The sequence below is a fragment of the Pleurodeles waltl genome, unplaced genomic scaffold (assembly GCF_031143425.1).
Source record: "Pleurodeles waltl isolate 20211129_DDA unplaced genomic scaffold, aPleWal1.hap1.20221129 scaffold_67, whole genome shotgun sequence".
Classification (NCBI taxonomy): domain Eukaryota; kingdom Metazoa; phylum Chordata; class Amphibia; order Caudata; family Salamandridae; genus Pleurodeles; species Pleurodeles waltl.
In genome coordinates, this window is record NW_027150384.1 from 819,439 (window position 1) to 891,527 (window position 72,089).

The 72,089-nt window shown below is 46.4% G+C and overlaps 11 non-coding genes across 11 annotated transcripts; 5 read left to right on the forward strand and 6 right to left on the reverse strand.

The window, feature by feature from the left end:
• Window positions 1-2,933: 2,933 nt before the first annotated feature.
• Window positions 2,934-3,006, reverse strand: TRNAF-GAA (transfer RNA phenylalanine (anticodon GAA)). Its single transcript has one exon. It is a non-coding gene; the product is annotated as a tRNA-Phe (tRNA).
• A 5,450-nt stretch (window positions 3,007-8,456) lies between these two features.
• On the reverse strand, window positions 8,457-8,529 carry TRNAF-GAA (transfer RNA phenylalanine (anticodon GAA)). Its single transcript has one exon. It is a non-coding gene; the product is annotated as a tRNA-Phe (tRNA).
• Window positions 8,530-13,036: 4,507 nt separating this feature from the next.
• Window positions 13,037-13,119, forward strand: TRNAL-CAG (transfer RNA leucine (anticodon CAG)). The gene has a single exon. It is a non-coding gene; the product is annotated as a tRNA-Leu (tRNA).
• A 12,067-nt stretch (window positions 13,120-25,186) lies between these two features.
• On the reverse strand, window positions 25,187-25,259 carry TRNAF-GAA (transfer RNA phenylalanine (anticodon GAA)). The gene has a single exon. It is a non-coding gene; the product is annotated as a tRNA-Phe (tRNA).
• Window positions 25,260-26,911: 1,652 nt separating this feature from the next.
• On the forward strand, window positions 26,912-26,983 carry TRNAP-CGG (transfer RNA proline (anticodon CGG)). The gene has a single exon. It is a non-coding gene; the product is annotated as a tRNA-Pro (tRNA).
• Window positions 26,984-30,612: 3,629 nt separating this feature from the next.
• Window positions 30,613-30,685, reverse strand: TRNAF-GAA (transfer RNA phenylalanine (anticodon GAA)). Its single transcript has one exon. It is a non-coding gene; the product is annotated as a tRNA-Phe (tRNA).
• A 4,514-nt stretch (window positions 30,686-35,199) lies between these two features.
• On the forward strand, window positions 35,200-35,282 carry TRNAL-CAG (transfer RNA leucine (anticodon CAG)). The gene has a single exon. It is a non-coding gene; the product is annotated as a tRNA-Leu (tRNA).
• Window positions 35,283-47,169: 11,887 nt separating this feature from the next.
• Window positions 47,170-47,242, reverse strand: TRNAF-GAA (transfer RNA phenylalanine (anticodon GAA)). The gene has a single exon. It is a non-coding gene; the product is annotated as a tRNA-Phe (tRNA).
• Window positions 47,243-48,986: 1,744 nt separating this feature from the next.
• TRNAP-CGG (transfer RNA proline (anticodon CGG)) lies at window positions 48,987-49,058 on the forward strand. The gene has a single exon. It is a non-coding gene; the product is annotated as a tRNA-Pro (tRNA).
• An 8,984-nt stretch (window positions 49,059-58,042) lies between these two features.
• TRNAL-CAG (transfer RNA leucine (anticodon CAG)) lies at window positions 58,043-58,125 on the forward strand. Its single transcript has one exon. It is a non-coding gene; the product is annotated as a tRNA-Leu (tRNA).
• Window positions 58,126-70,128: 12,003 nt separating this feature from the next.
• On the reverse strand, window positions 70,129-70,201 carry TRNAF-GAA (transfer RNA phenylalanine (anticodon GAA)). Its single transcript has one exon. It is a non-coding gene; the product is annotated as a tRNA-Phe (tRNA).
• Window positions 70,202-72,089: the final 1,888 nt, after the last annotated feature.

Here is a 72,089-nt window from a genome sequence, read left to right on the forward strand (position 1 = left end):
ACTTTACTCTCCCACACTCCACTCTATGCCATTCTACTCCATTCTACTCTACCTATGCCACTCTACACAACTCCAGGACAATCTATGACCTCCCTCCACTCAATGCCACTCCACTCTACTCCACTCTATGCCTCTCTATGCCACTCCATTGTACTCCACTCAACACTCTGTCACTCTATTCCACTCTACGCCACTCTGCTTCACTTTACGCCACTATACTCTATGATCTTCTACTATATGACTCTCCACAACACTCTATGGCACTCTACTCCACTCCACTATATGACACTTTACTCTATGACACTCCACTCTATACCACTCTACACCACTATACGCAACTCCAGGACAATCTATGAGAGCCCTCCACTCAATGACACTCCACTCTATGCTATGCTACTCTATGCCACTCCACTCTATGACATTCTACTCCATTCTACTCTACTCTACTCCTTTCTTTGCCACTCTACGCAACTCCAGGACAATCTATGACCTCCCTCCACTCAATGACACTTCACTCTATGCCATGCCTCTCTATGCCACTCCACTATATGACATTCTTCTCCACCTAAACCACTCCTTAACACTATACAACTCTCTACTCCACTCCACTCTAATCTCCGACATTCTTCTCCACTCTACGCCCCTCCACTCTACGACACTCTATTCCATGACACTCTACTCCACTCTACTAGGCCACTGCACTCCACTCTATTACACTCCACTCTAAAACACCCCACTCTATGACCCTATATGCCACTTTACACCCCTCCACTCTATGACACTCTATGCTACTTTACTTCACTCTATGCCACTCCACACTATTCCACTCCATTCTATGACATTCTACCTCTCTCCACTCTATGACACTCTACGCCACTTGACTCTAGTCCTCTCCATCCTGCCACACTCCATGACACTCTACGACACTAGTCTCTTGGCCACTTTACTCTACGTCGTTCCCCTCCATGCTACACCACTACACTCTATGACACTTTGCTCCACACTATGCCACGCCACTCCACGCCACTCCACGCCACTCTCCTCTTTGGCACTAACTTAGCCATGCTGAACAGCAGCCATGCTGATGTACATTATGGATGAAAAACACATTGGCAAAGTCAATAGCTCGTGCATGGGTGAGACCCACTGGCTTTGCCAATGTCTCTTTATAATGAGTTTGACATTACAACGGGAAGAAGGCCCGGCCTAGAGCATCACTTAGAGCACAGTGGGAGACTTGAGAGCTCTGTTTTCAATGATTTGTGAAACAACAGTGGCCTGTACAACCTTAAACTGGTCCCATCAGCTAATGTTAAGCCACGTGCCCTTAGCAAACAAATAATCATTATAACGATAAAAAATAAACACATAATAATGTAAGGAAGTGCAATTCCCAGAAAGAAAAATCATGCTTGTAAAACAAAAAGTCTGGTAGGATGAAAGCCTCACATATGACCAGGACTGAGTGCCTGGCGGTTTGAGTGTCAAAAAACAAATGGTAAAACCACCATTATTTGTAATAGTGAGAGATGGATGGATCCTGGCTCTGCAAACCTGCACGTGTTTTCCTCGGCGTTTAGATGTTCAGTGGGTGGTTAAAGGGCGGTCTGGGGGATGAAGATGCAGAAACTGCGGGGGCTGCGTTACAGGGAGACCCCCGGTTCTGGAGGATGCTGAACCCTCTCCCAAGGCCCACCACAGACACAGCTCAAATGTGTGAGATCTCACCGTGTGAGACGGGTCTGTAATAAGCGAGGTTGTTGAGGGACCAATGCATAGTTACTGTCCGAAATGTTGCATATATCATTCATAAAACACGGACTACACAGATTTTTTTTAATCTTTAATTTATCCAAATGCAAAAGAAAACATGGGGCGGCTCCTCAATATGGGGAGGAGCATCCCCCCCGCCAGCAGCAACCGCTGCAAATCCTTTTACAGGGGAAGGATGATAAACTCGGTTTATTATCCTTTCTGTGTAAAAGGGGCGGGGCACTGGGGGGTGACGGGCCGAGGGGAGTGCTCTGTGCACTCCCCCTCACTGCCCAGGTATGTGTAGCCAGCCGTCTCAGGCGGCCAAACACACATGCGCACTGCTGCCAGGATGGAGAGAGCAGCACAATCTCCCAGTCTGCCAGGGAGAGCCCTGGCTGGGCGCTTCCAAGGGCGCTCCCAGCCAGTGCTGTCAGGATCGGCGCAGGGCAGGCTGGGAGCCTGTGTCTGCAGCAGCGACGGGAGAGGAGCGGCGCATGGCACGGGAGCAGAGGTACGTTTTAAAAAAAAAAAATTATTCTTTGATTATTTTTCCCGTGTCCCCCCCCCTCCCCCACCTCACCCTCATCCCCTCCCCCCATCCCTGCTGCCCCACCCAGCCACGCATCCGCTCCTGGTTGAGTGCGCCCGCAGTGTCGGATCACACCACAGAGAGTGGGATTGTGGAGTCACTCACTGGAAGTGAGTGCACCCGCAGTGTGTGAGTCACATCGCAGACAGTGGGACTGTGGAGTCACTCACTGGGAGTGAGTGCACCCGCAGTGTGTGAGTCACATCGCAGACAGTGGGACTGTGGAGTCACTCTGGGTGTGAGTGTGCCTGCAGTGTGTGAGTCACATCAAGAGTGGGACTGTGGAGTCACTCACTCCTCGTGAGTGTGCATACAGTGTCTGGAGACCTGGAAACTCCCAAGCTAGCAGTATGATTGTGCCGGAATGATACAAGTTGATGAGACTGAAATAATGACAATGAGGGCGGGAGGAATGAAGGGCGGGAAGCGAGGGAGTGCAGATAAGGAAGGTGGGGAGGAAGAGGGATAAAGAAGGGAAGAAGCGAGAGGCGTGGAAGGAGGGCACAGGTGGAATACGAGAGCCTGTGGTTCTCCAGGTTTCTAATAATGTGATGCAATGTTTGCCTGATAAGAACAGATAAAACACTTCTGCCGAAACCCGGGATCGAACCAGGGACCTTTAGATCTTCAGTCTAACGCTCTCCCAACTGAGCTATTTCGGCGGCCACGTATTCCTCTGTGATCATAATGATTGTACTGCAGATACCGTGGGGGGCAGGTACAGGACTAAAGAGTTCACAGGTTTTACCCCAGACGCACAGGACTCGTCGCCAGGGTCACAGGACTCTCCGCCAGGGTCAGAGAGCTCATTACCAGGGCCACAGGTCTCCTCCCCAGGGTCACAGGACTCAGCCCCAGGTTCAGAGGTCTCACCCCACGTACACGGGTCTCACCCCAGATTCAAAGGTATCATCCCCAGGGTCACAATTCTCACTCCAGGGTCACAGGGTTCACCCCTAGTGTCACAGGACTCATCCACCACCACCATCACTCCCTCCCTTACACTGACAAGCCTCGCCGGGGGTCGCTGCCTCCTCCCAGCACTGAAGACCAGAGACTGAGCTGACATTTTAAGCGGTAACTCCATCGATGCTCCGACACTTCCCGAAGATCAACCACATCCGAGCAGGAGAAACTGCCCCTGACCTAACCCCGGCCCCTCTTCCCCTCCATCGGGACCCTCAGAGACCTCACTCGGTGCTTGCACACCGACGCCTTCCCCTCCATGGGACCCTCGGAGACCTCACTCTGTAACCTCCACATTGCCCCCTTCTCTCCAGGGCCAATTCGGTGTCTGACCCGTCAGACCTCACTCAGCCCCTCCATTCCGCGCCGCCTTCTCACCAGGGCCCGGTTGGTGTCTGACCCGTCAGAACTCACTCAGTAACCTCCACACTGGCCGCCTTCTCACCAGGGCCCCTTCGGTGTCTGACTCGTCAGACTTCACTCAGTCCTTCAACACTGACCCCTTCTCTCATGGGCCCCTTCGGTGTCTGACCCGTCAGACCTCACTCAGTAACCTCCACACTGGCCGCCTTCTCTCCTGGGCCCCTTCGGTGTCTGATCTTACTCAGACCCTCCACACCGCCCCCTTCTCACCAGGGCCCGGTTGGTGTCTGACTCGTCAGATCTCACTCCACGGGTGATTCAAGCATCGAACCCACCGTCGATAACGGCCCGGCCTCTGTCCTTTTCGGCCCTCGTCATTGCCTCCGGGGTGTAAGCGTGGGGATGTCCAGGGTAACAGGAGGTGTGATGTCCCCACCACCCCCGCAGAGGGGACTTTCTCTTTCAGGCGTTCCCCAGACACTGACTGACCAAAGAGGACAGACACAACCTGTCACACGGCCTCACAGTGAGCACACAACCAGGGGGTCGATGTGAATCCGAACCCCCCAGAGAAGTAGGCGCCCCCTGGCGGGGAGCTCGGACACTGCGCCTCTTCCTGTGCCATAAACCTTGATGCCCTTTCAGCTGCTCTGGAACAAACACATCTGCCCCACCCCCGACCGGGCATTATCCCTCATTAGTGTCACACCGTGGGTGTGACGTATTCATTATTTGGTGCCTGTGGTCTTTAAGAGACTGAAAAGTACTGTGAGCCGCAGAAAAGAGAAACACTTCTGATGCCAGTGGGCAATAGTTTAATACACCCCTGTAGGTGGAATACATTTTCATATTTGCTCCTCGGAATCCCTTGGGTTCCAGGTGAAATGGGGCCACACATGTATGAAGGTGACAGACCCACGGGGAGGCCTCTCGCACAGTGTTCGTGGTACATGATTGATGTTTCCTTCTCCTTCGGCTTTTGAATAAAAGGAAACAGACACCTTGTGAACACAGAAGTGCTGCTATCAGGAGCTCTGTACCATACTTAACACATGTCCACATTCCAATGACATATGAGTGGCTCGTTGGTCTAGGGTTATGATTCTCGCTTCGGGTGCGAGAGGTCCCGGGTTCAAATCCCGGACGACCCCTCCTGGGAATATTTTAATTTAATTAAAAAAAGCAGATGCTTTAAGTGGTTAATCAAACAACATCATTTTTTAAAAAGACCCTGGCCTGGTTTCGGATTTTAATCCAGAATATGTCGCACTCATCCCAACACTCAGATGTGTGTGTGTGGTGGTGGGGGGCGGGGGTGCCTACACCTGCCACATCAGCAGGGAAGAGAGGATTTCTCTTACATGCAGTTGAAACTCACTGTGGGCGCTACACTTCGTGGAGCTGTTGAGTGAGCTGTGGGGGCGCACGTGAGTGCGAGCCACACTAGGAAAAGTGCGCTGGACACAGTGCTTAATTTGTGCTTGTTTCCGGTGCTGAGCACCGACACTTATTTTTGAGGGCCGGGGCTTATTCTTCTGCCTCTAGCATTTGCTGCGAGAAAAAGACACAAATGAGGAAGACGAAGGAAGGGAACAACGAAAAAGTGTCACAAAGGGAGAAAGCTGCAAGAGTGAGCTGAAGGGGCAGGAAGTGGCTTTATTTGGATTGAAGAGGCCTGAGATGGGTTCAGGATTACGCTGCAGCCGCGTATTTAAGAGGAGGGCTTGGGCACCGGCACCTTTTTATTTACAAATTAAGCACTGGCTGGACAGTAAGAGCAGCAGAGGCCCTCCTCCTACAGGGGGCGCTCCTCTGAGACCTGCCAAAGTTATAACTTTTATGACCGTATTTAAAAGGGGCATTTTCTGTGCCACCGACGGTAACTCTGAATGGTGCATTCCACGGTGCAGCTGTCCGGGGCGTCCTCCGTGGCACATTAAAGGTGAAATGACACAATCATTCTGGTGAACGTGTCCGTTCTGATTGGCAGGTGCCGTGCCAACGTCGGAGTACATTGGGTGGCACAATAACCCCCGTAGATGCGCTTCCTGGGGTTATTCCGCAGAGCAGTCCTCTTGCTAGGCATGTGCCAGGGCCGGACTGCCCGCTTGGTCCCCTGGCACTGCCATGCGGGCTGCATGGGAAAGGGTTTGGCTTGAACTTTTTGCCCAGACTGAGCTGATCCTGGTTTCCATTCCGGTCCCTGTATATTTGGTGCCACAGTAATTGTCCCGCACACTATATAGGGTTATTCTGAACCACGGTGCTGTGATGGGCATATTCTGGGCACAGGGATCTGCATACTCTGTACCACGAGGTAAAAGAAACACTAGTGCAAATAGAAGAATCGATGCTTAAAAGTGTGCATCAGTGTACACTACACACACACAGTGAGTGAGAGCAGTGTGTGTCCTGAGTTACAGACGCACAGTGAGTGAGAGCAGTGTGTGTCCTGAGTTATAGACGCACAGTGAGTGAGAGTAGTGTGTCACGAGTTATAGACACACAGTGAGAGTAGAGTGTGGCCTGAGTGAGAGTAGAGTGTGTCCTGAGTTATAGACACACAGTGAGTGAGAGTAGAGTGTGTCTTGAGTTATAGACGCACAGTGAGTGAGAGTAGAATGTGTCCTGAGTTATAGATGCACAGTGAGTGAGAGCAGAGTGTGTCCTGAGTTATAGACGCACAGTGAGTGAGAGCAGAGGGTGTCCTGAGTTATAGACACACAGTGAGTGAGAGTAGAGTGTGTCCTGAGTTATAGACGCACAGTGAGTAAGAGTAGAGTGTGTCCTGAGTTATAGATGCACACAGCGAGTGAGAGTAGAGTGTGTCCTTAAGTACACAGACACACAGTGAGTGAGAGCAGAGGGTGTCCTGAGTTACAGACGCACAGTGAGTGAGAGCAGAGTGTGTCTTGAGTTACAGACACACAGTGAGTGAGAGCAGAGTATGTCCTGAGTTATAGACACACAGTGAGTGAGAGCAGAGTGTGTCCTGAGTTATAGACATACAGTGAGTGAGAGCAGAGTCTGTCCTGAGTTATAGATGCACACAGCGAGTGAGAGCAGAGTGTGTCCTGAGTTATAGATGCACAGTGAGTGAGAGCAGAGTGTGTCCTGAGTTATAGACACACAGTGAGTGAGAGTAGAGTGTGTCCTGAGTTATAGACGCACAGTGAGTGAGAGTAGAATGTGTCCTGAGTTATAGATGCACAGTGAGTGAGAGTAGTGTGTCACGAGTTATAGACACACAGTGAGAGTAGAGTGTGGCCTGAGTGAGAGTAGAGGGTGTCCTGAGTTATAGACACAGTGAGTGAGAGTAGAGTGTGTTCTGAGTTATAGCCGCACAGTGAGTGAGAGCAGAGTGTGTCCTGAGTTATAGACACACAGTGAGTGAGAGTAGAGTGTGTCCTGAGTTATAGACGCACAGTGAGTGAGAGCAGAGTGTGTCCTGAGTTATAGACACACAGTGAGTGAGAGTAGAGGGTGTCCTGAGTTATAGACACAGTGAGTGAGAGCAGAGTGTGTCACATGTTATAGACGCACACAGTGAGTGAGAGCAGAGTGTGTCACGAGTTATAGACGCACACAGTGAGTGAGAGCAGAGTGTGTCCTGAGTTATAGACACACAGTGAGTGAGAGTAGAGTGTGTCCTGAGTTATAGACACGCAGTGAGTGAGAGTAGAGTGTGTCCTGAGTTATAGACACGCAGTGAGTGAGAGTAGAGTGTGTCCTGAGTTATAGACGCACAGTGAGTGACAGCAGATGCACACAGTGAGTGAGAGTAGAGTGTGTCCTGAGTTATAGACGCACAGTGAGTGAGAGTAGAGTGTGTCCCGAGTTATAGACGCACAGTGAGTGAGAGTAGTGTGTCACGAGTTATAGACACACAGTGAGAGTAGAGTGTCTCCTGAGTGAGAGTAGAGTGTGTTCTGAGTTATAGACGCACAGTGAGTGAGAGCAGTGTGTGTCCTGAGTTATAGACGCACACAGTGAGTGAGAGCAGAGTGTGTCCTGAGTTATAGACGCACAGCGAGTGAGAGCAGAGTGTGTCCTGAGTTATAGACACACAGTGAGTGAGAGTAGTGTGTCCTGAGTTATAGACGCACACAGTGAGTGAGAGCAGAGTGTGTCCTTAAGTACACAGACACACAGTGAGTGAGAGCAGAGTGTGTCTTGAGTTATAGACGCACACAGTGAGTGAGAGTAGAGTGTGTCCTGAGTTATAGGCACACAGTGAGTGAGAGCGGAGTGTGTCCTTAAGTACACAGACACACAGTGAGTGAGAGTAGAGGGTGTCCTGAATTACAGACACACGGTGAGTGAGAGTCGAGTGTGTCCTCAGTCACAGGGCACACGTGAGATCACCCTCCGCTGTTACAGATCTGCATGTCATGAGTGTACTTTACTCCCAGGAGGGGGAATGTGCTCCACGGTGTGAACGTCACAGCACGTGGCACTGAGCTCCTAGGTGCACATCTGTCACGCATTTAGTGTGATGGGGCCGCTGGTGTGAGGCGCACGCACAACGATGGGGGTGAGACGGAGGGAGACAGAATTATGAGAAACGTGTAAATAACGAAATGAGGGCGGTGAGAAGCGAAGGAAGGAAGGCCGGGAAGGAGGAAGGGAGAGCGCAAAGAAAAGGAAGAAAGAACAAGGGATGGGGCAAAGGAGGAAGGACACAAACCAATGAGGAGCTGGGACACGACAGAGAAATAATATTATTGTTGTTTAAACAATGTCTTATATTTCTAAGTTTTTCATTCAATAAAAAAAAATATTCTGCCGAAACCCGGGATCGAACCAGGGACCTTTAGATCTTCAGTCTAACGCTCTCCCAACTGAGCTATTTCGGCGGCCTGTGATCGCATTTAGTGACTGTGCTGATCCGCATGAAAAACACCCTGGAGGTCCAGTGCAGTAGTGAAGAGTTTACAGGTGCCCCCCCCCCCCAACCCACCCTAAAAAGCCTGGCCGGGAGGGCTGCTCTGTCATCGGACCTCAGTCACCAGCTGACTCCAGCATCACCTGCCGGTGCCGCAGCCTCACAGGTGTCTGACCTCTCCCTGCACGGGACCACCCTTTCATGCCCCCTCCCGTACTTCCCTGCACAGTGCACGCAGGGGCCCCCTCCGGACTCACGCGGGAGCTCTAGGGCCCCCTAGAGCTCGCTCTCCCTCTTCACCGCGGGGGCCTTTGTTACTCCAGTGCCCATGTGTATAAGTACAGACACTCGCGAGGGGGCAGAGCAGGGCAGTACGGGTCATATGTATTACACGTGCGTCTCACGAGCAGGCAGGTCATGGATCACACCGTCCTCTTATCAGGCACGAGGAAGTTTCGAGAATTTAAATTGTAGGGTCTATTGTCTCCTTCCATCATTGCTATTTCTTTTTAGCTGGCTATATATAAACTCTTCAGGTTATGTAGATCCATCCTAGAGCCCAGGGGGCGTGAGAGAGGCGACACCCCCTCAAGCATCCGGAGACAGCCTACTAGACACATTTCTCCACAGAGGTCTGGGTGCCCGCTTCAGCCAGGGGTCCATTGCACCGGTCCAGGTACCTGAGTGGCCCTCTGACAGTGGAGGAAGTCGATACCAGCCCTGTCAAGTTCCCAAGGTCCATGCTTCATCTCCTGCCCCAGGCCATATTTTTCCTTTGACTTCTGGGACTTGTAGTCTTTTTTAGTCTATGATAAAACAGGACTACAAGTCCGAGAATTCAAAGAAATAAAACTGGACTGGAGCAACACATCACGATGGGTCTGGAAAACGTGGCCGCTATGGGGGACCCCTCCGCCCACACTCAATGGCAGGAGAGTGAGACAGAATATCAGATTAGAATCATTTTGCCCAGAATATGCCCATCACAACCACTGCCACGGACTAACACTTCGAAGTATTCCTGGTGTCATTATTGTGCCCTGAAATATACCTCTCACAAAGACGTGCTACATAATAAACCTCTAAATAAGCCTCTGCCATCGCTGTGCCACCAAAGATACCCGTCAAATTAACTGTGCTAAACAGAACGACGGAGCCTCTAAGCACTTCATTCAAAACTTCTGTGCCAAAGTAAAGTTGTACAATTAATTTAATGGAGTCCAAGGTGGCACTATTCGGCCTCTGCCAGCCTCCGGTACAGGGAACGGAGCCCACGCTCTAAAAACAGTGTTCACCCGCGCCCACCCCAGCTTGTGCCCCGGGTCTCTGCCCTGCTGCTGGTGACCTCACAATCCCCTCCCCCTGCCCAGTGTGTCTCACACTCGTGCACTCCCACGTCTCACCCTGCTGTCTCCCACAGTGTGGTTTAACAAAAGACGTGCAGCCCCCGGTGTAATAAGATTCGTCTCCAAGCAACATTAACAAATGTCCCGGGTGCTGATGTGGCAGTGATGGAGACCTGCCTCCCGGCGGCCCCTGCAGCTGCCTCTTGGTCCAGGGCTCCGTTTCTTCCTTGCAGCGCGACACGTGATGGCTTAAAATACAAAACCGTCCCAGGGTATTTTATCTTAAAAGCGCTTGTTTTTTAGTTTGTTACTTTTCAAATTATCCATTTAGTGATATGATAAAATATTAAAGGGCTCGTCCGGGATTTAAAAACGGGACCTCTCGCACCCTAAGCGAGAATCATACCCCTAGACCAACGAGCCAGATGTGTGTGAGAGTTATGTGGGATGTGTTGTGTTCACCATCCCTCGTGATGTACAGTATTCTGAATATTATTTTTGTCCGTATTTCCCTTGGACACAGCCTGGCAATCCCAGAGAACAGGAGGAGGAGGTTGGTTTTCTGACACAGAGAGTCTCATTTTAGGAAATATCTGATTCCTTTTATTCAAAGCTGCAGAGAGAAAGGCAACAGCCTTCACACAACTCTACACACATTATTACTTGCGACGGTCTGAGCCTGTTAATTTAATGCAACTCTAATCCCTATTTCACCCGGGCCTTAAAGGTTTTTATTAGAAAAAGACAAATGTGTTTCTCTTTCAGAGATATTTGTAAATTATTTAGAGGTCAGTCACAGATGAGTTGGGGTTTTTGACCACATAAATTCGATATAGACACGGACACCAAATAGTTATGACGTCAGGGTATAGCATTAATGAGAGATAATGCCCGGTCAGGGCTGGACCGGTGTTTGCTCCAGAGCAGCATGAAAGGGCGACAGGGTTTAAGGAGCACTTATAGGTGCAATGCCCGACCTCTCCGCCAGGGGGCGTCTACTTATCTGGTCTCTCAGAATTCACCCCCTCTTCCCTGGTTGTGAGGGTTGAGTCTGTTATCTCTAGCCAATCAGAATCTGGGGTGCTGTCCTACAAAGCAAGGCACCTCTCTCGGCTCCCTCTTATGCCATGCACTTAGGTCTGCTGTGATTATGTAATGACGCAGGGCGGGCGCTTAGCGTGGGCATTGTGGGCAGATGCCAGCCCCCGGCCCAGCACTTTACAGCCAGGCTGGCACACTGATTCTCTTGTTTCCCTCCCACCCTATTAAGAGCGAGGTGTGACTCCTTACTGAGAAAAGTGTGTAATGAGCTTTATTGTGATTACTTAAAATAATTGCACAGGCAAAACATTAAAAGAAGATAAGAAAAGTGATATATGCGACCAAAGGCGCATCCCCACATCAAAAATCATCTTCTGCCCATATCTAAAACACTATATTGCACAAGTAGAACAAAATAAAATCAAACAGATTATGTAGGTTAAATATACAAACAGAGATACATTTTCTCATCATAAATCACCATTTACCTATATATAAGCAATTAAGGATGACCACTCTAGGACAGCTCACCTGTCAACAATCGGTGGAAAAAGTTGTGAGAAGAGCTGCTATCAGGAGTGAACATGCTACACTGTTAGTAAAGTGCCGTATTTCATTATGATGAAGTCAGCCACCTCCTTTAAGATGAATACCTCGTAGCAATTCACCCGCCGCCATGAGATGATAAATGGCGCATTATCCGGCACTATCATAAAAACCTAGAATCGATGAAAAAGTGAAAGTGCATAAACAGTACATTCCATCATTCATATCATCCACATAGGATAGGCAAGTAAAGTGCATAAGAAATGCATACTACATTTCAAATCATTTTCTTCAGATAAGGAGGTACCATACACTCTATTGGGCACTAGCTTAAAGCAACATTAACATAGGAGCCTAAGGTACATGAGAAAGTGAGAGTGTATAAATACTATGTACAGTGCTTAATTTGTAAATAAAAACATGCCTGTGCTCAAAGCTCTCCTCGAAAACACGTGACTGCTGCAATTAAATGTGCGAAGATGGAATACTGAGGCAGCTTAATCCTGAAGCCACCTCGGGCCTCTTCAATCTATTTACAGCCACTCCCTGCCCCTTCAGCTCACTCTTGCAGCTTTCTGCTTTCTCCTTTCGTGATGCTTTTTCGTTTTCCTCTTCCTCCGTCTTTCCCATATGTCTTTTGCTCGCAGTCAATGCTTGAGGCAGACAAAATAAGTGCTGACCCTCAAAAATAAGTGCCGGCGCCCCACACCAGAAAGAACAAGCACAAATTAAGCACTGAGTACGTACCATCATTTAAAATCAATCTCCTAGGATAAACAGAATGATCTGTCTAGCTGTCAAGATCTATGAGTATAACTTTTGTTTTCTTAGCTCCACTGAGATTTTTAAAAAAGTAAACCTTGCCAGCACTCCTGGTGCATGGATTGTTTTACACTAGTGAACCACAGCTGAATATCATTGAGGCAACTCCTGTTCAGGCCCCCTGCTCAATCTGCATACATTAATGTGCCCGTAGCCGGCCCAAGTTAGCTTTTTGGATCAATGTGCGGGCCTAGGGTGGAGTGGGGGGTGCTGGGGTTGATGACTCCTGTCCTGTTGGTGAAGGGAAGGTAACAAGGCCTCCAGAAAGGCCGCTTAGACCCCCACTGGGCCGCTGGTAGCATCTGAACAGGCAGAAATGGATCTCAAATCGGCCCCCACTCTGCCCTAAAAAGCGGCCCCCACAACTACAACCCACACAGGCCCTTTGGCCATTGCCCGCCTGACCAATCCCACCCGGCCCCCACCCCATCAGTTACTCTTGTTAGCACAGCCCAGCCACCTTCTAATTGACTCCTCTCACCTCAGGGACACCCCTGGCAGTCTCTTTTCCGAAGGTTTTGAAGGAGGCTGAAGCTGATATGAGCAAAGGCAGCCTGGCTCGTGCACCTGCTGAAAGAGTGGGGGGCTCCCCCTCGGAGTACAATTCAGACACACAAAGGCCTCTGAAGGGACAGTCGTGGTTCGCAGATACAAGAAATCCATCCATGAACTCTTGGTTCTTGTGACATATAATAAAACGACTTGAAAGAGCTATGTACATCTGTCAGGATGGCCGAGCGGTCTAAGGCGCTGCGTTCAGGTCGCAGTCTCCCCTGGAGGCGTGGGTTCGAATCCCACTTCTGACACAACCATCCCTTTTGGAATATTATAAATTTTCATGTGTGTTCTGGCTGTCTGCATGTAGAAACACGGGTGGAAGTCACAATTGAGAGTGCTATGCATTCAGGTTTGTAAGCAAAGTGTAAGATTTATCTTTCTATTGAACAATAAATAGTTCGAGTAAGGAACTCGAAAAGATCGAATAAATTTGTATTTAGAAAATGATTTGGGAAGTGACATCGTAAACCGTGAGTGTACATTTTGTCCCAACCAAATTATATTTCTCTGACAGTTGCACAAATGTTCAGGCTGTTGCCCAGAGCCGCTGTTTATCTTTTTCTTTCTAGCAACCATTCATTTTCCAGCCGCAAGGTGGCACTTTATCTTCGGACAAGAATTCAGATTCAGAAATGAATGACATAACCTACTGAAATAACTTGAATAGATATTCTCAGTGTTGTAAATAAATAACAGTTAGTGGGCACTGGACAGCACTCTTTCAGAGAAATTATCACTTAATTAATACTTAAATTCTGACCTACTGTAAGTAATCCGGTGTTCATGTAAAGCGCTGCAATGCCCCGTGCTACGTTGGCGCTATGTAAAACTACAAAAAAGTTAGCGTTTACTAGAGGCCCTCACAACTCTCCCACGCCACGTGGGTGCTATTTAACAAGTTTTCCGAATGTTAAGTAATCTGACCACTTTAGATCCATATCACGTTACTTCTCATCTCTAGGACCAGTATACATAGAGAGCTGTTTTAGTGACTTCTCAAATAAAGTCTGGCCATGGACGTTCAGAATTCCATGAGTCCAGATGAGCAGTCCAGGTCCTTTTTAGGTTCCACCTGGACAGCACATGCCCTGTCTCTGTGAGACATGTTGTTTACATTCAGTGGGCTTACAGCCCGCCCACAGCTTATCATTTGTTAGCTTCAGCGTTTCCCTCACAGCCCCGGGATCCCATAGCCCACCACACACATACTGCCTTGGCTGAAACGCATATAACCATAGATTGCAAACCATAAGAAAAGACAAGGCCACACCAGTTGTTGGAGAGAAGTTGACTGCAGGTTTATTATTGCTTATGTAGGCAAGACAAAATTGGGTTACCTTACTGATGATCCAAGCGCAGCCATTGGATGAGAAACCTATGCTCATCACTCACCTGATTAGACAATGAGTGCCTGGACTACACACCATCAAGAGTTATACATTTTTGGGGGTTTCCCACACTGTAAATCCGATAAAACCAAACTCACGTGTAGTGACAAAGCTGTCCAAGGCAAGGCCCCGGTTGCTCAGATTTACAACTGTCCATTGGACTAACGGGGCACTGTTGCTTTCATCCCGCGGTCCTGCCGTAAAGATTCCCCAGGAGCTGGCATGGAGCATCCCCTTTGTGCTCCGCCATGATTGCTTTCTGCACCAAATTCCTTTGGATCGCCCTGTAACTCAGGCTGCGAAACAAAACAATGGAAAAAAACGTTGCCAATATACAGGCAATCATACTCTTTAAATAAATCCAGTGGGTGAGGGTAGGATGGGTATTGTCTAGAAGCTGTCAAAAGAGGATGGGAGCCAAGGTCAACAGGTATTTAACCCTTTGCCCCTTCCCAGCTGCCCACTACCACTGGACGCCTGCAGCCCAGGGAGAGTGGACAGGTCCCTTTTCTAACATCTTAGACCCCCCCAGGCAACGTGGTCATGGGGGTGAGGGAGTGTGCCGTAGGACAGAGGAATGCGGTACTAAGCCCCTGCACGCCTAAATTGTTGTGTTGCGTACGACACAGGCAGCCCCATACTTAATATCCCATAACCCACCACACACACATTGCCCTGGTTAGAAAGCATATAACCATAGAGTGCAAACCATAAGAAAAGACAAGTCCTTCATCCCCATTTGTCACAACATGTAGGCCTCACTTCCTCTTCTTGTTTTTGGCCCTCCCTTGGAGCATGTACCAAGTACTTGTGTCCATCCACTGATCCTGTTTTTGGTGCTAATTTTCTTTGTTCAAGCACTCCATATTAGTGCTGGTGTTTCCAGTCCATCTCCCCAGTCACCATCTATGTAGCTTGTATTCCCTCCCACCCACTCCTTCTATATTGCTTCCATTCTTTTCTACCCCTCTGTGTTGCTTCTTTTCACTCCCACCCTCTACTCTACACCCCTGCACACTGCTCAATGCCAATGCACTGTATGCCAATGCAATGTATGCCACTGCACTGTATGCCACCTCACTGTATTCCACTGCATTGTATGTCACTGTACTGTATGCCACTGCACTCTACTCTTCAACACTCTGCTCTGCACCCCTCTACTCTACACCCCTGCACTCTACTCTATGCCAATGCACTGTATGCCACTGCACTCTACTCTTCAGCACTCTGCTCTGCACCACTCTACTGTACACCACTGCACTCTACTCTGCACCACTCAACTCTACACCACTGCACTCTACTCCGCACCACTCTACTCTACACCACTGCACTCTACTCTACACTGCACCACTTTACTCTACACCACTACACTCTTCAATCCACCACTCTACACCAGTGTCCTCTTTGTCCCTCTTCTCCACACCACATTACTCTTCACCACTTTACACCACTGTAGTGAATCTGTCATCCAAGGCAGAAATTCAAGTTGACACTTGTAGTTGATTAAATGTACGTTTATTTCCAGTTTGATGCATAAAAGAAACTTCATCCACCCACAAGTCAAGATCCTCCAATCTCCTCACATCTCCTTCCCAGACTCCCCCAGCATTCCAAATTCCAGAGAGTCTATGAGCCTAAAGGAAGGCAGGGGAAGCATTGGGAGAAACCAACTAAGAGAAATACATAACTAAAAGAAACACAATACATATAAAGGGAAACCATGCTGAGATAAACACAATAAAGAAATAGTGATAACACCACACTATCTTCCCCCTAAATTATAAATAAATACATATATATATATATTTTTTTTTACATCTTCACAACTCTATTCAAATTCCAAACACACCCATCATCCACTTTAATAGCACCTTTAAACACTTTGATAACTTTAAAGATTTTACTATAATGAGAAAATGTTGCACAATTTATTTTCGGCAACTTAATCTTAACAGAATCACCAACTGCAACAACAAGAGGTTTGACTGCTTTACGACGATCATATGTCAATTTCCTTTTTTCCTGTAAAATCTCATCCCTGGTCACAGCTAGTTCTTTAATTTTCTCATGGTTCAACTCTTTACTAACATATTTATTCACCCGTGAAGGATTTATGCTAGTGTTAGGCACTCTTTTCTTGAACAATACAAATGGAGATTGGCCAGTACTGGAATGTGGTGTAAACCTATAACTCTCAACTTTAGATTTAACAGCTTCCATCCAATTACATCCTGTTAATCTTGCTACTTGAATAGTTTCCTTCAATGTCCTGTTAAAGCGCTCAACCATACCATTAGTTTCAGGATGATATAGAGCACTTTTCTTATGCAATATGCCTCTAGATGCTAAAAACTCAGACATGTGCTTAGAGGTGAATTGAACCCCATTATCTGTTATGATGCATTTGGGATATCCTTCTCTAGAAAATACCCCTGAAAGAAAATTAGTAATTGATTCTGGCCAATGAGACAACATGTCCATTACAACAACAATATACTTAGAAGTTGAACCACACACAACAGGACCCATAATATCCATTGCAACATCCTCCCACACTTCATTAGGAATTTTCCTGATTTCTAATGGACGTGACCTACACTTGAAAGTTTTATCTGCAAATTTGCATTCCACACAGTCGCAAACAACTCTTTCCAACGCTAAATCCATTCTCGGCCACCAATAAAATTCTCTCAACCGTTCTTTTGTCTTGCAAATACCATAGTGACCCAAATGAGCTAGATGTAACAATCTTTCACGCAAACCAGATGGAGGTACTAATCTTCCACTCCTAAAAACCAAACCATTCTCAACTGAAAGTTAATTCCAAATTTTTTTATACACATTCTCTTCATCACAGTCAGCAGGAACACAATTAGATTCGATCAAATCCTTTACCCGTTTCAAGCTAGTATCATTACTAAACTCCGTTAACCACTCATCTTCCGTGATACAACCATCAGTCAAAATGCACACTTTCACATCCTCATCAACCCACCATGTGCTACAATCCGTATCTTGGTCCCAGCTAAAAGATCTTAACCTTGACAAACAGTCAGCTGTGCGGTTCTCACATCCAGGGACATATCTGACAGAAAATTGAAAGTCTTGAAGACCAACAATCTACTTGCAAATACGTGAAGAAATACAGTCTAGACCCTTCTTATCAAAAATCTCTTGTAAAGGCTTATGATCAGATTGCACAACAAACCTAGATCCCCATAGAAACTGTTTAAACTTCTTTATAGCCCAGTAGATAGCTAGTGCTTCTTTTTCAATGGTGGAATACCTCGACTCCGCTCCCCTTAACGCTCTGGAAGCAAATGCAATAGTAACATCCTTACTATCATACTTTTGCTTAAGAACACTTCCTAAACCCTTATCTGAGGCATCAGTTATAATCCAACAGGGAAACCCTGGGCGAAAACTGTTGAGACATTGAGCAGAAGATAGTGCATTTTTTAGATCCTCAAATTCTTTCTTGCAAGCCTCTGACCATACAAAATCAACACCTTTCTTAAGTAACTCTCTAATGCAGCAAGACCTACTGGCAAAATTAGGAACAAATTTGGAATAAAATTCCGCCATGCCTTAGAAAACTTGTACATCTTCTCTTTTAACAGGATCCGCAAACTTAACTACAGTTTTAACTAGATCCTCTTTCGGTTTAACACCTTGAGAAGAAATTACATGTCCTAAATACGTGATATCTGAACATGCAAACTTGCATTTTTCTCCCTTGAATGTGATTCCCTTACTACGAAATTGTTTTAAGACTTCTCTAACTTTGGAAAGATGTTGTTCAAGAGTGTTAGAAAAAATGAGAACATCATCTTGAAAAAATCTAACACCATCAGTTTTCCCAAGAATATGATACATTAGTCTTTGAAATACAGAAGCAGCAGAGCACAAACCAAATGGCATCCTATTAAACTTAAACACACCAAAGGGAGTGATGAAAGATGTCAACAATTTTGATTCTTCACACAATTGAACTTGGTGATAAGCTGAACTCAAATCTAATGTCGTAAAATATTTTGCCTCTCCTAAAAGACAGACCATTTCATTTATGTTTGGTAAAGGAAATTTGTCTTCAATCACAGCTTTGTTGAGATGTCTAAGGTCCACACAAAGTCTAATATCTCCCGATTTCTTCACAGCAACAACAATGGGGGCGACCCATTGTGCAGCCTCGACTTCTTCAATGATGCCTTCAGATTGTAACCTTTGTAATTCAGATTTAACCTTGTCTTGTAAAGTGAAAGGAATTTTTCTTACTTTGCACGCTACAGGGCTGACACCCTCCTTAAGACAAATACGATGTTTGTATCCCGTAACGCACCCTACTTTAGAAGAAAATACATCAGAAAATTCACCTATGATGTCGTCTTTGATGCTGCAAACATTTTGAACTAATACTTGAGGAATAGAATTTGGATTTAATATAATCCCAAGCATCTTCTGATGTGGCCAACTCAGAATTGTGTCACCAACAACTGGAACATATATTTTCCCTGAAATTGTGTTCCCTTTAAAGGTTATGGCGGCTTCAAAGTAACCCTTGAGCTCAATAGGTTTACCGCCATAACTGTAGGGAATGATATCAGGATCCAGTAAAGAAACTCTTCCCATAAAATGCTTAGTGAAATCCGAAACTGATACTAAGGAAAGTTTTGCGCCCGAATCCATCATCATAGAAATAGATGTTCCGTTGACATCCACAAAATCCGAAGGGTACTGACAAGTATTAATGGCGACACAATTAACATCATAAATAATCTGAAGAACAAAATCTCGATCATCATTACAATCAATTTCCTGAACTTTGACTTTAGACTTAGAAAATGATTTGCAATACTTAGCAAAATGTCCCTTCTTGGAACATTTGTTACAAATAATATGAATAGCAGGACAATCTTGGCTATTAGCTAAATGAGTTGTAGAACCACACCTAAAACACATCAGTTTTGCTCTAATGTTTGCTTGAAACTTGTTATTAGTTTTTGTATTTATAGCTTGGACCTCCATAGAAACACCTTTGGATTTCCTCAAATTATCAATACAAGCCATCGAATGTTCAACTTGCTTAGCAATGATTAACACTTCATCTAGTGATGGATCACTTTTGACCCATAATGCTTCTCTTACTTTGTCGCATTTACATTCAAGCATGAATTGGTCTCTAATACGTTCTTCTAGATTTTCTCCGAAGTTACATGATGAAGCTAGTTTGCGTAAAGCTGTGACAAAATCTTCAATAGATTCATCATCCATCTGCTTACGTTTCCCAAAATAGTAACGTTGTAAAATGATAGAAACTTTGGGAAGAAAGTGATTGTCCAGTCTAAGTAAAGTAGAATCAAATTCATTCAAAGAGTTGTCACCTTCCGCACCATCTGATGTTGTTATTGCAGGTAAAGTTTCCAAGATTTCTTGACCCTCCGCACCAAGACAATGTTGTAAAACAGAAGTCTTTCTTTCAGAGGATAGGTTGCTGCCACAGACGTGCATGTAAGTCAGGAAAACCTTTTTCCATTTTTGCCACGATATAGGAGGTTCTCCAGGAAGCGCAAGAAAAAATGGTGGAGGTGTAATGTTCTGCATAATCACTTATTATTGCAGGGAAAGAAAATTTTTTTTACAAAAAAATGTAACACAGAAAACAAAGTGCCACTTAAAAGAAATAAAATATCCAGAAAAAAACAATGACAGAGTAGAGCAGGCCAACTTATTTCCAAAAATAAACGTAATAAAATAGCAGTTTTAAACGGATAATTTAGAGCTAAACTCTGTTTATTTGTTGAATAACTCGAGTTGAAAAACGAGTCGTCGTATCCCCTGTGGAGCGTGTTTCCCTTGAATACAGCCGAGTAAATAAACAGCGCGTGTATCTCAAGAGAGCGCGGCCGGGAAATAAAGGCACGCGTTCACGTTGCCATGGCAACAAATTCAACAGCAGGTAAATAAACAGCGCGTGTATCTCAAGAGAGCGCGGCCGGGAAAGAAAGGCTTGCGTTCACGTTGCTTTGGCAACAAAATCAACAGCACGCGTCTCCAGAGGCACAAGGAAAGGAGACAGTTGAATGACGCGTCTATTAAATTTATAAATAGACACGAAAAGAATTACCATGTGGCTCAAAAACAGGTTGAAAAAATAAAAAAATAAAAAATGTGAGCCACAAAAAACAGAGGAAAAAAAAATTACAGTACCTTTTTTTTTCTTAACGTTAGAAGCTGAATAAATGAAGATGTTGAAGTTTCCAAGGTACAGTTTCAGAAGTCTCGAACCACCCTCGTCGCCAAAATGTAGTGAATCTGTCATCCAAGGCAGAAATTCAAGTTGACACTTGTAGTTGATTAAATGTACGTTTATTTCCAGTTTGATGCGTAAAAGAAACTTCATCCACCCACAAGTCAAGATCCTCCAATCTCCTCACATCTCCTTCCCAGACTCCCCCAGCATTCCAAATTCCAGAGAGTCTATGAGCCTAAAGGAAGGCAGGGGAAGCATTGGGAGAAACCAACTAAGAGAAATACATAACTAAAAGAAACACAATACATATAAAGGGAAACCATGCTGAGATAAACACAATAAAGAAATAGTAATAACACCACAACCACTCTGCTCTTTTCACCACTCTATACAGCTGCACACCACACTACTCCACTCCGCACCACTCTATGCCACTGCACTTTACACAACTAGACTATTCTGCACGACTCAGTTGTAGCCAGCTAATTTGCAATTTTGTGTATTTTCTAAACTGTTCCAGCTTTGCGAAATACAAAGCTTATGAAGTTCTTTAACCAAATAAATGTAAGTTGGCCTCAGCTCAGAGCCCTCCATCCCACTCCTCTTACCTGAGTCCTGGGTGCCCTGCCTCCATGTGTTTGCTGGAGGATGTCCTACATGAGACATTCTGCATCAGGACATCATACATGGAAGGCCACAAAGGATAAACCTTATCTCAAGTAAAGTTAGGAGACTTAACCTACTCTGAAAAGTGTGGAGTTTCCTAATCCCGCCCAACTTCATAAATTAAGTCTTCATTTAACTCACCACAAATTTAATATAACTTCACAGGGACCTTGGAGCATTTCCATCAAATACATTTTAGGGAAATAGCGGCAAATAGTTTATTTTAAACATTTTAGGGCTGCAATAGGGGTGGAAACTAAATACAATTTAAATGTCATTTTACAGGGGAAGTTCCCAAATTAATTTGACAAAAGATGGATAGTTCAATTATATTTTACTACTATTCTCTACTCTAGTATACGACACACCACTCCACTCCACGACACTCTTCTCCATTCCACTCTACTCCACTATATGACACTCTACGACACTCTGCTTGACTCTATGCCATATGACTCAAGGCCACCCTACTAGATCCTATTTCCGTCTATTCCGCTTTATCCTACGACATTCCACTCAATGGCACTCCACAGCACTCTATGTCACTCCACTCTACGCCACTCTACGACACTCCACTCAGAGACACTCTGTGCCACTTTACTCCACTCCACGCATTCTAGGCCACTCTAGCACCTTACTACATTCTACGCTTTGCCACTCCACTGCACAACACTTTACTCCAATCTATGACTCTTAACTTCAGTTTACATTATGCCGCTTTTTGCCCCTCCACTCTACACTACTCCACTCTCAAACACTCTTCGACACTCTATGCCACTGTACACCACTTCACTCTACTCCACTCTGCATCACTCCACTCCATCTATGACACTCCACTCCACTCTATTCGCCTCCATTCTACTACACTCTATGCCACTCTATGCCACTCCATTGTACTCCACTCAACACTATGTCACTCTATTCCACTCTACGCCACTCTGCTTCACTTTAAGCCACTCTACTCTATGATCCTCTACTATATGACTCTCCACAACACTCTATGGCACTCTACTTCACTCCACTCTGACACTTTACTCTACTCCACTCCATGACACTTTACTCTACCACACTCCACTCTATGCCATTCTACTCCATTCTACTCTACCTATGCCACTCTACACAACTCCAGGACAATCTATGACCTCCCTCCACTCAATGCCACTCCACTCTACTCCACTCTATGCCTCTCTATGCCACTCCATTGTACTCCACTCAACACTCTGTCACTCTATTCCACTCTACGCCACTCTGCTTCACTTTACGCCACTATACTCTATGATCTTCTACTATATGACTCTCCACAACACTCTATGGCACTCTACTCCACTCCACTATATGACACTTTACTCTATGACACTCCACTCTATACCACTCTACACCACTATACGCAACTCCAGGACAATCTATGAGAGCCCTCCACTCAATGACACTCCACTCTATGCTATGCTACTCTATGCCACTCCACTCTATGACATTCTACTCCATTCTACTCTACTCTACTCCTTTCTTTGCCACTCTACGCAACTCCAGGACAATCTATGACCTCCCTCCACTCAATGACACTTCACTCTATGCCATGCCTCTCTATGCCACTCCACTATATGACATTCTTCTCCACCTAAACCACTCCTTAACACTATACAACTCTCTACTCCACTCGATGCCACTCCACTGTATACCCCTCTAATCTCCGACATTCTTCTCCACTCTACGCCCCTCCTCTCTACGACACTCTATTCCATGACACTCTACTCCACTCTACTAGGCCACTGCACTCCACTCTATTACACTCCACTCTAAAACACCCCACTCTATGACCCTATATGCCACTTTACACCCCTCCACTCTATGACACTCTATGCTACTTTACTTCACTCTATGCCACTCCACACTATTCCACTCCATTCTATGACATTCTACCTCTCTCCACTCTATGACACTCTACGCCACTTGACTCTAGTCCTCTCCATCCTGCCACACTCCATGACACTCTACGACACTAGTCTCTTGGCCACTTTACTCTACGTCGTTCCACTCCATGCTACACCACTACACTCTATGACACTTTGCTCCACACTATGCCACGCCACTCCACGCCACTCCACGCCACTCTCCTCTTTGGCACTAACTTAGCCATGCTGAACAGCAGCCATGCTGATGTACATTATGGATGAAAAACACATTGGCAAAGTCAATAGCTCGTGCATGGGTGAGACCCACTGGCTTTGCCAATGTCTCTTTATAATGAGTTTGACATTACAACGGGAAGAAGGCCCGGCCTAGAGCATCACTTAGAGCACAGTGGGAGACTTGAGAGCTCTGTTTTCAATGATTTGTGATTTGTGAAACAACAGTGGCCTGTACAACCTTAAACTGGTCCCATCAGCTAATGTTAAGCCACGTGCCCTTAGCAAACAAATAATCATTATAACGATAAAAAATAAACACATAATAATGTAAGAAAGTGCAATTCCCAGAAAGAAAAATCATGCTTGTAAAACAAAAAGTCAGGTAGGATGAAAGCCTCACATATGACCAGGACTGAGTGCCTGGCGGTTTGAGTGTCAAAAAACAAATGGTAAAACCACCATTATTTGTTATAGTGAGAGATGGATGGATCCTGGCTCTGCAAACCTGCACGTGTTTTCCTCGGCGTTTAGATGTTCAGTGGGTGGTTAAAGGGCGGTCTGGGGGATGAAGATGCAGAAACTGCGGGGGCTGCGTTACAGGGAGACCCCCGGTTCTGGAGGATGCTGAACCCTCTCCCAAGGCCCACCACAGACACAGCTCAAATGTGTGAGATCTCACCGTGTGAGACGGGTCTGTAATAAGCGAGGTTGTTGAGGGACCAATGCATAGTTACTGTCCGAAATGTTGCATATATCATTCATAAAACACGGACTACACAGATTTTTTTTAATCTTTAATTTATCCAAATGCAAAAGAAAACATGGGGCGGCTCCTCAGTATGGGGAGGAGCATCCCCCCGCCAGCAGCAACCGCTGCAAATCCTTTTACAGGGGAAGGATGATAAACTTGGTTTATTATCCTTTCTGTGTAAAAGGGGCGGGGCACTGGGGGGTGACGGGCAGAGGGGAGTGCTCTGTGCACTCCCCCTCACTGCCCAGGTATGTGTAGCCAGCCGTCTCAGGCGGCCAAACACACATGCGCACTGCTGCCAGGCTGGAGAGAGCAGCACAATCTCCCAGTCTGCCAGGAAGCGCCCTGGCTGGGCGCTTCCAAGGGCGCTCGCAGCCAGTGCTGTCAGGATCGGCGCAGGGCAGGCTGGGAGCCTGTGTCTGCAGCAGCGACGGGAGAGGAGCGGCGCATGGCACGGGAGCAGAGGTACGTTTAAAAAAAAAAAAATTATTCTTTGATTATTTTTCCCGTGCCCCCCCCCCCCCCCATCTCACCCTCATCCCCTCCCCCCATCCCTGCTGCCCCACCCAGCCACGCATCCGCTCCTGGTTGAGTGCGCCCGCAGTGTCGGATCACACCACAGAGAGTGGGATTGTGGAGTCACTCACTGGGAGTGAGTGCACCCGCAGTGTGTGAGTCACATCGCAGACAGTGGGACTGTGGAGTCACTCATTGGGAGTGAGTGCACCCGCAGTGTGTGAGTCACATCGCAGACAGTGGGACTGTGGAGTCACTCTGGGTGTGAGTGTGCCTGCAGTGTGTGAGTCACATCAAGAGTGGGACTGTGGAGTCACTCACTCCTTGTGAGTGTGCATACAGTGTCTGGAGACCTGGAAACTCCCAAGCTAGCAGTATGATTGTGCCGGAATGATACAAGTTGATGAGACTGAAATAATGACAATGAGGGCGGGAGGAATGAAGGGCGGGAAGCGAGGGAGTGCTGATAAGGAAGGTGGGGAGGAAGAGGGATAAAGAAGGGAAGAAGCGAGAGGCGTGGAAGGAGGGCACATGTGGAATACGAGAGCCTGTTGTTCTCCAGGTTTCTAATAATGTGATGCAATGTTTGCCTGATAAGAACAGATAAAACACTTCTGCCGAAACCCGGGATCGAACCAGGGACCTTTAGATCTTCAGTCTAACGCTCTCCCAACTGAGCTATTTCGGCGGCCACGTATTCCTGTGATCATAATAATTTTACTGCAGATACCGTGGGGGGCATGTACAGGACTAAAGAGTTCATAGGTTTTACCCCAGACGCACAGGACTCGTCGCCAGGGTCACAGGACTCTACGCCAGGGTCAGAGAGCTCATTACCAGGGCCACAGGTCTCCTCCCCAGGGTCACAGGACTCAGCCCCAGGTTCAGAGGTCTCACCCGACGTACACGGGTCTCACCCCAGATTCAAAGGTATCATCCCCAGGGTCACAATTCTCACTCCAGGGTCACAGGGTTCACCCCTAGTGTCACAGGACTCATCCACCACCATCACCCCCTCCCTTACACTGACAAGCCTCGCCGGGGGTCGCTGCCTCCTCCCAGCACTGAAGACCAGAGACTGAGCTGACATTTAAAGCGGTAACTCCATCGACGCTCTGACTCTTCCCGAAGATCAACCACATCCGAGCAGGAGAAACTGCCCCTGGCCTAACCCCGGCCCCTCTTCCCCTCCATCGGGACCCTCAGAGACCTCACTCGGTGCTTGCACACCGACGCCTTCCCCTCCATGGGACCCTCGGAGACCTCACTCTGTAACCTCCACATTGCCCCCTTCTCTCCAGGGCCAATTCGGTGTCTGACCCGTCAGACCTCACTCAGCCCCTCCATTCCGCGCCGCCTTCTCACCAGGGCCCGGTTGGTGTCTGACCCGTCAGAACTCACTCAGTAACCTCCACACTGGCCGCCTTCTCACCAGGGCCCCTTCGGTGTCTGACTCGTCAGACTTCACTCAGTCCTTCAACACTGACCCCTTCTCTCATGGGCCCCTTCGGTGTCTGATCTTACTCAGACCCTCCACACCGCCCCCTTCTCACCAGGCCCGTTGGGTGTCTGACTCGTCAGATCTCACTCCACGGGTGATTCAAGCATCGAACCCACCGTCGATAACGGCCCGGCCTCTGTCCTTTTCGGCCCTCGTCATTGCCTCCGGGGTGTACGCGTGGGGATGTCCAGGGTAACAGGTGTGATGTCCCCACCACCCCCGCAGAGGGGACTTTCTCTTTCAGGCGTTCCCCAGACACTGACTGACCAAAGAGGACAGACACAACCTGTCACACGGCCTCACAGTGAGCAAGAATCCGAACCCCCCAGAGAAGTAGGCGCCCCCTGGCGGGGAGCTCGGACACTGCGCCTCTTCCTGTGCCATAAACCTTGATGCCCTTTCAGCTGCTCTGGAACAAACACATCTGCCCCACCCCCGACCGGGCATTATCCCTCATTAGTGTCACACCGTGAGTGTGACGTATTCATTATTTGGTGCCTGTGGTCTTTAAGAGACTGAAAAGTACTGTGAGCCGCAGAAAAGAGAAACACTTCTGATGCCAGTGGGGCAATAGTTTAATACACCCCTGTAGGTGGAATACATTTTCATATTTGCTCCACGGAATCCCTTGGGTTCCAGGTGAAATGGGGCCTCACATGTATGAAGGTGACAGACCCACAGGGAGGCCTCTCGCACAGTGTTCTTGGTACATGATTGAAGTTTCCTTCTCCTTCGGCTTTTGAATAAAAGGAAACAGACACCTTGTGAAAACAAAAGTGCTGCTATCAGAAGCTCGGTACCCTACCTCACACACGTCCACATTCCAATGACACATGAGTGGCTCGTTGGTCTAGGGGTATGATTCTCGCTTCGGGTGCGAGAGGTCCCGGGTTCAAATCCCGGACGAGCCCTCCTTGGAATTCTTTTTTTAAATTAAAAAAAAGCAGATGCTTCAAGTGGTTAATCAAACAACATCATCTTTTAAAAAGACCCTGGCCTGGTTTCGGATTTTAATCCAGAATATGTCGCACTCATCCCAACACTCAGATGTGTGTGTGTGTGTGTTGGGTGGGGGGCGGGGGTGCCTACACCTGCCACATCAGCAGGGAAGAGAGGATTTCTCTTACATGCAGTTGAAACTCACTGTGGGCGCTACACTTCGTGGAGCTGTTGAGTGGGCTGTGGGGGCGCACGTGAGTGCGAGCCACACTAGGAAAAGTGCGCTGGACACAGTGCTTAATTTGTGCTTGTTTCCGGTGCTGAGCACCGACACTTATTTTTGAGGGCCGGGGCTTATTCTTCTGCCTCTAGCATTTGCTGCGAGAAAAAGACACAAATGAGGAAGACGAAGGAAGGGAACAACGAAAAAGTGTCACAAAGGGAGAAAGCTGCAAGAGTGAGCTGAAGGGGCAGGAAGTGGCTTTATATGGATTGAAGAGGCCTGAGATGGGTTCAGGATTACGCTGCAGCCGCGTATTTAAGAGGAGGGCTTGGGCACCGGCACCTTTTTATTTACAAATTAAGCACTGGCTGGACAGTAAGAGCAGCAGAGGCCCTCCTCCTACAGGGGGCGCTCCTCTGAGACCTGCCAAAGTTATAACTTTTATGACCGTATTTAAAAGGGGCATTTTCTGTGCCACCGACGGTAACTCTGAATGGTGCATTCCACGGTGCAGCTGTCCGGGGCGTCCTCCGTGGCACATTAAAGGTGAAATGACACAATCATTCTGGTGAACGTGTCCGTTCCGATTGGCAGGTGCCGTGCCAACGTCGGGGTACATTGGGTGGCACAATAACCCCCGTAGATGCGCTTCCTGGGGTTATTCCGCAGAGCAGTCCTCTTGCTAGGCATGTGCCAGGGCCGGACTGCCCGCTTGGTCCCCTGGCACTGCCATGCGGGCTGCATGGGAAAGGGTTTGGCTTGAACTTTTTGCCCAGACTGAGCTGATCCTGGTTTCCATTCCGGTCCCTGTATATTTGGTGCCACAGTAATTGTCCCGCACACTATATAGGGTTATTCTGAACCACGGTGCTGTGATGGGCATATTCTGGGCACAGGGATCTGCATACTCTGTACCACGAGGTAAAAGAAACACTAGTGCAAATAGAAGAATCGATGCTTAAAAGTGTGCATCAGTGTACACTACACACACACAGTGAGTGAGAGCAGTGTGTGTCCTGAGTTACAGACGCACAGTGAGTGAGAGCAGTGTGTGTCCTGAGTTATAGACGCACAGTGAGTGAGAGTAGTGTGTCACGAGTTATAGACACACAGTGAGAGTAGAGTGTGGCCTGAGTGAGAGTAGAGTGTGTCCTGAGTTATAGACACACAGTGAGTGAGAGTAGAGTGTGTCTTGAGTTATAGACGCACAGTGAGTGAGAGTAGAATGTGTCCTGAGTTATAGATGCACAGTGAGTGAGAGCAGAGTGTGTCCTGAGTTATAGACGCACAGTGAGTGAGAGCAGAGGGTGTCCTGAGTTATAGACACACAGTGAGTGAGAGTAGAGTGTGTCCTGAGTTATAGACGCACAGTGAGTAAGAGTAGAGTGTGTCCTGAGTTATAGATGCACACAGCGAGTGAGAGTAGAGTGTGTCCTTAAGTACACAGACACACAGTGAGTGAGAGCAGAGGGTGTCCTGAGTTACAGACGCACAGTGAGTGAGAGCAGAGTGTGTCTTGAGTTACAGACACACAGTGAGTGAGAGCAGAGTGTGTCCTGAGTTATAGACACACAGTGAGTGAGAGCAGAGTGTGTCCTGAGTTATAGACATACAGTGAGTGAGAGCAGAGTCTGTCCTGAGTTATAGATGCACACAGCGAGTGAGAGCAGAGTGTGTCCTGAGTTATAGATGCACAGTGAGTGAGAGCAGAGTGTGTCCTGAGTTATAGACACACAGTGAGTGAGAGTAGAGTGTGTCCTGAGTTATAGACGCACAGTGAGTGAGAGTAGAATGTGTCCTGAGTTATAGATGCACAGTGAGTGAGAGTAGTGTGTCACGAGTTATAGACACACAGTGAGAGTAGAGTGTGGCCTGAGTGAGAGTAGAGGGTGTCCTGAGTTATAGACACAGTGAGTGAGAGTAGAGTGTGTTCTGAGTTATAGACGCACAGTGAGTGAGAGCAGAGTGTGTCCTGAGTTATAGACACACAGTGAGTGAGAGTAGAGTGTGTCCTGAGTTATAGACGCACAGTGAGTGAGAGCAGAGTGTGTCCTGAGTTATAGACACACAGTGAGTGAGAGTAGAGGGTGTCCTGAGTTATAGACACAGTGAGTGAGAGCAGAGTGTGTCACATGTTATAGACGCACACAGTGAGTGAGAGCAGAGTGTGTCACGAGTTATAGACGCACACAGTGAGTGAGAGCAGAGTGTGTCCTGAGTTATAGACACACAGTGAGTGAGAGTAGAGTGTGTCCTGAGTTATAGACACGCAGTGAGTGAGAGTAGAGTGTGTCCTGAGTTATAGACACGCAGTGAGTGAGAGTAGAGTGTGTCCTGAGTTATAGACGCACAGTGAGTGACAGCAGATGCACACAGTGAGTGAGAGTAGAGTGTGTCCTGAGTTATAGACGCACAGTGAGTGAGAGTAGAGTGTGTCCCGAGTTATAGACGCACAGTGAATGAGAGTAGTGTGTCACGAGTTATAGACACACAGTGAGAGTAGAGTGTCTCCTGAGTGAGAGTAGAGTGTGTTCTGAGTTATAGACGCACAGTGAGTGAGAGCAGTGTGTGTCCTGAGTTATAGACGCACACAGTGAGTGAGAGCAGAGTGTGTCCTGAGTTATAGACGCACAGCGAGTGAGAGCAGAGTGTGTCCTGAGTTATAGACACACAGTGAGTGAGAGTAGTGTGTCCTGAGTTATAGACGCACACAGTGAGTGAGAGCAGAGTGTGTCCTTAAGTACACAGACACACAGTGAGTGAGAGCAGAGTGTGTCTTGAGTTATAGACGCACACAGTGAGTGAGAGTAGAGTGTGTCCTGAGTTATAGGCACACAGTGAGTGAGAGCGGAGTGTGTCCTTAAGTACACAAACACACAGTGAGTGAGAGTAGAGGGTGTCCTGAATTACAGACACACGGTGAGTGAGAGTCGAGTGTGTCCTCAGTCACAGGGCACACGTGAGATCACCCTCCGCTGTTACAGATCTGCATGTCATGAGTGTACTTTACTCCAAGGAGGGGGAATGTGCTCCACGGTGTGAACGTCACAGCACGTGGCACTGAGCTCCTAGGTGCACATCTGTCACGCATTTAGTGTGATGGGGCCGCTGGTGTGAGGCGCACGCACAACGATGGGGGTGAGACGGAGGGAGACAGAATTATGAGAAACGTGTAAATAACGAAATGAGGGCGGTGAGAAGCGAAGGAAGGAAGGCCGGGAAGGAGGAAGGGAGAGCGCAAAGAAAAGGAAGAAAGAACAAGGGATGGGGCAAAGGAGGAAGGACACAAACCAATGAGGAGCTGGGACACGACAGAGAAATAATATTATTGTTGTTTAAACAATGTCTTATATTTCTAAGTTTTTCATTCAAGCTTTCTGCCGAAACCCGGGATCGAACCAGGGACCTTTAGATCTTCAGTCTAACGCTCTCCCAACTGAGCTATTTCGGCGGCCTGTGATCGCATTTAATGACTGTGCTGATCCGCATGAAAAACACCCTGGAGGTCCAGTGCAGTAGTGAAGAGTTTACAGGTTCCCCCCTCCGCCCCCCCCTAAAAAGCCTGGCCGGGAGGGCTGCTCTGTCATCGGACCTCAGTCACCAGCTGACTCCAGCATCACCTGCCGGTGCCGCAGCCTCACAGGTGTCTGACCTCTCCCTGCACGGGACCACCCTTTCATGCCCCCTCCCGTACTTCCCTGCACAGTGCACGCAGGGGCCCCCTCCGGACTCACGCGGGAGCTCTAGGGCCCCCTAGAGCTCGCTCTCCCTCTTCACCGCGGGGGCCTTTGTTACTCCAGTGCCCATGTGTATAAGTACAGACACTCGCGAGGGGGCAGAGCAGGGCAGTACGGGTCATATGTATTACACGTGCGTCTCACGAGCAGGCAGGTCATGGATCACACCGTCCTCTTATCAGGCACGAGGAAGTTTCGAGAATTTAAATTGTAGGGTCTATTGTCTCCTTCCATCATTGCTATTTCTTTTTAGCTGGTTATATATAAACTCTTCAGGTAATGTAGATCCATCCTAGAGCCCAGGGGGCGTGAGAGAGGCGACACCCCCTCAAGCATCCGGAGACAGCCTACTAGACACATTTCTCCACAGAGGTCTGGGTGCCCGCTTCAGCCAGGGGTCCATTGCACCGGTCCAGGTACCTGAGTGGCCCTCTGACAGTGGAGGAAGTCGATACCAGCCCTGTCAAGTTCCCAAGGTCCATGCGTCATCTCCTGCTCCAGGCCATATTTTTCCTTTGACTTCTGGGACTTGTAGTCTTTTTTAGTCTATGATAAAACAGGACTACAAGTCCGAGAATTCAAAGAAATAAAACTGGACTGGAGCAACACATCACGATGGGTCTGGAAAACGTGGCCGCTATGGGGGACCCCTCCGCCCACACTCAATGGCAGGAGAGTGAGACAGAATATCAGATTAGAATCATTTTGCCCAGAATATGCCCATCACAACCACTGCCACGGACTAACACTTCGAAGTATTCCTGGTGTCATTATTGTGCCCCGAAATATACCCCTCACAAAGACGTGCTACATAATAAACCTCTAAATAAGCCTCTGCCATCGCTGTGCCACCAAAGATACCCGTCAAATTAACTGTGCTAAACAGAACGACGGAGCCTCTAAGCACTTCATTCAAAACTTCTGTGCCAAAGTAAAGTTGTACAATTAATTTAATGGAGTCCAAGGTGGCACTATTCGGCCTCTGCCAGCCTCCGGTACATGGAACGGAGCCCACGCTCTAAAAACAGTGTGGGGGCTCCGTTCACCCGCGCCCACCCCAGCTTGTGCCCCGGGTCTCTGCCCTGCTGCTGGTGACCTCACAATCCCCTCCCCCTGCCCAGTGTGTCTCACACTCGTGCACTCCCACGTCTCACCCTGCTGTCTCCCACAGTGTGGTTTAACAAAAGACGTGCAGCCCCCGGTGTAATAAGATTCGTCTCCAAGCAACATTAACAAATGTCCCGGGTGCTGATGTGGCAGTGATGGAGACCTGCCTCCCGGCGGCCCCTGCAGCTGCCTCTTGGTCCAGGGCTCCGTTTCTTCCTTGCAGCGCGACACGTGATGGCTTAAAATACAAAACCGTCCCAGGGTATTTTATCTTAAAAGCGCTTGTTTTTTAGTTTGTTACTTTTCAAATTATCCATTTAGTGATATGATAAAATATTAAAGGGCTCGTCCGGGATTTAAACCCGGGACCTCTCGCACCCTAAGCTAGAATCATAGCCCTAGACCAACGAGCCAGATGTGTGTGAGAGTTATGTGGGATGTGTTGTGTTCACCATCCCTCGTGATGTACAGTATTCTGAATATTATTTTTGTCCGTATTTCCCTTGGACACAGCCTGGCAATCCCAGAGAACAGGAGGAGGAGGTTGGTTTTCTGACACAGAGAGTCTCATTTTAGGAAATATCTGATTCCTTTTATTCAAAGCTGCAGAGAGAAAGGCAACAGCCTTCACACAACTCTACACACATTATTACTTGCGACGGTCTGAGCCTGTTAATTTAATGCAACTCTAATCCCTATTTCACCCGGGCCTTAAAGGTTTTTATTAGAAAAAGACAAATGTGTTTCTCTTTCAGAGATATTTGTAAATTATTTAGAGGTCAGTCACAGATGAGTTGGGGTTTTTGACCACATAAATTCGATATAGACACGGACACCAAATAGTTATGACGTCAGGGTATAGCATTAATGAGAGATAATGCCCGGTCAGGGCTGGACCGGTGTTTGCTCCAGAGCAGCATGAAAGGGCGACAGGGTTTAAGGAGCACTTATAGGTGCAATGCCCGACCTCTCCGCCAGGGGGCGTCTACTTATCTGGTCTCTCAGAATTCACCCCCTCTTCCCTGGTTGTGAGGGTTGAGTCTGTTATCTCTAGCCAATCAGAATCTGGGGTGCTTTCCTACAAAGCAAGGCACCTCTCTCGGCTCCCTCTTATGCCATGCACTTAGGTCTGCTGTGATTATGTAATGACGCAGGGCGGGCGCTAGGCGAGGGCATTGTGGGCAGATGCCAGCCCCCGGCCCAGCACTTTACAGCCAGGCTGGCACACTGATTCTCTTGTTCCCTCCCACCCTATTAAGAGCGAGGTGTGACTCCTTACTGAGAAAAGTGTGTAATGAGCTTTATTGTGATTACTTAAAATAATTGCACAGGCAAAACATTAAAAGAAGATAAGAAAAGTGATATATGCGACCAAAGGCGCATCCCCACATCAAAAATCATCTTCTGCCCATATCTAAAACACTATATTGCACAAGTAGAACAAAATAAAATCAAACAGATTATGTAGGTTAAATATACAAACAGAGATACATTCTCTCATCATAAATCACCATTTACCTATGTATAAGCAATTAAGGATGACCACTCTAGGACAGCTCACCTGTCAGCAATCGGAGGAAAAAGTTGCGAGAAGAGCTGCTATCAGGAGTGAACATGCTACACTGTTAGTAAAGTGCCGTATTTCATTATGATGAAGTCAGCCACCTCCTTTAAGATGAATACCTTGTAGCAATTCACCCGCCGCCATGAGATGATAAATGGCGCATTATCCGGCACTATCATAAAAACCTAGAATCGATGAAAAAGTGAAAGTGCATAAACAGTACATTCCATCATTCATATCATCCACATAGGATAGGCAAGTAAAGTGCATAAGAAATGCATACTACATTTCAAATCATTTTCTTCAGATAAGGAGGTACCATACACTCTATTGGGCACTAGCTTAAAGCAACATTAACATAGGAGCCTAAGGTACATGAGAAAGTGAGAGTGTATAAATACTATGTACAGTGCTTAATTTGTAAATAAAAACATGCCTGTGCTCAAAGCTCTCCTCGAAAACACGTGGCTGCTGCAATTAAATGTGCGAAGATGGAATACTGAGGCAGCGTAATCCTGAAGCCACCTCGGGCCTCTTCAATCTATTTACAGCCACTCCCTGCCCCTTCAGCTCACTCTTGCAGCTTTCTGCTTTCTCCTTTCGTGATGCTTTTTCGTTTTCCTCTTCCTCCGTCTTTCCCATATGTCTTTTGCTCGCAGTAAATGCTTGAGGCAGACAAAATAAGTGCTGACCCTCAAAAATAAGTGCCGGCGCCCCACACCGGAAACAACAAGCACAAATTAAGCACTGAGTACGTACCATCATTTAAAATCAATCTCCTAGGATAAACAGAATGATCTGTCTAGCTGTCAAGATCTATGAGTATAACTTTTGTTTTCTTAGCTCCACTGAGATTTTTAAAAAAGTAAACCTTGCCAGCACTCCTGGTGCATGGATTGTTTTACACTAGTGAACCACAGCTGAATATCATTGAGGCAACTCCTGTTCAGGCCCCCTGCTCAATCTGCATACATTAATGTGCCCGTAGCCGGCCCAAGTTAGCTTTTTGGATCAATGTGCGGGCCTGGGGTGGAGTGGGGGGTGCTGGGGTTGATGACTCCTGTCCTGTTGGTGAAGGGAAGGTAACAAGGCCTCCAGAAAGGCAGCTTAGACCCCCACTGGGCCGCTGGTAGCATCTGAACAGGCAGAAATGGATCTCAAATCGGCCCCCACTCTGCCCTAAAAAGCGCCCCCCACAACTGCAACTGACACGGACCCTTCGGCCATTGCCCTCCTTACCAATCCCACCCTGCCCTCACCCCATCTGTTACTCTTGTTAGCGCAGCCCAGCCACCTTCTAATTGACTCCTCTCACCTCAGGGACACCCCTGGCAGTCTCTTTTGCGAAGGTTTTGAAGGAGGCTGAAGCTGATATGAGCAAAGGCAGCCTGGCTCGTGCACCTGCTGAAAGAGTGGGGGGCTCCCCCTCGGAGTACAATTCAGACACACAAAGGCCTCTGAAGGGACAGTCGTGGTTCGCAGATACAAGAAATCCATCCATGAACTCTTGGTTCTTGTGACATATTATAAAACGACTTGAAAGAGCTATGTACATCTGTCAGGATGGCCGAGCGGTCTAAGGCGCTGCGTTCAGGTCGCAGTCTCCCCTGGAGGCGTGGGTTCGAATCCCACTTCTGACACAACCATCCCTTTTGGAATATTATAAATTTTCATGTGTGTTCTGGCTGTCTGCATGTAGAAACACGGGTGGAAGTCACAAGTGAGAGTGCTATGCATTCAAGTTTGTAAGCAAAGTGTAAGATTTATCTTTCTATTGAACAATAAATAGTTCGAGTAAGGAACTCGAAAAGATCGAATAAATTTGTATTTAGAAAATGATTTGGGAAGTGACATCGTAAACCGTGAGTGTACATTTTGTCCCAACCAAATTATATTTCTCTGACAGTTGCACAAATGTTCAGGCTGTTGCCCAGAGCCGCTGTTTATCTTTTTCTTTCTAGCAACCATTCATTTTCCAGCCGCAAGGTGGCACTTTATCTTCAGACAAGAATTCAGATTCAGAAATGAATGACATAACCTACTGAAATAACTTGAATAGATATTCTCAGTGTTGTAAATAAATCACAGTTAGTGGGCACTGGACAGCACTCTTTCAGAGAAATTATCACTTAATTAATACTTAAATTCTGACCTACTGTAAGTAATCCGGTGTTCATGTAAAGCGCTGCAATGCCCCGTGCTACGTTGGCGCTATGTAAAACTACAAAAAAGTTAGGGTTTACTAGAGGCCCTCACAACTCTCCCACGCCACGTGGGTGCTATTTAACAAGTTTTCAGAATGTTAAGTAATCTGACCACTTTAGATCCATATCCCGTTACTTCTCATCTCTAGGACCAGTATACATAGAGAGCTGTTTTAGTGACTTCTCAAATAAAGTCTGGCCATGGACGTTCAGAACTCCATGAGTCCAGATGAGCAGTCCAGGTCCTTTTTAGGTTCCACCTGGACAGCACATGCCCTGTCTCTGTGAGACATGTTGTTTACATTCAGTGGGCTTACAGCCCACCCACAGCTTATCATTTGTTAGCTTCAGCGTTTCCCTCACAGCCCCGGGATCCCATAGCCCACCACACACATACTGCCTTGGCTGAAACGCATATAACCATAGATTACAAACCATAAGAAAAGACAAGGCCACACCAGTTGTTGGAGAGAAGTTGACTGCAGGTTTATTATTGCTTATGTAGGCAAGACAAAATTGGGTTAACTTACTGATGATCCAAGCGCAGCCATTGGATGAGAAACCTATGCTCATCACTCACCTGATTAGACAATGAGTGCCTGGACTACACACCATCAAGAGTTATACATTTTTGGGGGTTTCCCACACTGTAAATCCGATAAAACCAAACTCACGTGTAGTGACAAAGCTGTCCAAGGCAAGGCCCCGGTTGCTCAGATTTACAACTGTCCATTGGACTAACGGGGCACTGTTGCTTTCATCCCGCGATCCTGCCGTAAAGATTCCCCAGGAGCTGGCATGGAGCATCCCCTTTGTGCTCCGCCATGATTGCTTTCTGCACCAAATTCCTTTGGATCGCCCTGTAACTCAGGCTGCGAAACAAAACAATGGAAAAAAACGTTGCCAATATACAGGCAATCATACTCTTTAAATAAATCCAGTGGGTGAGGGTAGGATGGGTATTGTCTAGAAGCTGTCAAAAGAGGATGGGAGCCAAGGTCAACAGGTATTTAACCCTTTGCCCCTTCCCAGCTGCCCACTACCACTGGACGCCTGCAGCCCAGGGAGAGTGGACAGGTCCCTTTTCTAACATCTTAGACCCCCCCAGGCAACGTGGTCATGAGGGTGAGGGAGTGTGCCGTAGGACAGAGGAATGCGGTACTAAGCCCCTGCACCCCTAAATTGTTGTGTTGCGTACGACACAGGCAGCCCCATACTTAATATCCCATAAACCACCACACACACATTGCCCTGGTTAGAACGCATATAACCATAGAGTGCAAACCATAAGAAAAGACAAGTCCTTCATCCCCATTTGTCACAACATGTAGGCCTCACTTCCTCTTCTTGTTTTTGGCCCTCCCTTGGAGCATGTACCAAGTACTTGTGTCCATCCACTGCTCCTGTTTTTGGTGCTAATTTTCTTTGTTCAAGCACTCCATATTAGTGCTGGTGTTTCCAGTCCATCTCCCCAGTCACCATCTATGTAGCTTCTCTTCCCTCCCACCCACCCCTTCTATATTGCTTCCATTCTTTTCTACCCCTCTGTGTTGCTTCTTTTCACTCCCACCCTCTACTCTACACCCCTGCACACTGCTCAGTGCCAAAGCACTGTATGCCAATGCAATGTATGCCACTGCACTGTATGCCACCTCACTGTATTCCACTGCATTGTATGTCACTGTACTGTATGCCACTGCACTCTACTCTTCAACACTCTGCTCTGCACCCCTCTACTCTACACCCCTGCACTCTACTCTATGCCAATGCACTGTATGCCACTGCACTCTACTCTTCAGCACTCTGCTCTGCACCACTCTACTGTACACCACTGCACTGTACTCTGCACCACTCTACTCTACACCACTGCACTCTACTCCGCACCACTCTACTCTACACCACTGCACTCTACTCTACACTGCACCACTTTACTCTACACCACTACACTCTTCAATCCACCACTCTACACCAGTGTCCTCTTTGCCCCTCTTCTCCACACCACATTACTCTTCACCACTTTACACCACTGTAGTGATTCTGTCATCCAAGGCAGAAATTCAAGTTGACACTTGTAGTTGATTAAATGTACGTTTATTTCCAGTTTGATGCATAAAAGAAACTTCATCCACCCACAAGTCAAGATCCTCCAATCTCCTCACATCTCCTTCCCAGACTCCCCCAGCATTCCAAATTCCAGAGAGTCTATGAGCCTAAAGGAAGGCAGGGGAAGCATTGGGAGAAACCAACTAAGAGAAATACATAACTAAAAGAAACACAATACATATAAAGGGAAACCATGCTGAGATAAACACAATAAAGAAATCGTGATAACACCACACTATCTTCCCCCTAAATTATAAATAAATACATATATATACATTTTTTTTTTTACATCTTCACAACTCTATTCAAATTCCAAATACACCCATCATCCACTTTAATAGCACCTTTAAACACTTTGATAACTTTAAAGATTTTACTATAATGAGAAAATGTTCCACAATTTATTTTCGGCAACTTAATCTTAACAGAATCACCAACTGCAACAACAAGAGGTTTGACTGCTTTACGACGATCATATGTCAATTTCCTTTTTTCCTGTAAAATCTCATCCCTGGTCACAGCTAGTTCTTTAATTTTCTCATGGTTCAACTCTTTACTAACATATTTATTCACCCGTGAAGGATTTATGCTAGTGTTAGGCACTCTTTTCTTGAACAATACAAATGGAGATTGGCCAGTACTGGAATGTGGTGTAAACCTATAACTCTCAACTTTAGATTTAACAGCTTCCATCCAATTACATCCTGTTAATCTTGCTACTTGAATAGTTTCCTTCAATGTCCTGTTAAAGCGCTCAACCATACCATTAGTTTCAGGATGATATAGAGCACTTTTCTTATGCAATATGCCTCTAGATGCTAAAAACTCAGACATGTGCTTAGAGGTGAATTGAACCCCATTATCTGTTATGATGCATTTGGGATATCCTTCTCTAGAAAATACCCCTGAAAGAAAATTAGTAATTGATTCTGGCCAATGAGACAACATGTCCATTACAACAACAATATACTTAGAAGTTGAACCACACACAACAGGACCCATAATATCCATTGCAACATCCTCCCACACTTCATTAGGAATTTTCCTGATTTCTAATGGACGTGACCTACACTTGAAAGTTTTATCTGCAAATTTGCATTCCACACAGTCGCGAACAACTCTTTCCAACGCTAAATCCATTCTCGGCCACCAATAAAATTCTCTCAACCGTTCTTTTGTCTTGCAAATCTTTCACGCAAACCAGATGGAGGTTCTAATCTTCCACTCCTAAAAACCATTCTCAACTGAAAGTTCATTCCAAATTTTTTTATACACATTCTCTTCATCACAGTCAGCAGGAACACAATTAGATTCGATCAAATCCTTTACCCGTTTCAAGCTAGTATCATTACTAAACTCCGTTAACCACTCATCTTCCGTGATACAACCATCAGTCAAAATGCACACTTTCACATCCTCATCAACCCACCATGTGCTACAATCCGTATCTTGGTCCCAGCTAAAAGATCTTAACCTTGACAAACAGTCAGCTGTGCGGTTCTCACATCCAGGGACATATCTGACAGAAAATTGAAAGTCTTGAAGACCAACAATCTACTTGCAAATACGTGAAGAAATACAGTCTAGATCCTTCTTATCAAAAATCTCTTGTAAAGGCTTATGATCAGATTGCACAACAAACCTAGATCCCCATAGAAACTGTTTAAACTTCTTTATAGCCCAGTAGATAGCTAGTGCTTCTTTTTCAATGGTGGAATACCTCGACTCCGCTCCCCTTAACGCTCTGGAAGCAAATGCCATAGTAACATCCTTACCATCATACTTTTGCTTAAGAACACTTCCTAAACCCTTATCTGAGGCATCAGTTATAATCCAACAGGGAAACCCTGGGCGAAAACTGTTGAGACATTGAGCAGAAGATAGTGCATTTTTTAGATCCTCAAATTCTTTCTTGCAAGCCTCTGACCATACAAAATCAACACCTTTCTTAAGTAACTCTCTAATGCAGCAAGACCTACTGGCAAAATTAGGAACAAATTTGGAATAAAATTCCGCCATGCCTAAGAAAACTTGTACATCTTCTCTTTTAACAGGATCCGCAAAATTAACTACAGTTTTAACTAGATCCTCTTTCGGTTTAACACCTTGAGAAGAAATTACATGTCCTAAATACGTGATATCTGAACATGCAAACTTGCATTTTTCTCCCTTGAGTGTGATTCCCTTACTACGAAATTGTTTTAAGACTTCTCTAACTATGGAAAGATGTTGTTCAAGAGTGTTAGAAAAAATGAGAACATCATCTTGAAAAAATCTAACACCATCAGTTTTCCCAAGAATATGATACATTAGTCTTTGAAATACAGAAGCAGCAGAGCACAAACCAAATGGCATCCTATTAAACTTAAACACACCAAAGGGAGTGATGAAAGATGTCAACAATTTTGATTCTTCACACAATTGAACTTGGTGATAAGCTGAACTCAAATCTAATGTCGTAAAATATTTTGCCTCTCCTAAAAGACAGACCATTTCATTTATGTTTGGTAAAGGAAATTTGTCTTCAATCACAGCTTTGTTGAGATGTCTAAGGTCCACACAGTCTAATATCTCCCGATTTCTTCACAGCAACAACAATGGGGGCGACCCATTGTACAGCCTCGACTTCTTCAATGATGCCTTCAGATTGTAACCTTTGTAATTCAGATTTAACCTTGTCTTGTAAAGTGAAAGGAATTTTTCTTACTTTGCACGCTACAGGGCTGACACCCTCCTTAAGACAAATACGATGTTTGTATCCCGTAACGCACCCTACTTTAGAAGAAAATACATCAGAAAATTCACCTATGATGTCGTCTTTGATGCTGCAAACATTTTGAACTAATACTTGAGGAATAGAATTGGGACTTAATATAATCCCAAGCATCTTCTGATGTGGCCAACTCAGAATTGTGTCACCAACAACTGGAACATATATTTTCTCTGAAATTGTGTTCCCTTTAAAGGTTATGGCGGCTTCAAAGTAACCCTTGAGCTCAATAGGTTTACCGCCATAACTGTAGGGAATGATATCAGGATCCAGTAAAGAAACTCTTCCCATAAAATGCTTAGTGAAATCCGAAACTGATACTAAGGAAAGTTTCGCGCCCAAATCCATCATCATAGAAATAGATGTTCCGTTGACATCCACAAAATCCGAAGGGTACTGACAAGTATTATTGGCGACACAGTTAACATCATAAATAATCTGAAGAACAAAATCTCGATCATCATTACAATCAATTTCCTGAACTTTGACTTTAGACTTAGAAAATGATTTGCAATACTTAGCAAAATGTCCCTTCTTGGAACATTTGTTACAAATAATATGAATAGCAGGACAATCTTGGCTATTAGCTAAATGAGTTGTAGAACCACACCTAAAACACATCAGTTTTGCTCTAATGTTTGCTTGAAACTTGTTATTAGTTTTTGTATTTATAGCTTGGACCTCCATAGAAACACCTTTGGATTTCCTCAAATTATCAATCCAAGCCATCGAATGTTCAACTTGCTTAGCAATGATTAACACTTCATCTAGTGATGGATCACTTTTGACCCATAATGCTTCTCTTACTTTGTCGCATTTACATTCAAGCATGAATTGGTCTCTAATACGTTCTTCTAGATTTTCTCCGAAGTTACATGATGAAGCTAGTTTGCGTAAAGCTGTGCCAAAATCTTCAATAGATTCATCATCCATCTGCTTACGTTTCCCAAAATAGTAACGTTGTAAAATGATAGAAACTTTGGGAAGAAAGTGATTGTCCAGTCTAAGTAAAGTAGAATCAAATTCATTCAAAGAGTTGTCACCTTCCGCACCATCTGATGTTGTTATTGCAGGTAAAGTTTCCAAGATTTCTTGACCCTCCGCACCAAGACAATGTTGTAAAACAGAAGTCTTTCTTTCAGAGGATAGGTTGCTGCCACAGACGTGCATGTAAGTCAGGAAAACCTTTTTCCATTTTTGCCACGATATAGGAGGTTCTCCAGGAAGCGCAAGAAAAAATGGTGGAGGTGTAATGTTCTGCATAATCACTTATTATTACAGGGAAAGAAAAAAAAATTTACAAAAAAATGTAACACAGAAAATGAAGTGCCACTTAAAAGAAATAAAATATCCAGAAAAAAACAATGACAGAGTAGAGCAGGCCAACTTGTTTCCAAAAATAAACGTAATAAAATAGCAGTTTTAAACGGATAATTTAGAGCTAAACTCTGTTTATTTGTTGAATAACTCGAGTTGAAAAACGAGTCGTCGTATCCCCTGTGGAGCGTGTTTCCCTTGAATACAGCCGAGTAAATAAACAGCGCGTGTATCTCAAGAGAGCGCGGCCGGGAAATAAAGGCACGCGTTCACGTTGCCATGGCAACAAATTCAACAGCAGGTAAATAAACAGCGCGTGTATCTCAAGAGAGCGCGGCCGGGAAAGAAAGGCTTGCGTTCACGTTGCTTTGGCAACAAAATCAACAGCACGCGTCTCCAGAGGCACGAGGAAAGGAGACAGTTGAAAGACGCGTCTATTAAATTTATAAATAGACACGAAAAGAATTACCATGTGGCTCAAAAACAGGTTGAAAAAATAAAAATAAAAAAAATGTGAGCCACAAAAAACAGAGGAAAAAAAAATTACAGTACCTTTTTTTTTCTTAACGTTAGAAGCTGAATAAATGAAGATGTTGAAGTTTCCAAGGTACAGTTTCAAAAGTCTCGAACCACCCTCGTCGCCAAAATTTAGTGAATCTGTCATCCAAGGCAGAAATTCAAGTTGACACTTGTAGTTGATTAAATGTACGTTTATTTCCAGTTTGATGCGTAAAAGAAACTTCATCCACCCACAAGTCAAGATCCTCCAATCTCCTCACATCTCCTTCCCAGACTCCCCCAGCATTCCAAATTCCAGAGAGTCTATGAGCCTAAAGGAAGGCAGGGGAAGCATTGGGAGAAACCAACTAAGAGAAATACATAACTAAAAGAAACACAATACATATAAAGGGAAACCATGCTGAGATAAACACAATAAAGAAATAGTAATAACACCACAACCACTCTGCTCTTTTCACCACTCTACACAGCTGCACACCACACTACTCCACTCCGCACCACTCTATGCCACTGCACTTTACACCACTAGACTATTCTGCACGACTCAGTTGTAGCCAGCTAATTTGCAATTTTGTGTATTTTCTAAACTGTTCCAGCTTTGCGAAATACAAAGCTTATGAAGTTCTTTAAACAAATAAATGTAAGTTGGCCTCAGCTCAGAGCCCTCCATCCCACTCCTCTTACCTGAGTCCTGGGTACCCTCGTTCCATGTTTTTGCTGGAGGATGTCCTACATGAGACACTCTGCATCAGGACATCATACATGGAAGGCCACAAAGGATAAACCTTATCTCAAGTAAAGTTAGGAGACTTAACCTACTCTGAAAAGTGTGGAGTTTCCTAATCCCGCCCAACTTCATAAATTAAGTCTTCATTTAACTCACCACAAATTTAATATAACTTCACAGGGACCTTGGAGCATTTCCATCAAATACATTTTAGGGAAATAGCGGCAAATAGTTTATTTTAAACATTTTAGGGCTGCAATAGGGGTGGAAACTAAATACGATTTAAATGTCATTTTACAGGGGAAGTTCCCAAATTAATTTGACAAAAGATGGATAGTTCAATTATATTTTACTACTATTCTCTACTCTAGTATACGACACACCACTCCACTCCACGACACTCTTCTCCATTCCACTCTACTCCACTATATGACACTCTACGACACTCTGCTTGACTCTATGCCATATGACTCAAGGCCACCCTACTAGATCCTATTTCCGTCTATTCCGCTTTATCCTACGACATTCCACTCAATGGCACTCCACAGCACTCTATGTCACTCCACTCTAAGCCACTCTATGACACTCCACTCAGAGACACTCTGTGCCACTTTACTCCACTCCACGCATTCTAGGCCACTCTAGCACCTTACTACATTCTACGCTTTGCCACTCCACTGCACAACACTTTACTCCAATCTATGACTCTTAACTTCAGTTTACATTATGCCGCTTTTTGCCCCTCCACTCTACACTACTCCACTCTCAAACACTCTTCGACACTCTATGCCACTGTACACCACTTCACTCTACTCCACTCTGCATCACTCCACTCCATCTATGACACTCCACTCCACTCTATTCGCCTCCATTCTACTACACTCTATGCCACTCTATGCCACTCCATTGTACTCCACTCAACACTATGTCACTCTATTCCACTCTACGCCACTCTGCTTCACTTTAAGCCACTCTACTCTATGATCCTCTACTATATGACTCTCCACAACACTCTATGGCACTCTACTCCACTCCACTCTGACACTTTACTCTACTCCACTCCATGACACTTTACTCTACCACACTCCACTCTATGCCATTCTACTCCATTCTACTCTACCTATGCCACTCTACACAACTCCAGGACAATCTATGACCTCCCTCCACTCAATGCCACTCCACTCTACTCCACTCTATGCCTCTCTATGCCACTCCATTGTACTCCACTCAACACTCTGTCACTCTATTCCACTCTACGCCACTCTGCTTCACTTTACGCCACTATACTCTATGATCTTCTACTATATGACTCTCCACAACACTCTATGGCACTCTACTCCACTCCACTATACGACACTTTACTCTATGACACTCCACTCTATACCACTCTACACCACTATACGCAACTCCAGGACAATCTATGAGAGCCCTCCACTCAATGACACTCCACTCTATGCTATGCTACTCTATGCCACTCCACTCTATGACATTCTACTCCATTCTACTCTACTCTACTCCTTTCTTTGCCACTCTACGCAACTCCAGGACAATCTATGACCTCCCTCCACTCAATGACACTTCACTCTATGCCATGCCTCTCTATGCCACTCCACTATATGACATTCTTCTCCACCTAAACCACTCCTTAACACTATACAACTCTCTACTCCACTCGATGCCACTCCACTGTATACCTCTCTAATCTCCGACATTCTTCTCCACTCTACGCCCCTCCACTCTACGACACTCTATTCCATGACACTCTACTCCACTCTACTAGGCCACTGCACCCCACTCTATTACACTCCACTCTAAAACACCCCACTCTATGACCCTATATGCCACTTTACACCCCTCCACTCTATGACACTCTATGCTACTTTACTTCACTCTATGCCACTCCACACTATTCCACTCCATTCTATGACATTCTACCTCTCTCCACTCTATGACACTCTACGCCACTTGACTCTAGTCCTCTCCATCCTGCCACACTCCATGACACTCTACGACACTAGTCTCTTGGCCACTTTACTCTACGTCGTTCCACTCCATGCTACACCACTACACTCTATGACACTTTGCTCCACACTATGCCATGCCACTCCACGCCACTCTCCTCTTTGGCACTAACTTAGCCATGCTGAACAGCAGCCATGCTGATGTACATTATGGATGAAAAACACATTGGCAAAGTCAATAGCTCGTGCATGGGTGAGACCCACTGGCTTTGCCAATGTCTCTTTATAATGAGTTTGACATTACAACGGGAAGAAGGTCCGGCCTAGAGCATCACTTAGAGCACAGTGGGAGACTTGAGAGCTCTGTTTTCAATGATTTGTGAAACAACAGTGGCCTGTACAACCCTAAACTGGTCCCATCAGCTAATGTTCAAACCACGTGCACTTAGCAAGCAAATAATCATTATAAAGATAAAAAATAAACACATAATAATGTAAGAAAGTGCAATTCCCAGAAAGAAAAATCGCGCTTGTAAAACAAAAAGTCAGGTAGGATGAAAGCCTCACATATGACCAGGACTGAGTGCCTGGCGGTTTGAGTGTCAAAAAACAAATGGTAAAACCACAATTATTTGTAATAGTGAGAGATGGATGGATCCTGGCTCTGCAAACCTGCACGTGTTTTCCTCGGCGTTTAGATGTTCAGTGGGTGGTTAAAGGGCGGTCTGGGGGATGAAGATGCAGAAACTGCGGGGGCTGCGTTACAGGGAGACCCCCGGTTCTGGAGGATGCTGAACCCTCTCCCAAGGCCCACCACGGACACAGCTCAAATGTGTGAGATCTCACCGTGTGAGACGGGTCTGTAATAAGCGAGGTTGTTGAGGGACCAATGCATAGTTACTGTCCGAAATGTTGCATATATCATTCATAAAACACGGACTACACAGATTTTTTTTAATCTTTAATTTATCCAAATGCAAAAGAAAACATGGGGCGGCTCCTCAGTATGGGGAGGAGCATCCCCCCCCGCCAGCAGCAACCGCTGCAAATCCTTTTACAGGGGAAGGATGATAAACTCGGTTTATTATCCTTTCTGTGTAAAAGTGGCGTGGCACTGGGGGGTGACGGGCCGAGTGCTCCCCCTCACTGCCCATGTCTCAGGCGGCCAAACACACATGCGCACTGCTGCCGGGCTGGAGAGAGCAGCACAATCTCCCAGTCTGCCAGGGAGAGCCCTGGCTGGGCGCTTCCAAGAGCGCTCCCAGCCAGTGCTGTCAGGATCGGCGCAGGGCAGGCTGGGAGCCTGTGTCTGCAGCAGCGACGGGAGAGGAGCGGCGCACGGCACGGGAGCAGAGGTACGTTTTAAAAAAAAAAAATTATTCTTTGATTATTTTTCCCGTGCCCCCCCCCCCCACCTCACCCCCTCCCCCCATCCCTGCTGCCCCACCCAGCCACGCATCCGCTCCTGGTTGAGTGCGCCCGCAGTGTCGGATCACACCACAGAGAGTGGGATTGTGGAGTCACTCACTGGGAGTGAGTGCACCCGCAGTGTGTGAGTCACATCGCAGACAGTGGGACTGTGGAGTCACTCTGGGTGTGAGTGTACCTGCAGTGTGTGAGTCACATCAAGAGTGGGACTGTGGAGTATGCATACAGTGTCTGGAGACCTGGAAACTCCCAAGCTAGCAGTATGATTGTGCCGGAATGATACAAGTTGATGAGACTGAAATAATGACAGAGGGGGGAGGAATGAAGGGCAGGGAGAGAGGGAGTGCAGATAAGGAAGGTGGGGAGGAAGAGGGATAAAGAAGGGAAGAAGCGAGAGGCGTGGAAGGAGGGCACAGGTGGAATACGAGAGCCTGTGGTTCTCCAGGTTTCTAATAATGTGATGCAATGTTTGCCTGATAAGAACTGATAAAAGACTTCTGCCGAAACCCGGGATCGAACCAGGGACCTTTAGATCTTCAGTCTAACGCTCTCCCAACTGAGCTATTTCGGCGACCATGTATTCCTGTGTGATCATAATGATTTTACTGCAGATACCGTGGGGGGCATGTACAGGCCTAAAGTGTTCACAGGTTTTACCCCAGACGCACAGGACTCTCCGCCAGGGTCACAGGACTCTCCGCCAGGGTCAGAGAGCTCATTACCAGGGCCACAGGTCTCCTCCCCAGGGTCACAGGACAGCCCCAGGTTCAGAGGTCTCACCCCAGGTACACGGGTCTCACCCCAGATTCAAAGGTATCATCCTCATGGTCACAATTCTCACTCCAGGGTCACAGGGTTCACCCCTAGTGTCACAGGACTCATCCACCACCACCATCACTCCCTCCCTTACACTGACAAGCCTCGCCGGGGGTCGCTGCCTCCTCCCAGCACTGAAGACCAGAGACTGAGCTGACATTTTAAGCAGTAACTCCATCGATGCTCCGACTCTTCCCGAAGATCAACCACATCCGAGCAGGAGAAACTGCCCCTGACCTAACCCCGGCCCCTCTTCCCCTCTATCGGGACCCTCAGAGACCTCACTCGGTGCTTGCACACCGACCCCTTCCCCTCCATGGGACCCTCGGAGACCTCACTCTGTAACCTCCACATTCCCCCCTTCTCTCCAGGGCCAATTCGGTGTCTGACCCGTCAGACCTCACTCAGCCCCTCCATTCCGCGCAGCCTTCTCACCAGGGCCCGGTTGGTGTCTGACCCGTCAGAACTCACTCAGTAACCTCCACACTGGCCGCCTTCTCACCAGGGCCCCTTCGGTGTCTGACTCGTCAGACTTCACTCAGTCCTTCAACACTGACCCCTTCTCACCAGGGCCCGGTAGGTGTCTGACCTGTCAGACCTCACTCAGTAACCTCCACACTGGCCGCCTTCTCTGCAGGGCCCCTTCGGTGTCTGATCTTACTCAGACCCTCCACACCGCCCCCTTCTCACCAGGGCCCGGTTGGTGTCTGACTCGTCAGATCTCACTCCACGGGTGATTCAAGCATCGAACCCACCGTCGATAACGGCCCGGCCTCTGTCCTTTTCGGCCCTCGTCATTGCCTCCGGGGTGTAAGCGTGGGGATGTCCAGGGTAACAGGAGGTGTGATGTCCCCACCACCCCCGCAGAGGGGACTTTCTCTTTCAGACGTTCCCCAGACACTGACTGACCAAAGAGGACAGACACAACCTGTCACACGGCCTCACAGTGAGCACACAACCAGGGGGTCGATGTGAATCCGAACCCCCCTGATAAGTAGGAGCCCCCTGGCGGGGAGCTCGGACACTGCGCCTCTTCCTGTGCCATAAACCTTGATGCCCTTTCAGCTGCTCTGGAACAAACACATCTGCCCCACCCCCGACCGGGCATTATCCCTTATTAGTGTCACACCGTGAGTGTGACGTATTCATTATTTGGTGCCTGTGGTCTTTAAGAGACTGAAAAGTACTGTGAGCCGCAGAAAAGAGAAACACTTCTGATGCCAGTGGGCAATAGTTTAATACACCCCTGTAGGTGGAATACATTTTCATATTTGCTCCTCGGAATCCCTTGGGTTCCAGGTGAAATGGGGCCACACATGTATGAAGGTGACAGACCCACAGGGAGGCCTCTCGCACAGTATTCTTGGTACATGATTGAAGTTTCCTTCTCCTTCGGCTTTTGAATAAAAGGAAACAGACACCTTGTGAAAACAGAAGTGCTGCTGTCTGGAGCTCTGTACCCTACCTCACACATGTCCACATTCCACTGACATCTGAGTGGCTCGTTGGTCTAGGGGTATGATTCTCGCTTCGGGTGCGAGAGGTCCCGGGTTCAAATCCCGGACGAGCCCTCCTTGGAATTCTTTTTTTAAATTAAAAAAAGCAGATGCTTCAAGTGGTTTATCAAACAACATCATCTTTTAAAAAGACCCTGGCCTGGTTTCGGATTTTAATCCAGAATATGTCACACTCATCCCAACACTCAGATGTGTGTGTGTGTTGGGTGGGGGGCGGGGGTGCCTACACCTGCCACATCAGCAGCCAAGAGAGGATTTCTCTTACATGCAGTTGAAACTCACCTTGGGCGCTACACTTCGTGGAGCTGTTGAGTGAGCTGTGTGGGCGCACGTGAGTGTGAGCCACGCTAGGAAAAGTGCGCTGGACACAGTGCTTAATTTGTGCTTGTTTCCGGTGCTGAGCACCGACACTTATTTTTGAGGGCCGGGGCTTATTCTTCTGCCTCTAGCATTTGCTGCGAGAAAAAGACACAAATGAGGAAGACGAAGGAAGGGAACAACGAAAAAGTGTCACAAAGGGAGAAAGCTGCAAGAGTGAGCTGAAGGGGCAGGAAGTGGCTTTATATGGATTGAAGAGGCCTGAGATGGGTTCAGGATTACGCTGCAGCCGCGTATTTAAGAGGAGGGCTGTGGGCACCGGCAGCTTTTTATTTACAAATTAAGCACTGGCTGGACAGTAAGAGCTGCAGAGGCCCTCCTCCTACAGGGGGCGCTCCTCTGAGACCTGCCAAAGTTATAACTTTTATGACCGTATTTAAAAGAGGCATTTTCTGTGCCACCGACGGTAAGTCTGAATGGTGCATTCCACGGTGCAGCTGTCCGGGCGTCCTCCGTGGCACATTAAAGGTGAAATGACACAATCATTCTGGTGAACGTGTCCGTTCCGATTGGCAGGTGCCGTGCCAACGTCGGGGTACATTGGGTGGCACAATAACCCCCGTAGATGCGCTTCCTGGGGCTATTCCGCAGAGCAGTCCTCTTGCTAGGCATGTGCCAGGGCCGGACTGCCCGCTCGGTCCCCTGGCACTGCCATGCGGGCTGCATGGGAAAGAGTTTGGCTTGAACTTTTTGCCCAGACTGAGCTGATCCTCGTTTCCATTCCGGTCCCTGTATATTTGGTGCCACCGTAATTGTCACGCACACTATATAGGGTTATTCTGAACCACGGTGCTGTGATGGGCATATTCTGGGCACAGGGATCTGCATACTCTGTACCACGAGGTAAAAGAAACACTAGTGCAAATAGAAGAATCGATGCTTAAAAGTGTGCATCAGTGTACACTACACACACACAGTGAGTGAGAGCAGTGTGTGTCCTGAGTTACAGACGCACAGTGAGTGAGAGCAGAGTGTGTCCTGAGTTATAGACACACAGTGAGAGTAGAGTGTGGCCTGAGTGAGAGTAGAGTGTGTTCTGAGTTATAGGCACAAAGTGAGTGAGAGCAGTGTGTGTCCTGAGTTATAGACGCACAGTGAGTGAGAGTAGAATGTGTCCTGAGTTATAGACGCACAGTGAGTGAGAGCAGAGTGTGTCCTGAGTTATAGACACACAGTGAGTGAGAGTAGTGTGTCCTGAGTTATAGATGCACACAGCGAGTGAGAGCAGAGTGTGTCCCGAGTTATAGACACACAGTAAGTGAGAGAAGAGGGTGTCCAGAGTTATAGACGCACAGTGAGTGAGAGCAAAGTGTGTCCTGAGTTATAGACACACAGTGAGTGAGAGTAGTGTGTCCTGAGTTATAGACACACAGTGAGTGAAAGTAGTGTGTCACGAGTTATAGACACACAGTGAGAGTAGAGTGTGGCCTGAGTGAGAGTAGAGTGTGTTCTGAGTTATAGGCACAAAGTGAGTGAGAGTAGAATGTGTCCTGAGTTATAGATGCACAGTGAGTGAGAGCAGAGTGTGTCCTGAGTTATAGACACACAGTGAGTGAGAGTAGTGTGTGTCTTGAGTTATAGACACACAGTGAGTGAGAGTAGAATGTGTCCTGAGTTATAGATGCACAGTGAGTGAGAGCAGAGTGTGTCCTGAGTTATAGACACACAGTGAGTGAGAGTAGTGTGCCCTGAGTTATAGACGCACACAGTGAGTGAGAGCAGAGTGTGTCCTAAGTTATAGACACACAGTGAGTGAGAGCAGAGTGTGTCCTGAGTTATAGACACACAGTGAGTGAGAGTAGTGTGTCCTGAGTTATAGACGCACACAGTGAGTGAGAGCAGAGTGTGTCCTAAGTTATAGACACACAGTGAGTGAGAGCAGAGTGTGTCCTAAGTTATAGACACACAGTGAGTGAGAGCAGAGTGCGTCCCGAGTTATAGACACACAGTAAGTGAGAGCAGAGGGTGTCCAGAGTTATAGACACACAGTGAGTGAGAGTAGAGTGTGTCCTTAAGTACACAGACACACAGTGAGTGAGAGTAGTGTGTCCTGAGTTATAGACATAAAGTGAGTGAGAGCAGAGTGTGTCCTGACTTATAGACACACACAGTGAGTGAGAGCAGAGTGTGTCCTTAAGTACACAGTGAGTGAGAGTAGAGGGTGTCCTGAGTTATAGACACAGTGAGTGAGAGTAGTGTGTCACATGTTATAGACGCACACAGTGAGTGAGAGCAGAGTGTGTCACGAGTTATAGACGCACACAGTGAGTGAGAGCAGAGTGTGTCCTGAGTTATAGACACGCAGTGAGTGAGAGTAGAGTGTGTTCTGAGTTATAGACACACACAGTGAGAGTAGAGTGTGTCCTGAGTGGGAGTAGAGTGTGTCCTGAGTTATAGACACACAGTGAGTGAGAGTAGAGTGTGTCCTGATTTATAGACGCACAGCGAGTGAGAGCAGAGTGTGTCCTGAGTTATAGACGCACAGTGAGTGAGAGTAGAGTGTGTCCCCGGTTATAGACACACAGTGAGTGAGAGTAGAGTGTGTCCTGAGTTATAGACACACAGTGAGTGAGAGCAGAGTGTGTCCTGAGTTATAGACACGCAGTGAGTGAGAGTAGAGTGTGTTCTGAGTTATAGACACACACAGTGAGAGTAGAGTGTGTCCTGAGTGGGAGTAGAGTGTGTCCTGAGTTATAGACACACAGTGAGTGAGAGTAGTGTGTGTCCTGAGTTATAGACGCACAGTGAGTGAGAGTAGAATGTGTCCTGAGTTACAGACGCACAGCGAGTGAGAGCAGAGTGTGTCCCGAGTTATAGACACACAGTGAGTGAGAGTAGTGTGTCCTGAGTTATAGACGCACACAGTGAGTGAGAGTAGAGTGTGTCCTGAGTTATAGACGCACAGTAAGTGAGAGAAGAGGGTGTCCAGAGTTATAGACACACAGTGAGTGAGAGTAGTGTGTCCTGAGTTATAGACGCACACAGTGAGTGAGAGTAGAGTGTGTCCTGAGTTATAGACGCACAGTAAGTGAGAGCAGAGGGTGTCCAGAGTTATAGACACACAGTGAGTGAGAGTAGAGTGTGTCCTGAGTTATAGACGCACAGTGAGTGAGAGTAGAATGTGTCCTGAGTTACAGACGCACAGTGAGTGAGAGTAGTGTGTCCTGAGTTATAGACACACAGTGAGTGAGAGTAGTGTGTCCTGAGTTATAGACGCACACAGTGAGTGAGAGTAGAGTGTGTCCTGAGTTACAGACGCACAGCGAGTGAGAGCAGAGTGTGTCCCGAGTTATAGACACACAGTGAGTGAGAGTAGTGTGTCCTGAGTTATAGACGCACACAGTGAGTGAGAGTAGAGTGTGTCCTGAGTTATAGACGCACAGTAAGTGAGAGCAGAGGGTGTCCAGAGTTATAGACACACAGTGAGTGAGAGTAGAGTGTGTCCTTAAGTACACAGACACACAGTGAGTGAGAGTAGTGTGTCCTGAGTTATAGACATACAGTGAGTGAGAGCAGAGTGTGTCCTGAGTTATAGACGCACACAGTGAGTGAGAGCAGAGTGTGTCCTTAAGTACACAGACACACAGTGAGTGAGAGTAGAGTGTGTCTTGAGTTATAGACGCACAGTGAGTGAGAGTAGAATGTGTCCTGAGTTACAGACGCACAGTGAGTGAGAGCAGAGTGTGTCCTGAGTTATAGGCACACAGTGAGTGAGAGCAGTGTGTGTCCTTAAGTACACAGACACACAGTGAGTGAGAGTAGAGTGTGTCCTGAGTTACAGACGCACAGTGAGTGAGAGCAGAGTGTGTCCTGAGTTATAGACACACAGTGAGTGAGAGTAGTGTGTCCTGAGTTATAGGCACACAGTGAGTGAGAGCGGAGTGTGTCCTTAAGTACACAGACACACAGTGAGTGAGAGTAGAGGGTGTCCTGATTTACAGACACACGGTGAGTGAGAGTCGAGTGTGTCCTCAGTCACAGGGCACACGTGAGATCACCCTCCGCTGTTACAGATCTGCATGTCACGAGTGTACTTTACTCCCAGGAGGGGGAATGTGCTCCACGGTGTGAACGTCACAGCACGTGGCACTGATCTCCTAGGTGCACATCTGTCACGCATTTAGTGTGATGGGGCCGCTGGTGTGAGGCGCACGCACAACGATGGGGGTGAGACGGAGGGAGACAGAATTATGAGAAACGTGTAAATAACGAAATGAGGGCGGTGAGAAGCGAAGGAAGGAAGGCCCGGAAGGAGGAAGGGAGAGCGCAAAGAAAATGAAGAAAGAACAAGGGATGGGGCAAAGGAGGAAGGACACAAACCAATGAGGAGCTGGGATACGACAGAGAAAAAATATTATTGTTGTTTAAACAATATCTTATATTTCTAAGTTTTTCATTCAATAAAAACACTTTCTGACGAAACCCGGGATCGAACCAGGGACCTTTAGATCTTCAGTCTAACGCTCTCCCAACTGAGCTATTTCGGCGGCCTTTGATCGCTATCAGTGACTGTGCTGATTCCATGAAAAACACCCTGGAGGTCCAGTGCAGTAGTGAAGAGTTTACAGGTGCCCCCACCCTAAAAAGCCTGGCCGGGAGGGCTGCTCTGTCATCGGACCTCAGTCACCAGCTGACTCCAGCATCACCTGCCGGTGCCGCCAGCCTCACAGGTGTCTGACCTCTCCCTGCACGGGACCACCCTTTCATGCCCCCTCCCGTACTTCCCTGCACAGTGCACGCAGGGGCCCCCTCCGGACTCACGCGGGAGCTCTAGGGCCCCCTAGAGCTCGCTCTCCCTCTTCACCGCGGGGGCCTTTGTTACTCCAGTGCCCATGTGTATAAGTACAGACACTCGCGAGGGGGCAGAGCAGGGCAGTACGGGTCATATGTATTACACGTGCGTCTCACGAGCAGGCAGGTCATGGATCACACCGTCCTCTTATCAGGCACGAGGAAGTTTCGAGAATTTAAATTGTAGGGTCTATTGTCTCCTTCCATCATTGCTATTTCTTTTTAGCTGGCTATATATAAACTCTTCAGGTAATGTAGATCCATCCTAGAGCCCAGGGGGCGTGAGAGAGGCGACACCCCCTCAAGCATCCGGAGACAGCCTACTAGACACATTTCTCCACAGAGGTCTGGGTGCCCGCTTCAGCCAGGGGTCCATTGCAACGGTCCAGGTACCTGAGTGGCCCTCTGACAGTGGAGGAAGTCGATGCCAAGGTCCATGCGTCATCTCCTGCTCCAGGCCAGATTTTTCCTTTGACTTCTGGGACTTGTAGTCGTTTTTAGTCTATGATAAAACAGGACTACAAGTCCCACAATTCAAAGGAATAAAACTGGACTGGAGCAACACATCACGAATGGGTCTGGGAAACGTGATAGCTATACGGGACCCCTCCCCCAACACCCAATGGCAGGAGAGTGAGACAGAATATCAGATTAAAATCATTTTGCCCAGAATATGCCCATCACAACCACTGCCACGGACTAACACTTCGAAGTATTCCTGGTGTCATTATTGTGCCACGAAATATACCCCTCACAAAGACTTGTTACAAATTAAACCTCTAAATAAGCCTCTGCCATCGCTGTCCCACAGTGTGGTTTAACAAAAGACGTGCAGCCCCCGGTGTAATAAGATTCGTCTCCAAGCAACATTAACAAATGTCCCGGGTGCTGATGTGGCAGTGATGGAGACCTGCCTCCCGGCGGCCCCTGCAGCTGCCTCTTGGTCCAGGGCTCCGTTTCTTCCTTTCAGCGCGACACGTGCTGGCTTAAAATACAAAACCGTCCCAGGGTATTTTATCTTAAAAGCGCTTGTTTTTTAGTTTGTTACTTTTCAAATTATCCATTTAGTGATATGATAAAATATTAAAGGGCTCGTCCGGGATTTAAAAACGGGACCTCTCGCACCCTAAGCGAGAATCATACCCCTAGACCAACGAGCCAGATGTGTGTGAGAGTTAAGTGGGATGTGTTGTGTTCACCATCCCTCGTGATGTACAGTATTCTGAATATTATTTTTGTCCGTATTTCCCTTGGACACAGCCTGGCAATCCCAGAGAACAGGAGGAGGAGGTTGGTTTTCTGACACAGAGAGTCTCATTTTAGGAAATATCTGATTCCTTTTATTCAAAGCTGCAGAGAGAAAGGCAACAGCCTTCACACAACTCTACACACATTATTACTTGCGACGGTCTGAGCCTGTTAATTTAATGCAACTCTAATCCCTATTTCACCCGGGCCTTAAAGGTTTTTATTAGAAAAAGACAAATGTGTTTCTCTTTCAGAGATATTTGTAAATTATTTAGAGGTCAGTCACAGATGAGTTGGGGTTTTTGACCACATAAATTCGATATAGACACGGACACCAAATAGTTATGACGTCAGGGTATAGCATTAATGAGAGATAATGCCCGGTTAGGGCTGGACCGGTGTGTGCTCCAGAGCAGCATGAAAGGGCGACAGGGTTTAAGGAGCACTTATAGGTGCAATGCCCGACCTCTCCGCCAGGGGGCGTCTACTTATCTGGTCTCTCAGAATTCACCCCCTCTTCCCTGGTTGTGAGGGTTGAGTCTGTTATCTCTAGCCAATCAGAATCTGGGGTGCTTTCCTACAAAGCCAGGCACCTCTCTCGGCTCCCTCTTAGGCCATGCACTTAGGTCTGCTGTGATTATGTAATGACGCAGGGCGGGCGCTAGGCGTGGGCATTGTGGGCAGATGCCAGCCCCCGGCCCAGCACTTTACAGCCAGGCTGGCACACTGATTCTCTTGTTTCCCTCCCACCCTATTAAGAGCGAGGTGTGACTCCTTACTGAGAAAAGTGTGTAATGAGCTTTATTGTGATTACTTAAAATAATTGCACAGGCAAAACATTAAAAGAAGATAAGAAAAGTGATATATGCGACCAAAGGCGCATCCCCACATCAAAAATCATCTTCTGCCCATATCTAAAACACTATATTGCACAAGTAGAACAAAATAAAATCAAACAGATTATGTAGGTTAAATATACAAACAGAGATACATTCTCTCATCATAAATCACCATTTACCTATGTATAAGCAATTAAGGATGACCACTCTAGGACAGCTCACCTGTCAACAATCGGTGGAAAAAGTTGTGAGAAGAGCTGCTATCAGGAGTGAACATGCTACACTGTTAGCAAAGTGCCGTATTTCATTATGATGAAGTCAGCCACCTCCTTTAAGATGAATACCTCGTAGCAATTCACCCGCCGCCATGAGATGATAAAGGGCGCATTATCCTGCACTATCATAAAAACCTAAAATCGATGAAAAAGTGAAAGTGCATAAACAGTACATTCCATCATTCATATCATCCACATAGGATAGGCAAGTAAAGTGCATAAGAAATGCATACTACATTTCAAATCATTTTCTTAAGATAAGGAGTTACCATACACTCTATTGGGCACTAGCTTAAAGCAACATTAACATAGGAGCCTAAGGTACATGAGAAAGTGAGAGTGTATAAATACTATGTACAGTGCTTAATTTGTAAATAAAAACATGCCTGTGCTCAAAGCTCTCCTCTAAAACACGTGACTGCTGCAATTAAATGTGCGAAGATGGAATACTGAGGCAGCGTAATCCTGAAGCCACCTCGGGCCTCTTCAATCTATTTACAGCCACTCCCTGCCCCTTCAGCTCACTCTTGCAGCTTTCTGCTTTCTCCTTTCGTGATGCTTTTTCGTTTTCCTCTTCCTCCGTCTTTCCCATATGTCTTTTGCTCGCAGTAAATGCTTGAGGCAGACAAAATAAGTGCTGACCCTCAAAAATAAGTGCCGGCACCCCACACCGGAAACAACAAGCACAAATTAAGCACTGAGTACGTACCATCATTTAAAATCAATCTCCTGGGATAAACAGAATGATCTGTCTAGCTGTCAAGATCTATGAGTATAACTTTTGTTTTCTTAGCTCCACTGAGATTTTTAAAAAAGTAAACCTTGCCAGCACTCCTGGTGCATGGATTGTTTTACACTAGTGAACCACAGCTGAATATCATTGAGGCAACTCCTGTTCAGGCCCCCTGCTCAATCTGCATACATTAATGTGCCCGTAGCCGGCCCAAGTTAGCTTTTTGGATCAATGTGCGGGCCTGGGGTGGAGTGGGGGGTGCTGGGGTTGATGACTCCTGTCCTGTTGGTGAAGGGAAGGTAACAAGGCCTCCAGAAAGGCCGCTTAGACCCCCACTGGGCCGCTGGTAGCATCTGAACAGGCAGAAATGGATCTCAAATCGGCCCCCACTCTGCCCTAAAAAGCGGCCCCCACAACTACAACTCACACAGGCCCTTTGGCCATTGCCCGCCTGACCAATCCCACCCTGCCCCCACCCCATCTGTTACTCTTGTTAGCACAGCCCAGCCACCTTCTAATTGACTCCACTCACCTCAGGTTCACACCTGGCAGTCTCTTTTGCGAAGGTTTTGAAGGAGGCTGAAGCTGATATGAGCAAAGGCAGCCTGGCTCGTGCACCTGCTGAAAGAGTGGGGGGCTCCTTCTCCGAGTACAATTCAGACACACAAAGGCCTCTGAAGGGACAGTCGTGGTTCGCAGATACAAGAAATCCATCCATGAACTCTTGGTTCTTGTGACATATTATAAAACGACTTGAAAGAGCTATGTACATCTGTCAGGATGGCCGAGCGGTCTAAGGCGCTGCGTTCAGGTCGCAGTCTCCCCTGGAGGCGTGGGTTCGAATCCCACTTCTGACACAACCATCCCTTTTGGAATATTATAAATTTTCATGTGTGTTCTGGCTGTCTGCATGTAGAAACACGGGTGGAAGTCACAATTGAGAGTGCTATGCATTCAAGTTTGTAAGCAAAGTGTAAGATTTATCTTTTTATTGAACAATAAATAGTTCGAGTAAGGAACTCGAAAAGATCGAATAAATTTGTATTTAGAAAATGATTTGGGAAGTGACATCGTAAACCGTGAGTGTACATTTTGTCCCAACCAAATTATTTTTCTCTGACAGTTGCACAAATGTTCAGGCTGTTGCCAGAGCCGCTGTTTATCTTTTTCTTTCTAGCAACCATTCATTTTCCAGCCGCAAGGTGGCACTTTATCTTCAGACAAGAATTCAGATTCAGAAATGAATGACATAACCTACTGAAATAACTTGAATAGATATTCTCAGTGTTGTAAATAAATAACAGTTAGTGGGCACTGGACAGCATTCTTTCAGAGAAATTATCACTTAATTAATACTTAAATTCTGACCTACTGTAAGTAATCCGGTGTTCATGTAAAGCGCTGCAATGCCCCGTGCTACGTTGGCGCTATGTAAAACTACCAAAAAGTTAGGGTTTACTAGAGGCCCTCACAACTCTCCCACGCCACGTGGGTGCTATTTAACAAGTTTTCCGAATGTTAAGTAATCTGACCACTTTAGATCCATATCCCGTTACTTCTCATCTCTAGGACCAGTATACATAGAGAGCTGTTTTAGTGACTTCTCAAATAAAGTCTGGCCATGGACGTTCAGAACTCCATGAGTCCAGATGAGCAGTCCAGGTCCTTTTTAGGTTCCACCTGGACAGCACATGCCCTGTCTCTGTGAGACATGTTGTTTACATTCAGTGGGCTTACAGCCCGCCCACAGCTTATCATTTGTTAGCTTCAGCGTTTCCCTCACAGCCCCGGGATCCCATAGCCCACCACACACATACTGCCTTGGCTGAAACGCATATAACCATAGATTACAAACCATAAGAAAAGACAAGGCCACACCAGTTGTTGGAGAGAAGTTGACTGCAGGTTTATTATTGCTTATGTAGGCAAGACAAAATTGGGTTAACTTACTGATGATCCAAGCGCAGCCATTGGATGAGAAACCTATGCTCATCACTCACCTGATTAGACAATGAGTGCCTGTACTACACACCATCAAGAGTTATACATTTTTGGGGGTTTCCCACACTGTAAATCCGATAAAACCAAACTCACGTGTAGTGACAAAGCTGTCCAAGGCAAGGCCCCGGTTGCTCAGATTTACAACTGTCCATTGGACTAACGGGGCACTGTTGCTTTCATCCCGCGGTCCTGCCGTAAAGATTCCCCAGGAGCTGGCATGGAGCATCCCCTTTGTGCTCCGCCATGATTGCTTTCTGCACCAAATTCCTTTGGATCGCCCTGTAACTCAGGCTGCGAAACAAAACAATGGAAAAAAACGTTGCCAATATACAGGCAATCATACTCTTTAAATAAATCCAGTGGGTGAGGGTAGGATGGGTATTGTCTAGAAGCTGTCAAAAGAGGATGGGAGCCAAGGTCAACAGGTATTTAACCCTTTGCCCCTTCCCAGCTGCCCACTACCACTGGACGCCTGCAGCCCAGGGAGAGTGGACAGGTCCCTTTTCTAACATCTTAGACCCCCCCAGGCAACGTGGTCATGGGGGTGAGGGAGTGTGCCGTAGGACAGAGGAATGCGGTACTAAGCCCCTGCACCCCTAAATTGTTGTTTTGCGTACGACACAGGCAGCCCCATACTTAATATCCCATAAACCACCACACACACATTGCCCTGGTTAGAACGCATATAACCATAGAGTGAAAACCATAAGAAAAGACAAGTCCTTCATCCCCATTTGTCACAACATGTAGGCCTCACTTCCTCTTCTTGTTTTTGGCCCTCCCTTGGAGCATGTACCAAGTACTTGTGTCCATCCACTGCTCCTGTTTTTGGTGCTAATTTTCTTTGTTCAAGCACTCCATATTAGTGCTGGTGTTTCCAGTCCATCTCCCCAGTCACCATCTATGTAGCTTCTATTCCCTCCCACCCACCCCTTCTATATTGCTTCCATTCTTTTCTACCCCTCTGTGTTGCTTCTTTTCACTCCCACCCTCTACTCTACACCCCTGCACACTGCTCAATGCCAATGCACTGTATGCCAATGCAATGTATGCCACTGCACTGTATGCCACCTCACTGTATTCCACTGCATTGTATGTCACTGTACTGTATGCCACTGCACTCTACTCTTCAACACTCTGCTCTGCACCCCTCTACTCTACACCCCTGCACTCTACTCTATGCCAATGCACTGTATGCCACTGCACTCTACTCTTCAGCACTCTGCTCTGCACCACTCTACTGTACACCACTGCACTGTACTCTGCACCACTCTACTCTACACCACTGCACTCTACTCCGCACCACTCTACTCTACACCACTGCACTCTACTCTACACTGCATCACTTTACTCTACACCACTACACTCTTCAATCCACCACTCTACACCAGTGTCCTCTTTGCCCCTCTTCTCCACACCACATTACTCTTCACCACTTTACACCACTGTAGTGAATCTGTCATCCAAGGCAGAAATTCAAGTTGACACTTGTAGTTGATTAAATGTACGTTTATTTCCAGTTTGATGCATAAAAGAAACTTCATCCACCCACAAGTCAAGATCCTCCAATCTCCTCACATCTCCTTCCCAGACTCCCCCAGCATTCCAAATTCCAGAGAGTCTATGAGCCTAAAGGAAGGCAGGGGAAGCATTGGGAGAAACCAACTAAGAGAAATACATAACTAAAAGAAACACAATACATATAAAGGGAAACCATGCTGAGATAAACACAATAAAGAAATAGTGATAACACCACACTATCTTCCCCCTAAATTATAAATAAATACATATATATACATTTTTTTTTTACATCTTCACAACTCTATTCAAATTCCAAATACACCCATCATCCACTTTAATAGCACCTTTAAACACTTTGATAACTTTAAAGATTTTACTATAATGAGAAAATGTTCCACAATTTATTTTCGGCAACTTAATCTTAACAGAATCACCAACTGCAACAACAAGAGGTTTGACTGCTTTACGACGATCATATGTCAATTTCCTTTTTTCCTGTAAAATCTCATCCCTGGTCACAGCTAGTTCTTTTATTTTCTCATGGTTCAACTCTTTACTAACATATTTATTCACCCGTGAAGGATTTATGCTAGTGTTAGGCACTCTTTTCTTGAACAATACAAATGGAGATTGGCCAGTACTGGAATGTGGTGTAAACCTATAACTCTCAACTTTAGATTTAACAGCTTCCATCCAATTACATCCTGTTAATCTTGCTACTTGAATAGTTTCCTTCAATGTCCTGTTAAAGCGCTCAACCATACCATTAGTTTCAGGATGATATAGAGCACTTTTCTTATGCAATATGCCTCTAGATGCTAAAAACTCAGACATGTGCTTAGAGGTGAATTGAACCCCATTATCTGTTATGATGCATTTGGAATATCCTTCTCTAGAAAATACCCCTGAAAGAAAATTAGTAATTGATTCTGGCCAATGAGACAACATGTCCATTACAACAACAATATACTTAGAAGTTGAACCACACACAACAGGACCCATAATATCCATTGCAACATCCTCCCACACTTCATTAGGAATTTTCCTGATTTCTAATGGACGTGACCTACACTTGAAAGTTTTATCTGCAAATTTGCATTCCACACAGTCGCGAACAACTCTTTCCAACGCTAAATCCATTCTCGGCCACCAATAAAATTCTCTCAACCATTCTTTTGTCTTGCAAATCTTTCACGCAAACCAGATGGAGGTACTAATCTTCCACTCCTAAAAACCAAACCATTCTCAACTGAAAGTTCATTCCAAATTTTTTTATACACATTCTCTTCATCACAGTCAGCAGGAACACAATTAGATTCGATCAAATCCTTTACCCGTTTCAAGCTAGTATCATTACTAAACTCCGTTAACCACTCATCTTCCGTGATACAACCATCAGTCAAAATGCACACTTTCACATCCTCATCAACCCACCATGTGCTACAATCCGTATCTTGGTCCCAGCTAAAAGATCTTAACCTTGACAAACAGTCAGCTGTGCGGTTCTCACATCCAGGGACATATCTGACAGAAAATTGAAAGTCTTGAAGACCAACAATCTACTTGCAAATACGTGAAGAAATACAGTCTAGACCCTTCTTATCAAAAATCTCTTGTAAAGGCTTATGATCAGATTGCACAACAAACCTAGATCCCCATAGAAACTGTTTAAACTTCTTTATAGCCCAGTAGATAGCTAGTGCTTCTTTTTCAATGGTGGAATACCTCGACTCCGCTCCCCTTAACGCTCTGGAAGCAAATGCCATAGTAACATCCTTACCATCATACTTTTGCTTAAGAACACTTCCTAAACCCTTTTCTGAGGCATCAGTTATAATCCAACAGGGAAACCCTGGACGAAAACTGTTGAGACATTGAGCAGAAGATAGTGCATTTTTTAGATCCTCAAATTCTTTCTTGCAAGCCTCTGACCATACAAAATCAACACCTTTCTTAAGTAACTCTCTAATGCAGCAAGACCTACTGGCAAAATTAGGAACAAATTTGGAATAAAATTCCGCCATGCCTAAGAAAACTTGTACATCTTCTCTTTTAACAGGATCCGCAAAATTAACTACAGTTTTAACTAGATCCTCTTTCGGTTTAACACCTTGAGAAGAAATTACATGTCCTAAATACGTGATATCTGAACATGCAAACTTGCATTTTTCTCCCTTGAGTGTGATTCCCTTACTACGAAATTGTTTTAAGACTTCTCTAACTTTGGAAAGATGTTGTTCAAGAGTGTTAGAAAAAATGAGAACATCATCTTGAAAAAATCTAACACCATCAGTTTTCCCAAGAATATGATACATTAGTCTTTGAAATACAGAAGCAGCAGAGCACAAACCAAATGGCATCCTATTAAACTTAAACACACCAAAGGGAGTGATGAAAGATGTCAACAATTTTGATTCTTCACACAATTGAACTTGGTGATAAGCTGAACTCAAATCTAATGTCGTAAAATATTTTGCCTCTCCTAAAAGACAGACCATTTCATTTATGTTTGGTAAAGGAAATTTGTCTTCAATCACAGCTTTGTTGAGATGTCTAAGGTCCACACAGTCTAATATCTCCCGATTTCTTCACAGCAACAACAATGGGGGCGACCCATTGTGCAGCCTCGACTTCTTCAATGATGCCTTCAGATTGTAACCTTTGTAATTCAGATTTAACCTTGTCTTGTAAAGTGAAAGGAATTTTTCTTACTTTGCACGCTACAGGGCTGACACCCTCCTTAAGACAAATACGATGTTTGTATCCCGTAACGCACCCTACTTTAGAAGAAAATACATCAGAAAAGTCACCTATGATGTCGTCTTTGATGCTGCAAACATTTTGAACTAATACTTGAGGAATAGAATTGGGATTTAATATAATCCCAAGCATCTTCTGATGTGGCCAACTCAGAATTGTGTCACCAACAACTGGAACATATATTTTCTCTGAAATTGTGTTCCCTTTAAAGGTTATGGCGGCTTCAAAGTAACCCTTGAGCTCAATAGGTTTACCGCCATAACTGTAGGGAATGATATCAGGATCCAGTAAAGAAACTCTTCCCATAAAATGCTTAGTGAAATCCGAAACTGATACTAAGGAAAGTTTCGCGCCCGAATCCATCATCATAGAAATAGATGTTCCGTTGACATCCACAAAATCCGAAGGGTACTGACAAGTATTATTGGCACACAATTAACATCATAAATAATCTGAAGAACAAAATCTCGATCATCATTACAATCAATTTCCTGAACTTTGACTTTAGACTTAGAAAATGATTTGCAATACTTAGCAAAATGTCCCTTCTTGGAACATTTGTTACAAATAATATGAATAGCAGGACAATCTTGGCTATTAGCTAAATGAGTTGTAGAACCACACCTAAAACACATCAGTTTTGCTCTAATGTTTGCTTGAAACTTGTTATTAGTTTTTGTATTTATAGCTTGGACCTCCATAGAAACACCTTTGGATTTCCTCAAATTATCAATACAAGCCATCGAATGTTCAACTTGCTTAGCAATGATTAACACTTCATCTAGTGATGGATCACTTTTGACCCATAATGCTTCTCTTACTTTGTCGCATTTATATTCAAGCATGAATTGGTCTCTAATACGTTCTTCTAGATTTTCTCCGAAGTTACATGATGAAGCTAGTTTGCGTAAAGCTGTGACAAAATCTTCAATAGATTCATCATCCATCTGCTTACGTTTCCCAAAATAGTAACGTTGTAAAATGATAGAAACTTTGGGAAGAAAGTGATTGTCCAGTCTAAGTAAAGTAGAATCAAATTCATTCAAAGAGTTGTCACCTTCCGCACCATCTGATGTTGTTATTGCAGGTAAAGTTTCCAAGATTTCTTGACCCTCCACACCAAGACAATGTTGTAAAACAGAAGTCTTTCTTTCAGAGGATAGGTTGCTGCCACAGACGTGCATGTAAGTCAGGAAAACCTTTTTCCATTTTTGCCACGATATAGGAGGTTCTCCAGGAAGCGCAAGAAAAAATGGTGGAGGTGTAATGTTCTGCATAATCACTTATTATTACAGGGAAAGAAAAAAAAATTTACAAAAAAATGTAACACAGAAAATGAAGTGCCACTTAAAAGAAATAAAATATCCAGAAAAAAACAATGACAGAGTAGAGCAGGCCAACTTGTTTCCAAAAATAAACGTAATAAAATAGCAGTTTTAAACGGATAATTTAGAGCTAAACTCTGTTTATTTGTTGAATAACTCGAGTTGAAAAACGAGTCGTCGTATCCCCTGTGGAGCGTGTTTCCCTTGAATACAGCCGAGTAAATAAACAGCGCGTGTATCTCAAGAGAGCGCGGCCGGGAAATAAAGGCACGCGTTCACGTTGCCATGGCAACAAATTCAACAGCAGGTAAATAAACAGCGCGTGTATCTCAAGAGAGCGCGGCCGGGAAAGAAAGGCTTGCGTTCACGTTGCTTTGGCAACAAAATCAACAGCACGCGTCTCCAGAGGCACGAGGAAAGGAGACAGTTGAAAGACGCGTCTATTAAATTTATAAATAGACACAAAAAGAATTACCATGTGGCTCAAAAACAGGTTGAAAAAATAAAAATAAAAAAAATGTGAGCCACAAAAAACAGAGGAAAAAAAAATTACAGTACCTTTTTTTTTCTTAACGTTAGAAGCTGAATAAATGAAGATGTTGAAGTTTCCAAGGTACAGTTTCAGAAGTCTCGAACCACCCTTGTCGCCAAAATGTAGTGAATCTGTCATCCAAGGCAGAAATTCAAGTTGACACTTGTAGTTGATTAAATGTACGTTTATTTCCAGTTTGATGCGTAAAAGAAACTTCATCCACCCACAAGTCAAGATCCTCCAATCTCCTCACATCTCCTTCCCAGACTCCCCCAGCATTCCAAATTCCAGAGAGTCTATGAGCCTAAAGGAAGGCAGGGGAAGCATTGGGAGAAACCAACTAAGAGAAATACATAACTAAAAGAAACACAATACATATAAAGGGAAACCATGCTGAGATAAACACAATAAAGAAATAGTAATAACACCACAACCACTCTGCTCTTTTCACCACTCTACACAGCTGCACACCACACTACTCCACTCCGCACCACTCTATGCCACTGCACTTTACACAACTAGACTATTCTGCACGACTCAGTTGTAGCCAGCTAATTTGCAATTTTGTGTATTTTCTAAACTGTTCCAGCTTTGCGAAATACAAAGCTTATGAAGTTCTTTAAACAAATAAATGTAAGTTGGCCTCAGCTCAGAGCCCTCCATCCCACTCCTCTTACCTGAGTCCTGGGTGCCCTGCCTCCATGTGTTTGCTGGAGGATGTCCTACATGAGACACTCAGCATCAGGACATCATACATGGAAGGCCACAAAGGATAAACCTTATCTCAAGTAAAGTTAGGAGACTTAACCTACTCTGAAAAGTGTGGAGTTTCCTAATCCCGCCCAACTTCATAAATTAAGTCTTCATTTAACTCACCACAAATTTAATATAACTTCACAGGGACCTTGGAGCATTTCCATCAAATACATTTTAGGGAAATAGCGGCAAATAGTTTATTTTAAACATTTTAGGGCTGCAATAGGGGTGGAAACTAAATACAATTTAAATGTCATTTTACAGGGGAAGTTCCCAAATTAATTTGACAAAAGATGGATAGTTCAATTATATTTTACTACTATTCTCTACTCTAGTATACGACACACCACTCCACTCCACGACACTCTTCTCCATTCCACTCTACTCCACTATATGACACTCTACGACACTCTGCTTGACTCTATGCCATATGACTCAAGGCCACCCTACTAGATCCTATTTCCGTCTATTCCGCTTTATCCTACGACATTCCACTCAATGGCACTCCACAGCACTCTATGTCACTCCACTCTACGCCACTCTACGACACTCCACTCAGAGACACTCTGTGCCACTTTACTCCACTCCACGCATTCTAGGCCACTCTAGCACCTTACTACATTCTACGCTTTGCCACTCCACTGCACAACACTTTACTCCAATCTATGACTCTTAACTTCAGTTTACATTATGCCGCTTTTTGCCCCTCCACTCTACACTACTCCACTCTCAAACACTCTTCGACACTCTATGCCACTGTACACCACTTCACTCTACTCCACTCTGCATCACTCCACTCCATCTATGACACTCCACTCCACTCTATTCGCCTCCATTCTACTACACTCTATGCCACTCTATGCCACTCCATTGTACTCCACTCAACACTATGTCACTCTATTCCACTCTACGCCACTCTGCTTCACTTTAAGCCACTCTACTCTATGATCCTCTACTATATGACTCTCCACAACACTCTATGGCACTCTACTCCACTCCACTCTGACACTTTACTCTACTCCACTCCATGACACTTTACTCTCCCACACTCCACTCTATGCCATTCTACTCCATTCTACTCTACCTATGCCACTCTACACAACTCCAGGACAATCTATGACCTCCCTCCACTCAATGCCACTCCACTCTACTCCACTCTATGCCTCTCTATGCCACTCCATTGTACTCCACTCAACACTCTGTCACTCTATTCCACTCTACGCCACTCTGCTTCACTTTACGCCACTATACTCTATGATCTTCTACTATATGACTCTCCACAACACTCTATGGCACTCTACTCCACTCCACTATATGACACTTTACTCTATGACACTCCACTCTATACCACTCTACACCACTATACGCAACTCCAGGACAATCTATGAGAGCCCTCCACTCAATGACACTCCACTCTATGCTATGCTACTCTATGCCACTCCACTCTATGACATTCTACTCCATTCTACTCTACTCTACTCCTTTCTTTGCCACTCTACGCAACTCCAGGACAATCTATGACCTCCCTCCACTCAATGACACTTCACTCTATGCCATGCCTCTCTATGCCACTCCACTATATGACATTCTTCTCCACCTAAACCACTCCTTAACACTATACAACTCTCTACTCCACTCCACTCTAATCTCCGACATTCTTCTCCACTCTACGCCCCTCCACTCTACGACACTCTATTCCATGACACTCTACTCCACTCTACTAGGCCACTGCACTCCACTCTATTACACTCCACTCTAAAACACCCCACTCTATGACCCTATATGCCACTTTACACCCCTCCACTCTATGACACTCTATGCTACTTTACTTCACTCTATGCCACTCCACACTATTCCACTCCATTCTATGACATTCTACCTCTCTCCACTCTATGACACTCTACGCCACTTGACTCTAGTCCTCTCCATCCTGCCACACTCCATGACACTCTACGACACTAGTCTCTTGGCCACTTTACTCTACGTCGTTCCCCTCCATGCTACACCACTACACTCTATGACACTTTGCTCCACACTATGCCACGCCACTCCACGCCACTCCACGCCACTCTCCTCTTTGGCACTAACTTAGCCATGCTGAACAGCAGCCATGCTGATGTACATTATGGATGAAAAACACATTGGCAAAGTCAATAGCTCGTGCATGGGTGAGACCCACTGGCTTTGCCAATGTCTCTTTATAATGAGTTTGACATTACAACGGGAAGAAGGCCCGGCCTAGAGCATCACTTAGAGCACAGTGGGAGACTTGAGAGCTCTGTTTTCAATGATTTGTGAAACAACAGTGGCCTGTACAACCTTAAACTGGTCCCATCAGCTAATGTTAAGCCACGTGCCCTTAGCAAACAAATAATCATTATAACGATAAAAAATAAACACATAATAATGTAAGGAAGTGCAATTCCCAGAAAGAAAAATCATGCTTGTAAAACAAAAAGTCTGGTAGGATGAAAGCCTCACATATGACCAGGACTGAGTGCCTGGCGGTTTGAGTGTCAAAAAACAAATGGTAAAACCACCATTATTTGTAATAGTGAGAGATGGATGGATCCTGGCTCTGCAAACCTGCACGTGTTTTCCTCGGCGTTTAGATGTTCAGTGGGTGGTTAAAGGGCGGTCTGGGGGATGAAGATGCAGAAACTGCGGGGGCTGCGTTACAGGGAGACCCCCGGTTCTGGAGGATGCTGAACCCTCTCCCAAGGCCCACCACAGACACAGCTCAAATGTGTGAGATCTCACCGTGTGAGACGGGTCTGTAATAAGCGAGGTTGTTGAGGGACCAATGCATAGTTACTGTCCGAAATGTTGCATATATCATTCATAAAACACGGACTACACAGATTTTTTTTAATCTTTAATTTATCCAAATGCAAAAGAAAACATGGGGCGGCTCCTCAATATGGGGAGGAGCATCCCCCCCGCCAGCAGCAACCGCTGCAAATCCTTTTACAGGGGAAGGATGATAAACTCGGTTTATTATCCTTTCTGTGTAAAAGGGGCGGGGCACTGGGGGGTGACGGGCCGAGGGGAGTGCTCTGTGCACTCCCCCTCACTGCCCAGGTATGTGTAGCCAGCCGTCTCAGGCGGCCAAACACACATGCGCACTGCTGCCAGGATGGAGAGAGCAGCACAATCTCCCAGTCTGCCAGGGAGAGCCCTGGCTGGGCGCTTCCAAGGGCGCTCCCAGCCAGTGCTGTCAGGATCGGCGCAGGGCAGGCTGGGAGCCTGTGTCTGCAGCAGCGACGGGAGAGGAGCGGCGCATGGCACGGGAGCAGAGGTACGTTTTAAAAAAAAAAAATTATTCTTTGATTATTTTTCCCGTGTCCCCCCCCCTCCCCCACCTCACCCTCATCCCCTCCCCCCATCCCTGCTGCCCCACCCAGCCACGCATCCGCTCCTGGTTGAGTGCGCCCGCAGTGTCGGATCACACCACAGAGAGTGGGATTGTGGAGTCACTCACTGGAAGTGAGTGCACCCGCAGTGTGTGAGTCACATCGCAGACAGTGGGACTGTGGAGTCACTCACTGGGAGTGAGTGCACCCGCAGTGTGTGAGTCACATTGCAGACAGTGGGACTGTGGAGTCACTCTGGGTGTGAGTGTGCCTGCAGTGTGTGAGTCACATCAAGAGTGGGACTGTGGAGTCACTCACTCCTCGTGAGTGTGCATACAGTGTCTGGAGACCTGGAAACTCCCAAGCTAGCAGTATGATTGTGCCGGAATGATACAAGTTGATGAGACTGAAATAATGACAATGAGGGCGGGAGGAATGAAGGGCGGGAAGCGAGGGAGTGCAGATAAGGAAGGTGGGGAGGAAGAGGGATAAAGAAGGGAAGAAGCGAGAGGCGTGGAAGGAGGGCACAGGTGGAATACGAGAGCCTGTGGTTCTCCAGGTTTCTAATAATGTGATGCAATGTTTGCCTGATAAGAACAGATAAAACACTTCTGCCGAAACCCGGGATCGAACCAGGGACCTTTAGATCTTCAGTCTAACGCTCTCCCAACTGAGCTATTTCGGCGGCCACGTATTCCTCTGTGATCATAATGATTGTACTGCAGATACCGTGGGGGGCAGGTACAGGACTAAAGAGTTCACAGGTTTTACCCCAGACGCACAGGACTCGTCGCCAGGGTCACAGGACTCTCCGCCAGGGTCAGAGAGCTCATTACCAGGGCCACAGGTCTCCTCCCCAGGGTCACAGGACTCAGCCCCAGGTTCAGAGGTCTCACCCCACGTACACGGGTCTCACCCCAGATTCAAAGGTATCATCCCCAGGGTCACAATTCTCACTCCAGGGTCACAGGGTTCACCCCTAGTGTCACAGGACTCATCCACCACCACCATCACTCCCTCCCTTACACTGACAAGCCTCGCCGGGGGTCGCTGCCTCCTCCCAGCACTGAAGACCAGAGACTGAGCTGACATTTTAAGCGGTAACTCCATCGATGCTCCGACACTTCCCGAAGATCAACCACATCCGAGCAGGAGAAACTGCCCCTGACCTAACCCCGGCCCCTCTTCCCCTCCATCGGGACCCTCAGAGACCTCACTCGGTGCTTGCACACCGACGCCTTCCCCTCCATGGGACCCTCGGAGACCTCACTCTGTAACCTCCACATTGCCCCCTTCTCTCCAGGGCCAATTCGGTGTCTGACCCGTCAGACCTCACTCAGCCCCTCCATTCCGCGCCGCCTTCTCACCAGGGCCCGGTTGGTGTCTGACCCGTCAGAACTCACTCAGTAACCTCCACACTGGCCGCCTTCTCACCAGGGCCCCTTCGGTGTCTGACTCGTCAGACTTCACTCAGTCCTTCAACACTGACCCCTTCTCTCATGGGCCCCTTCGGTGTCTGACCCGTCAGACCTCACTCAGTAACCTCCACACTGGCCGCCTTCTCTCCTGGGCCCCTTCGGTGTCTGATCTTACTCAGACCCTCCACACCGCCCCCTTCTCACCAGGGCCCGGTTGGTGTCTGACTCGTCAGATCTCACTCCACGGGTGATTCAAGCATCGAACCCACCGTCGATAACGGCCCGGCCTCTGTCCTTTTCGGCCCTCGTCATTGCCTCCGGGGTGTAAGCGTGGGGATGTCCAGGGTAACAGGAGGTGTGATGTCCCCACCACCCCCGCAGAGGGGACTTTCTCTTTCAGGCGTTCCCCAGACACTGACTGACCAAAGAGGACAGACACAACCTGTCACACGGCCTCACAGTGAGCACACAACCAGGGGGTCGATGTGAATCCGAACCCCCCAGAGAAGTAGGCGCCCCCTGGCGGGGAGCTCGGACACTGCGCCTCTTCCTGTGCCATAAACCTTGATGCCCTTTCAGCTGCTCTGGAACAAACACATCTGCCCCACCCCCGACCGGGCATTATCCCTCATTAGTGTCACACCGTGGGTGTGACGTATTCATTATTTGGTGCCTGTGGTCTTTAAGAGACTGAAAAGTACTGTGAGCCGCAGAAAAGAGAAACACTTCTGATGCCAGTGGGCAATAGTTTAATACACCCCTGTAGGTGGAATACATTTTCATATTTGCTCCTCGGAATCCCTTGGGTTCCAGGTGAAATGGGGCCACACATGTATGAAGGTGACAGACCCACGGGGAGGCCTCTCGCACAGTGTTCGTGGTACATGATTGATGTTTCCTTCTCCTTCGGCTTTTGAATAAAAGGAAACAGACACCTTGTGAACACAGAAGTGCTGCTATCAGGAGCTCTGTACCATACTTAACACATGTCCACATTCCAATGACATATGAGTGGCTCGTTGGTCTAGGGTTATGATTCTCGCTTCGGGTGCGAGAGGTCCCGGGTTCAAATCCCGGACGACCCCTCCTGGGAATATTTTAATTTAATTAAAAAAAGCAGATGCTTTAAGTGGTTAATCAAACAACATCATTTTT